This window comes from Sapajus apella, unplaced genomic scaffold (assembly GCF_009761245.1).
Source record: "Sapajus apella isolate SASKATOON/1434 unplaced genomic scaffold, GSC_monkey_1.0 scaffold247, whole genome shotgun sequence".
NCBI classification, from domain to species: Eukaryota; Metazoa; Chordata; class Mammalia; order Primates; family Cebidae; genus Sapajus; species Sapajus apella.
In genome coordinates, this window is record NW_022437187.1 from 141,432 (window position 1) to 213,520 (window position 72,089).

Consider the following 72,089-nt stretch of genomic DNA (forward strand, 5'->3'; position numbering starts at 1 on the left):
GAAGAGATTCCTGCAAAGGAATTAAAATGTGAATGATAGAGGAGGAATCAGTAGAACACAAGGGGGCAGTCTCCAGGTTTTGAACAAGTTGAACAATATATTGGCTATCAGAATAAATGTTAAGGGGAACATCCCAGTGAGATAAAACAAATTGCACTGCAAGGAGTTCAACTCGTTGGGCTGAGGTTTCCTGAGTCTGAAAAGAAAAGGGTTGTTTATTAACAGTGCCAGCAGCAATACTGGATGAAGATCGGTCCGTGAATGCCAGTTGTGCCTGTGTCAAAGACGTTTTAACACATTTTTGAGGAAAAATAAGAGAATCGAGAGTATAAAATTGTAAACTTTTATCAGCTGGAAGATGACAGCTAATGTTTCCCGGAAATCCAGCAAAAGCAATTTGCCAAGTTTCTGAAAATTGCCAAAGCCAAGTTTGTTGAGGGCCTGTATAGGGAACTACAATTTCTGGAGGCTCGTATCCAAACAAAGCAAGGGCACGAGTCCTGCCTTTAGCAACCAGGGCAGCAACCAAGTCATAATAAGGAGTGACTACTTTTCCACGACTGGCAGAAAGGTGTAACCATTCTAATATTCCTTGTTGCCAGAAAACACCTGTAGGCGTGTACTGTGTATGTAACACACAAAAGCCCCAGGGTGCCTTGTCCTGTATTCTATTTAATTCTTGTTCTGCCAAGGCTCTTTGGACAATCCGGAGTGTTCATATAGCTCCAGGAGTAAGCTGGTGTGGTGAATTAGGGTTAGAAGTTCCTTTTAAAATGTCAAATAAGGGTTTTTAAGTCTCCTGTAGTAAGTTTGAGACTAGGTCTGAACCAATTTAAGTCACCTAGAAATTTTTGGAAATCATTAAGAGTTTTTAATTGAGAAGTATTTAGTTTTGGAATTTCATAAGATATTTTCTGTGCTCAGTTACCCGTCCTAAATAGTGATAAGGAGCAGAAGATTGAATTTTCTCTGGAGCAACTACAAGGCCAGCATTAGCCAAACAATTCTGCAACTGCACAAAAGCGGACTGTAAAAGAACATTAGATGAAGCAGCAATTAAGATATCATCCATATAATGAATAAGAAGAATGTCAGGATGTTGTTGCCTGACAGGAAGAATAGCCTTTGCAACAAAAGTTTGACACAGGGTAGGGCTATTAGCCATGCCTTGAGGCAACACTACCCATTCATACCTGTCCCAAGGTTGTGCATAATTAGCAGATGGAACACTAAAAGCAAACCTTTTACAGTCTTGTGGGGCAAGAGGTATGGTAAAGAAGCAGTCTTTTAAATCAAAAACAATTAATTTCCATTTTTGAGGTATTTCCACAGGAGATGGCAAACCAGGTTGAAGGGGTCCCATTATTTCCATGGTTTCGTTCACTTTCCTTAAATCCTGTAAGAGTCTCCTTTTACCAGATTTTTTCTTAATAACAAAAATTGGAGAATTCCAAGGACTTTGAGTAGGTTGGATATGTCCTGCCTCAAGTTGTTCCCGAACCAACTCTCGAGCGGCAGAAATTTTTTCTCTAGATAAGGGCCACTGCTCTACCCATACTGGGGAGTCAGATTTCCAGCAAATAGCATCAGCATGGGCACCGGGAGGATTAGTGGCCCCTAGGAAAAATACCCTAAACCCCGTCTGTCATATTTTGGAGAAGGACTTAAAGGCTCTGATATTCCCTGCAAATTTTTACCCAAGCCCTTTCCTCTTTGATAACCTTGTTTCTCCATTATTTGCCAAGCAAAATTTTCAGTAGTAAGTTTGGCTCCCATTGCTTCTAAAACATCTCGACCCCACAGATTTAACGGGAGTCCTGGGAGGATATAAGGACGAAAATGTCCCTCATGTCCCTCAGCATCAGTCCATTTTAGTAAATTAGTAGATTGTTCAGGATTTTTACTCATTCCAATTCCTTGTAAAGAAGTCATGGAGGGAGAACATGGCCATTGTAAAGGCCAGTGATTAGAGGAAATAACGGAAATATCAGCTCCAGTATGTAGCAGTCCTTTAAAGGGCTTGCCATCAATCCATATAGTTAGCTTGGGGCAAGAAGCAGTAATAGACTGCACCCAGTAGGCATAATTTGAAGATCCAAAACTGAGCAACCTCGAGCCTCTGTGGAAAGGGGATTGCCTATAGAAGTATTCACTGGTATAAGAAGAAGCTGCGCTATAGGCTTATCAGGAGTTAAAGTAAATATTCCATGAGGTGCCCAAGCCATGACTTTAATTTCTCCTGTATAATCTGCATCTATGACCCCAGGAAGGACTTGTAGTCCTTTCATAGTCCATCCACTTCTGCCTAACAAAAGGCCAAAATGACCTTGAGGCAAAGGACCAAAAATTCCTGTAGGAATAGCCTGAGGACCCATCTCCAGAGTTAATACTTCTCGGGAGGAGGGACGGAGGTCAAGTCCTGCACTGCCTGGTGTTGCCCTATAGAGCTGAGAAATGGATTTGCCATTCTTGGATTCGGTATCTCCTGGAGTACAGGTGCCCTGAATTTCCATGGGGGTCGGGACAGCCCCCTCTGGCCGTTTCCCGACTTAGGCTATAATTATTTCCTTGTGCATCCTGCTTAGAGCGGCACTCCTGGCCCAGTGATTCCCTCGATGACAACGAGGGCATTCCCCAGGCTGCTGTCCAGATCCATTATTAGTTCCGGCAGCTGGGATTTCTTTCCCTCCGGGTAACTCTCCGGTACACTGCCGAGCTATATGGCCAGAATTTCCACATCTAAAGCACTTGGGCCCCTGTCCTCCTTTGTTATTAAATTTATTTTTTACACACGCGGCAACAGACATTCCTGCTTGAGCAGCAGCCATAGCCAGTCCCTGCTAATAAGCAGGTCCTATATCGGCACAAAGGCGAATATAATCAGTAAGCGCGCCCTTCTTCCATGGCCGTATAGCTGCTTGACAGGCTGGATTAGCATTCTCATAGGCCAATTGTTTAACCAGCAAAGTGCCTGCTTCTCCATCCTGTACCAGTCTGCCTACAGCCTGTAATAAACGAGACACAAAATCCTGATATGGCTCATCAGGGCCCTGTTTAATTTTTGCCAATTCCTCAGTTTTGACCCCTATTGAGGGCAGTTGTTTCCATGCTTGTAAAGTGATAGTATTGATTTGCCCAAAGGCCATCTCAGGAAATTGTATCTGAGCATTAAGGTCCTCAAACTGTCCCTTTCCAAGAAGCATATCTAAAGTAACTGAAATCTGATAAGTACGATTTCTTTGTGCTTGATCATAAGCACGATCATCATAATCCGCTCTCCAAAGGAGATAGTCACCGCCGCCGAGGCAGGCCTTAGCGAGGCAGCCCCAATCATGTGGTGGCAAGTCTTCTCCAGTTAAACTTTCTAAGAAAGAAATAGTATAAGGAGCAGTAGGGCCATACTGAGCAACAGCCTCCTTTATTTCCTTTAACGTTTTAGGAGGGATAGGGTGATATCTACGAATTATATGTCCTTGGGCATCTGGGACTTCCACCACCGGGAAGAGGCAAGGAAACATATTATCTACATCAGAAAATCCTTTTATTAGACATTAAAGCATGAGTCAATGGAGACACAGGAGCAAGGTCTGTGGACCATAAAGTTATAGGCAGGCCTCCAGTAGGATGGCTCACCACATTTGCGGCATTTCCCTGTACTGTGGGAAAGCACTGTTGACTAGAAAAGGCACGGGAGCAAAGTGAAAGTAAATCCTGAAATTGTCTTAAAAAGTCTGGGGGTAAAGTAAGTGTAATAGGACCAGGCTGCCAATTAGGCATAGCTTCTGGAGGGGCACTGGGTTGCACTACAACTTCAGTCAAAGGAGTATCACAAGAATTAAAATCATACTCACTATGACAACTGCAAGGACCTTGTTCCACGATTTCCTTTTGCTCAGGCGGCGCCGAAGGAAGATTTGAACTCTCTGGCAGGAAACTGGCCCGAGCTTGGTATGCGGGCGGGAGCGGGGAGGGGGCAGAAGAAGGTAAAGAGGGAGGATAGAAAGGAGCAGAAGGCAATGGAGAAGGACAAACACATTCACGAAGCTTGCCCCAAACAGTAGTTAATACTGCAGTTTGAGGTAGATTGTTATTACGAGAACAAAAATGACCGATTTTTTCCCCAATAAGTCCCCAAGCATTTTAATCCAAAATTCTACCTTCATGGACCCAGGGACACAACTCACGAATAATTTGTAAAAACTCCTGTACCTGACTAAATTTTACATCTTGACCTTGAGCCTTAATCATTGAATGCAATAAATGTACAAACAACTTATGTTCCTTTGATTCAAGTTGCCCCATTTTTACTCCAGATTATTCTCACTTGCAAAACTTTTGTGTTTACAAAAAAAAATTTCTCAGATCCTTATATTACAAAACTCTCCGGAACTTTGTTACTTACTGTGATCGCCACTTCACCTAAGTGTCACCGAAATCCCCGATCTCAGGTCCCTGTTAGGGCGCCACGTCTGCCGGGAACTCTCTACCAGCAAGAGGATTCCAACCTGAGTGGGGGGTGCACAGGAAGAAGGGAGACAGAAAAGCGGGGTCAGGAGGTCTGGGGAGTGAGTGCTCCACCAGCAACTTTATTTCTTAAGGCTTAGAATATATACATTTTTAGGGTCTGATTGACGTCATGGTAAGGAGAAAAACAAGTAGCCAAATCAATTTTATAAAATAAATTGATAGCTAAGCAATGAGTGGTTATAGAAGATAATAATACCTTTGGTGCTCATAAACAAGTTTTTGTAGCAAGAGACATTGTTCCTCATGAGTGCAGGCCATCTGGTTTCGCCCATCTGGTTATCTTTTAACAGGATTCTCCTGTTTCTGTTCCTGACTCAACTTTATCTCAACTTCCCTCTATCAGGCGTCCCTGTGTCTGGGCTCGACCACCCGTCTTGTGAAACTCGCTTTGCAAGCATTCACAAGGCTGAGTTCCCCACAATAAATCATTTGCATAGATAACTCACAATTAATAATTGTTTATATTTCTTTATGATAGGTGTGCCTTACAGAAAAAAAATGCTTTATTGAAATCTAAATTTACAACAATAATTGCATTACCTTGACAGTTTCCTTTAAATAGCCCACCCAGTCCAAGTGAAATAGACATTGATTTACAAATACTTTTTCAAGAATCTAATCATCAAATAGAGAGCACAGACTAAAGTATTTTTGAGAGTCTTCTCAGAACCAAGATGAACATAGCCTATCTATTTTTATTTTATTTTTTTGAGAGGGAGTTTCACTCTTGTTGCCGAGGCAGGACTGCAATGGCACAAACTCAGCTCACCGCAACCTCCACCTCCCGGGTTCAAGCAATTCTCCTGCGTCAGCCTCCAGAGTAGCTGGCGTTACAGGCATACGCCACCACACCTGGCTAATTTTCTATTTTTAGTAGAGACGGAGTTTCTCCATGTTGGTCAGGCTACTCTAGAACTCCCAACCTCAGGTGATCCACCCTCCTCGGCCCCTAAAGTGCTGAGATTACAGGCAAGAGCCTCCGTGCCTATCTTATATAATCTCCTCTAATCCTAATAAGGTAGATGATACTATTTCTATTTTACAGAAAACAATACTTAGCTAAACTTAGAGTGCTTTTTATGAGCCAGGTATTCTTTAAACATTTTTTATATAAACTACTTATCCAACCTTTCTAATAATAATCATAATAGGCAGATGCACTTTTATCCCTGCTTTAAGGTTGTGGAGACTGAGATTAACCACTGCATCCCAGATCACGCAGTTGGAAGATCTTAGAGGAAGAATTGAGCAGGAAGCCGGCAGTCTGACTTGAGCTGGGTTCTTAACTGCTCCCTTGCATTGCCCGAGGTAGATAAACTTATAATCACAGTGTTATAATAACTTATAATTATATAAACTTATAATAACAGTGTTAAAATATGCACTTTGAATGAAGAGATTCCCCAAACAGGCTTTGTGTGAGCAACATGGCTGTTTATTTACCTGGGTGCAGATGGGCTAAGGTCGAAAAGGGTGTTGGCGAAGGGCAGGGGGATACGAGTTTGTTTATAGGTTTGGGGTGGACAGTGGAAAGTTACAGAGTAAGATCAGTTACAGCGGTTGGGGTGGGGCAAGGAGTATACATTACCATAAGTTCAGTTACAATGGTGGGTGGGGTAAGGCAAAGAGTAGTTAAGATAGCAGGTTGGGGTGAGGAGTATTTATGTTATCATAATAACAGTTAAGATGGCAGGATGGGCAAGGTGGGGTGAGCCATCTTAACTGAGGGAAGCTTCGCTGGGTGATCACGGATCCTGGCGAAGGAAGGCGGGGCAGTGGGGGAGCCGTGGGGGGTGTGATCAGCTGAGGCAGGCAGGACTTCAGACTTTCTGGGTCCAGGCTTGCACATGGAGGCCTGACACACAGCACCAGCCACTGACAGATCTGAGAGGAATCTAAGTCCTTCTAAGTCCAATACCACTTAGTGCCCTTTTTGTACTTCCTAGGTAACTGTCTTTGTCATGGGGCATTTTTATTTGGTGACACCTCCCACCATTACCTGCAGCCATCATGGCCATCCTTGGCTTTCATGAAGTGTATGACAGAGCAGGAGCCATGGCTAGGAGGGTGCTGAGGCTGGCCGCCAATCTGGGGTAAGGCAGGAGAGAACTAGGGAACCAGCTTAGGTTCCTCAGCCACACCTGGACTCATAGAAACAGGTCACAACATGGAAGCTCCTGGTACGTCTGGGTCTGAGGAGGGGTAAAAATTTCCTTCTTTCTGTTTCAAGTTAGCCCTGAAGGTGCTGTGCTTGGCCCATAAACAGTACTCCCTACTCCAAGAAGCAAACCTCCTGACCTCCTATATGATCACAGAATTTGATTCCATGCAGCAGCTAGTGCAAGAGGAAAAAGTTGGGCCTGAATCTGAGGCCTCCAGGTTTTCTGGCTTGGCCAGGGCAGCAACTCTGGGTCAGTACCTGTGTTCAGGGTCAAGTGAGTCGCAGTCCTTCTCTACCCTGACTGTGGGTGCTGTCTTCAAGGCCCAGCTGGGGCCGAGGGATGTCCAGAGGTCTCAGTTGCTGAGTTATGCTACAGTAGAGTTTTGCAACCCTGGGATCATGGACTTTTGTACACAGACAGGCCCCAGGAGACCTGAAAAGTTAGGGGCTACTTTATGTCTCCAGTGTATGGCTCTCCAAGTTTTACAAATACTCCTTTCTCTGACCAGTCCCTGATCTCTCCTCAGCACTGTCCTTCTCTCTGCCCAGAATCTTTAGAGTTTTCTGGCCACATGAATTGAACCATGGCAGGGTGATTGAGTGGTTCTATGTACACTCTGGGGATCCCACCTGGGCCTGACTGCACCAAGGCCAAGACAGTTCAAAGTCCCATGAAGAAGAAAAGGAGACCATGCCCCTTACAGCCAGACAGTCATCTGGCCCCCAAGTGGGTGACCAAGTGCTAACACCAGTCTTTCCTGCCCTGCCTGAGGAGAGGGTCTCTGCCTGAGACCCAGCCCTTATTTGGGCCCAGCATCCCCGAGGAAGGAAGAGCCCCCTTCCCCTGCCATTTTTCTTATGTCTTCTCAGCCACAGTCCTCAAAGTCTAGGCTCTTCTGGGCCCTTCCACCATGAAGAATGCTCCACCCTCTGGCCCTACCTACTTGAGATCTCAGTGCCATGCTTGAACTCTCTGAGAAGTCTCTCTCATAGCTCAGTTTTCATGAAAGCATTGGCTGGGACTAAGTCCTTCAGGAGCTGAAAAGACCAGACCAGCCGTTCATCCCAACATGGGTCTCCTAGTCTCTCTCCCCTCCCTCCTGGCAGCGAGTCTGTGGTCAGCAAGGGACAATGGTGCTCCCTAGAAAACTGGAGGACAGCCCGACTTCTGGAGGCAGGACATTTTCTGTCTTTTTCCCTTTGGTTGTAATCAGCTTTGCTCTCCAGGTTCAGGAGAGAAGAAGAGAAGAATGTAATATTGCCAAGGAGGTGGGGTTTCTCTCAGAGCCTTGCCTGTCTATGCTGCAAACTATTCACTCTTTGCTGGTTTTGGGCATGCTATAGGCAGCTAATGGGACCCCAACTTGGGAAGAGTCAGCAGAGAACAGGGATGAATGAGGGGAGGTCAGTGTTGCCTGTTCTGCTTTGCTTGGGCCTTTTGGTCTGGCTGTATTCGGTGTTCCCCTGGGAATTAACTATTTCTACCACTTCCACTTCCAGGTTTTGCCCTCGAGCTCAGCATGTGAAATAGGGAAGGAAGACCTCAGAAAACTTGAGTCAGCATTTTCTAGTGGGAAAATGAAGCTCTCACCCTTCCCTTTTATGCACATGGAGGGTAGGGAAACAGCAACTTGCTTAGGAGAGTCCAAGGTGATAAACAAGTGGCAGAGCAACCTGGACTTGTGAGGCAGAGGCCCGAAGGCTGTACACCCCTAACCCTTCCCCTTCCAGAGCCTGAGAACCAGCTCTTAGCAGGAAGCTTGGGGCTGAGCAAGTGGAAGGGTGAAAATGTTGGAACTCCACTTTCCTGGATGCATCAGAAACTGACATCTGGGTATCCTTTCAGAGCAAACCTGTCACTCAGCTGTCAGCCAGGTTGAGTGAGACAGAGACTTCAGAGGTCACCTTGTCTAACCACTTTCCCCACACACCCCCCAAATGGAGGCTGGAGGAAGTGGCTGACCCCATTTCTTGTTCCCTGTCGGTCACCTTCTTTTCCCTTTTATCCTCTTCGGCTGGCCCATCTTTTTTTTCACCGTGAAGGGCCCCAAGCCAACATCTTTTCTCTCTGGGACTTTAGCCTGTATAAAGAGGCTCACAGTGAGGTGAGGTTTAGGAAGTTTCAACTGTGGGAGAAAGAGCTTTCACCAGGGCAGTGGACACCTGGGCTACCTCTGGGCCCACACTGTGTCTCTGAAGGCCTTGGAGAAAGCAGCTGAGGTCCTGTGAGCAGGGACTTGCATCTAGTTCTCTGTGGTCTTCTTGCTGCTTGCTATTTCAGGATCACTCCAGAGCTGAAGTGGGCTACAGGTCCTCTCTTCATTAGGAAGACATTTAGCCTCATTGACTAACCCAGTGATTGGGCTACTAGGTTATCTACCCACTCACTGCTAATTTCCTCCTGTGTCTTAAACCCCACATGCCTCTCCTCCTTCAGTGACTCTGCTGCCTTGGATCTGGTCCCAGAGGTGCCTGTTGATGACAAGCATCCTGAGCACTCAATGCTTAGTTTCTAGTACTTACACCCCCACCAAATGCACACCCATAGTCCAGAGGCATGGCTGTAAACTTCCCACCTTTTATTCTTTCCTCCTTTAGTTTCTCAGTCCCCAGAGCCACTGTCTCAGCACCCACCTTCTCAGCAGCACTTTGAACAGGCCAGCTGGGCCCCTTGCAATCCCAGATGACTGGTCTAGGGACATAAAGAGCCTGGACCAAAGAGCCAAATGAAGGCAGGAAGTAGAAGAGCTCAGGGTGGGCTGAGACCCAGATGGAAGGAGGGCTGAAGGCACTGCCAGGCATTTCAGGGACACTGATGAGACAGGTGGAAGATTGGCTGCAGGTAGGAGGACACTGGGACAGATCCTCACTTTTATCCTTTTTTTCTGCCCTTCCCCCACTTTGAACTGGCTTGCAGAGCTGCCTTGTGTCCCCTGTACCCTAGCAACTGGAAAAGTGAAAAAAAAAAAAAAAACAACTCCTTGTGATTGGGAGAGTGATGTCAGCTGGGAATTGCATCACCAGTGTGTTCTGACCCACCAGCCACTCCAGGCTGCCCACACCAACTTGGTCTTAGAACCGCCTACACACAGAGCATGGATGTGCTTTTCCTCAGAGCAGTTAGTGCCAACACACTTTCGCTTTAAAACATCCTTTCCCCAATCATTCTTTCAGCTGCTGACCCTCTTCATTAATCTTCTGTTACACTCAGCTTCTCAGCATATAGATATTCATTTGTGAGAGTTAATGTGTTGCTATTTTATTTTATTTTATTTTTTTAGAGATGGGATCTCTCTATATTGCCCAGGCTGGAGTGCAGTGGCTATTCACAGGTGTGATCCCACTACTGATCAGCACTGGAGTTTTGACCTGCTTCATTTCTGACCTGTGCTGGTTCACCTCTCTTTAGGCAACCTGGTGGTCCCCGGCTCCCAGGAGGTCCCCATACTGATGCTGAACTTTGTGCGGACACCCCATTGGCATAGCACACTACAGTCCAGAACTCCTGGGCTCAAGTGATCCTCCCACCTCAGCTTCCTGAGTAGTTGGGACTACAGGCACGTGCCACAGTGCCCAACTGTATTGCCATTTTAAAGAGTGTTCCTGGCCGGGCAAAATGGCTCACACCTGTAATCCCTGCACTTTGGGAGGCCGAGGCGGGCAGATCACCTGAGATCAGTAGTTTGAGACCAGCCTGGCCAACATGGTGAAACCCTATCTCTACTAAAATTACAAAAAAATTGGCTGAGCATGGTGGTAAGCACCTGTAATCCCAGCTACATAGGAGGCTGAGGCACTAGACTTGCTGCAACCCAGGAGGTGGAGGTTTCAGTGAACTGAGATAGTGCTATTGCACTCCAACCTGAGCAACAGAGGGAGACTCTGTCTAAAAAAAAAAAGCGGGGGTGGGTGTGCGTCTATGTTCTCATCTCATTGAATCCAGCATAGTTTGCTTCGGGGCGCTTAAAATTGCACAGCTACTTTATTTTTGTTTACTATTATTATTATTATTATTATTATCATTTGAGTCAGAGTCTTGCCCTTTCACCCAGACTGGAGTTCAATGGCACGATCTCGGCTCACTGCAACCTCTGCCTCCCAAGTTCAAGCAGTTTTTCTGCTTCAGCCTCCTGAGTAGCTGGGATTATAGGCACCGGCCATCACACCTGGCTAATTTTTGTATTTTTGGTGGAAACGGGTTTCACCATGTTGGCCAGGCTGGTCTCTTTGACCAGGATGGTCTCAAACTCCTGACCTCATGGTCCACTCACCTCAGCCTCCCAAAGTGCTGAGATTACAGGCATGAGCCACCACACCCAGCCAGCTACTTTAAAAACAGTTTGAAAGTTTCTCAAATGTTAAGCAGAGAGTTATGATCCACAATACCAGGTCTAGTTATATACCCAAGTGAATTAAATACACTTTCACACAAAAATTTGTACATGAATATTAACAGCGGCCTATTCATTATCATCAGAAAGTATAAAAAATCTAAATGTCCATCCATTGGTGAATAGACAAAATTGCATATTAGTGGTATATAATTCAGCCTTCATAATTAATAAAGTACTGGGTTATACTACAAGATAAATGTACCTCAAAAATAGTATGCTAAATGAAAGCAGCCAGATACTAAAGGCCACTAATTTTGTAATTGCACTTATATAAAATGCTCAGAATAGGCAGATCCCTAGAAAAAGTAGATTTGTGGTTTACAGGAACAGAGGTATGTGAGATGTGTGGCATGGCTATTAATAGATAGGGGGGTTTCTTTTGGGAACAAAGTGTTCTTCTTATACATAGGTGGAATCTCCTCTGACTACTTTTTATATCTATCACTTCATATTGTCTCATTTTAATCTCTTTATTGGCTGGGCATGGTGGCTCACACCTGTAATCCCAGCAGTTTGGGAGGCCTAGGTGGGTAGATTACCTGAGGTAAGAAGTTCCAGACCAGCCTGGCCAACATGGTGAAATACCATTTCTACTAAAAATACAAAAATTAGCCAGACGTGGTGGTGGGCACCTGTAATCCCAGCTACTTGGGAGACTGAAGTGGGAGAATCACTTGAACCTGGGAGGTGGAGGTTGCAGTGGGCTGAAATGGAACCACTGTACTCCAGGCTGGGTGACAGAGTGAGACTCTATCTCAAAAAATAACAAAAAAGAAAAACTGTCTTCTTTTTCTGTTTTCTTTATTTTCATCTTCTATTTTTTATGATCATATAATATCTATTGGCTTTTTTGTTTCTTCTAAATTTTTTCTAAAATTGTTTCTTAAGCTTATTTGTTCCTGAGATTTGTTAGCACTGTTTTGTAGTTTTCTGTTGTCTAATGATTTCTATCTCTTCCTAATTCATCAATATACTACTCTTTAATAGCTTTTATTGGTTTCCTAAATATTCTTCCCCACCACCAGGCTTAATTCACTTTATTTCTCTTGTATAAAAAGCCTATGTTTTAGCCACATTTGGAGCCTGGGTCCTTTGTACAAGACTCTGGTGTGGGTCTTGATATGGTGGTCAGTGAATTCCTGACAGGGAGACTTGGTGAATACAGTTTCCTTCTAGAGTTCGGGGGTCAGGTAGCTGTAGCTCTTAGAGATGCCATCAAAGGTGGCCTTGGCTTGCAAGGGTTGGTGTGCGGCTTGCCAATCTTGTTCCCCCAGTAGCCTCCATGAATGGGGACAATGAAGAGCTTGGACAGGATGAAGGCCATGCTGATGGCAGTGGCCACCTCCTTGGGGCAGTTAACGCCCAGACAGACGTGGCCATTGTAGTCCCCAATGGCAACAAATGCCTTGAACCTGGTGCACTGGCCGGCACAGGTCTGCTTTTGCACCAGCATACTCTTCAAAACCTTGTCCTTGAGAGAGGCCCCCAGGAAAAAGTCAATGATCTCAGGTTCCTTGATGAGCAGGGAGAAGAGATAGAGCTCCTTGAGGCACTTGATCTTCATGTACTTTACCAGGCAGCCCAGCTTGGTGACAGGCATCCACTCCTTATCCTCGGCCTTGACTCTGAGAGCTCTGGGGCCTTGTCCATGGCCATGACCCTGGTTCCCAATGCCACTGCCAAACCAATGGAAACCAATGTGCCCCCCCATCCCAGGGTCCCTGGGGACTACCCAACCCCCAACCTACTGCACTGGCATCATCTGCCATTTGGTGTTTTCTTGAAGAAGAACTCTAAATAGTCTTAGTTACTGTTATCTATATTTGAAATACTAGATTATAGCTTTCGCCTGTGTTGTATGCATATCATCACTTAAGTTTGTTGTTTATGAAAATGTTTTATTGCTTATTGTAATTTTTAATCTTGTTAGCAATTTTAGAAATGCCTGGCTCTCAGCACCTTCTAATATCACTTTGTCCTCTTTTCTATTCCAGACCTTTATTTTTATACCATACAAATGTTGTTGCTCTTGACAGTTTGGTCCAGCAAAATAATTTTTAGTATGATCATATCTTGTCACTTCATTTGGTTAAACATTGTAATAGAATTTTGTTTGTTTTTGTTGCTAATTTAGTTTCTCTATTTATTGGGTTATTTTGAAATGTAAAAGATCTATGCTAAAGTGATGCAATAAAGAAAAAGTCATCTTTTCAACAAATAGTGCTGAAGCAATTTAACAGCTATGTGCAAAAATAATGAATTTAGATACATTACATTCTATATAAAAGTTAATCGTCACGAGGTCAAGAGATCGAGACCATCCTGGTCAACATGGTGAAACCCCGTCTCTCCTAAAACTACAAAAAATCAGCTGGGCATGGTGGCGCGTGCCTGTAATCCCAGCTACTTAGGAGGCTGAGGCAGGAGAATTGCCTGAACCCAGGAGGCGGAGGTTGCGGTGAGCCGAGATCGCGCCATTCCACTCCAGCCTGGGTAACAAGAGCGAAACTCCGTCTCAAAAAAAAAAAAAAAGTTAATCAAAATGGATCACAGACCTAAACGTAAGATACAAAACTATGAAGCTTCTAGATGATAACAGAGGAGAAAATCTAGATAACCTTGGGTTTGGAGAAGGCTTTTTGGAGGCAGCACTGAAGTCATAATCCACTTTTTTATGAAACGAATAAGCTGAAATATATCGAAATTAAAAATTTATGCTTTAAGACGCTGTCAAAAGAATGAGAAGATGAGCCACAAACAGACAGAAAATATTTGCAAAAGACCTATTAGATAAAGGACTACTATTCAAAACATATTTTTAAAAAAAGACTTAGAAATCATCAAAAAGAAAATAAACAGCCCAATAAAATGGATTAAAAGATTATACTTTTAACTCACCAAGATGACAAATAGCTATATAAAAGAATGCTTCATGGGAGCCTCCGTGGCTCAGGCCAGTTGTCCTGACACTTGAGGAGGTGAGACTGTGCATTCCAGGCTAGCCTGGGCAACATAAGAACCTCTCATTCACTAGGAATAAAAAAGGATTAAAAAAAAGGTGCTTCACATCATATGTTATTAGAGAAATGCAAATTACGACAACAATTAAATATTACTGGTCAGGTACTATGGCTCACACCTGTAATCCCTACATTTTGGAGGCTGAGATGGGCAGATCACTTGAGGTCAGGAGTTTAAGACCAGCATAGCCAACATGACGAAACCTCATCTCTACTAAAAATACAGATATTAGCTAGGGAAGGTGGCAGGCACCTGTAATCCCAGCTTCTCAGGAGGCTGAGGCAGGAGAACAACTTGAACCAAGGAGGTGGAGGTTCCAGTGAGTCAAGATCGCACCATGCCACTGCACTCCAACCTGGGAGACAGAGCAAGGCTCCATCATAATATATATATACATATATATATATGTATGCACACACACACACACACACACACACACACACACACAGTATGTGTGTGTGTATATGTATATATATATCACATTATACCTACCAGAATGACCAAAATCTAGAACACAAAACAATGAATGTTGGCAAGAGTATGGAGGAACAGAAAATCTTATTCACTGTTGGTGGGATTGCAAAATGTTAACACTTTGGAAAGCAGTTTGGCAGTCTTCCAATCTAATTATACTCTTACCCCATGATTTAGCAATCATGCTCCTTGGTATTTACTCAACGGAGTTAAAAAGAGGTTTACACAGAAACCTGCACATGGATGTTTATAGCAGCTTTATTTATAATTGTCAAAACTTGAGGCCGGGCAAGGTGGCTCATGCCTGTAATCCCAGCACTTTCAGAGGCTGAGGCGGGCAGATCACGAGGTCAAGAGATAGAGACCATCCTGGCCAACATGGTGAAAACCCGTCTCTACTAAAAATACAAAAATTAGCTGGTCATGGTGGCTTGCGCCTGTAGTCCCAGCTACTCGGGAGGCTGAGGCAGGAGAATTGCTTGAACCTGGGAGGCAGAGGTTGTAGTAAGTTGAGATCGTGCCACTGCACTCCAGCCTGGCACCTGGCAACAGAGTGACACTCTGTCTCAAAACAAACAAACAAACAAAACAAAACAAAAGAAAACTTGAAAGTAACCAAAATATATTTTAGGAGATGAGTGGATAAACAAACTGTGGTACATCTAGACAATAAAATATTATTTAGCGCTAGAAAGTAATGAGCTACAAAGCCATAAGGAACAGGTAAGAAACTTAAATGTGTATTACTAAGGAAAGGATGTCAATCTGAAAAGCCTACAAACAGGATGTTTCCAACTCTATGACATTCAGTACCACAGTTTGTTTAGTCAAGACTATGAAGACAATAAACATATCAGTGCTTCCCAGGGGTTGAAGAAAGAAAAATATAAAATATAAAGAGGAAAAACACTAAAAATGTTAACAGCAGTGAAACTACTCTGTTATGGTAGATGCATGGTCATCATACATTTGTCCTGATCTGTAGAATGTACAACACTAAGAATGAACACTACTGTAGAGTGTGGACTCTGAGTGGTATCCATGTGTCAATGTAGGTTCATCAACTGTAATAAACATACCACTCTGGTGGGAAGTATTGATAATGGGAGAAGCTATGCATGTGTGGGGGAAGGGGTTATCTGTAAAACCTCTATACCTTCTGCTCAATTTTTCTGGTAACCTAAAAGCACTCTAAAAATAAAGTATATTGTGTTAGGGTTTTCCAGAGAAATAGAACCAATTAGATAAACACAGACCTGTAAGAGGGGATTTATTGGCCGGGTGCGGTGGCTCACGCCTATAATCCCAGCACTTTGGGAGGCTGACGCGGGTGGATCATAAGGTCAAGAGATTGAGACCATCCTGGTCAACATGGTGAAACCCTGTCTCTACTAAAAATACAAAAATTAGCTGGGCATGGTGGCACATGCCCAGCTACTCGGGAGGCTGAGGCCGGAGAATTGCTTGAACCCAGGAGGCGGAGGTTTCGGTGAGCCGAGATCGTGCCATTGTACTCCAGCCTGGGTAACAAAAGCGAAACTCCAACTCGGAAAAAAAAAAAAAAAAAAAAAAAAAGAGGGGGTTTATTATAGCAATTGGCTTATATGATTACAAAGGCTCATCATGTGTCATCTGCAAGTTGGAAGACCAAAATACCCAGGTTGCAGTGAGCTGAGATCACACCACTGCACTCCAGCCTGGGTGACAGACCCAGACTACATTTCCAGAACGAAAAGCAAACAAACAACAAAAAAGTAGTCAGGCATAGTGGCTCACATCTGTACTCAATCCCAGCACTGTGGGAGACAAAGGCAGGAGGACTGTTTGAGCTCAGGAATTCAAGACCAACCTCAATAACATAGTTGACAGAGGAGGAGCACAGTCATCTCAGACAAACACTGCCACTTTTAGTTCCAGCTGCCTTTCCAGCTTCATGTATTTCAAGGAAATCACTTCTTCCTCATTTTTTTTTCTTTCTTTCTTTTTTTTTTAAGATGGGATTTCACCGTGATGGCCAGGCTGGTCTTGAACTCCTGACTTCAGGTGATCCACCCACCTTGGCCTCTCAGAGTGCTGGGATTACAGGCGTGACCCACTGCGCCCGGCCCAAAATCACTTCTTTTCTAACTACAAGCAGCCAAAAAGTAACAAAAAGTGAAACACAGATGTCCAGGCGTGATGGCTTACGCCTATAATCCCAACATTCTGGGAGACCAAGGCTGCCAGATCACTTGAGGTCAGGAGTTCAAGACTAGCATGGTGAAACCTAGTCTTTACTAAAAATACAAAAAATTAGTGGGGCAGATGTTGCAGTGAGCTGAGATCACCACATTGCCCTCCAGCTTGGGGGACAGAGTGAGCATGGTGGCATTGGTGACATGCACCTGTGTAGTCCAAGCTAGTCAGGATGCTGAGGTGGGAGGGTCACTTGAGCCCAGAAAGTCAAGGCTGTAGGGAGCCAAGATTGCACCAGTGCACACCAGCCTTGGTGGAAAAGAAAGATCCCCATTTAAAAAAAAAATCTGTGCTGCTGTTACTGATATTAGTAGCAACCTGTTTTGTTTGTTTTTTCAAATGTTTACTTTTTAAAAATGATACAGGCCAGATGTGGTGACTCATGCCTGTAATCCCAGCACTTTGGGAAGCCAAGGCAGGTGAATCACCTGAGGTCAGGAGTTCCAGATCAGCCTAGCCAACATAGTGAATTCACATCTTTACTAAAAATACAAAAGCCAGGTGTGCTGGAGCATGCCTGTAATCACAGCTACTCAGGATGCTGAGGCAGGAGAATAGTTCGAAATCAAGATTGCAGTGAGCCAAGACTGTGCCACTGCACTCTAGCCTGTGTGAAAGAGTGAGACTCCATCTCAAAAAGAAAAAAAGAGAATACAGTCCAGGTGCAGAGGCTCACCCCTGTAATCCCAGCAGTTTGGGAGGCCAAGATGGGCGGATCATCTGTGGTCAGGAGTTCGAGACCAGCCTGACCAACATGGAGAAACCCCATCTCTACTAAAAATACAAAATTAGTTGGTCATGATGGCGGGCGCCTGTAATCCCAGCTACTCAGGAGGCTGAGGCAGAAGCATCACTTGAACCAGGGAGGCTGAGGTTGCACTGAGCTGAGATCACAATTATTGCACTCCAGCCTGGGTGACAGAATGAAACTTCATGTCAAAAAAATAAAAATAAAAATAAATGCTGGGCATGTTGGCTCACGCCTGTAATCCAAGCACTTTGGAAGGCTGAGGCAGGTGGATCACGAGGTCAGGAGATCGAGACCATCCTGGCCAACACAATGAAAACCCATCTCTACCTAGGCATGGTGGCGGGCACCTGTAGTCCCAGCTACTCCGGAGGCTGCTGTGGCAGGAGAATCACTTGAACGAGGTTCAAGTGAACAGAGATTGCACCATTGCACTCCAGGCTGTGACAGAGCAAGCCTCCGTCTCAAAAAAATAAAAAATAAGAAAAGAGATAATATGGTGAATTTTGAAATGTTTTATCCAATCTATGTGTAAACCTAATTTAATAAATGAAACTAAAAGTTTTTTTAAAATTTTTAAACACTGTTGTGTACTGAATAACATGTTATTCTACAAAATGTTAACCTATTCACCTTGCTCAAGATTTTAAATAGTGTATGGCAATGATGAATACTGGATAATGTAGGTTAGTATTGAGAATGACAGGAGGCAGCCAAATGCCAAGGCGTTTGATTTTATTATGTGCAGTTTATATTACATATATTGCTTTTTAAAATCTCCAACAAAATAAAGTCTTAAAAAACCCAAATTTTAATTTCTGAAAACTTTTCCATTAAGATTTGTAAAGGCAGAGGAGAAAATTAAAAACCTGGGTGTTCTTTCTTTATTTGCATTATTGGTCTACTTTATTAAAATGCAATCTTCAAAAGGCATTGTAGCCAGCTTAGCAGGCTGCTAGAATTATGATGAATTCATTGCTTCTTTCCAAGGTAAAGAATAGCATATAAAAATATCATAATAACTAGGACATATTTTTCATACATGCCCTCAACATGACACATCTAAATATTGAAGAATTATAAAAATTGGTACACAATGCCACTGCAACAAGAATTTTTTAACTTTGTACTGACTATAGAGAATTGTTAATAGTTTTTTCTTTTTCTTTTTTTTTTTTCTGAACCTAAGGTTTAATAAAATAACTGGCTTATGAACTCTAAGAGGAGAGCACATATTTAGCCACAGATACCAGCTTCTCATGAAAAAGACTCTTCATCCTTCTCATTGAAATTTCTCTGAGAATAGTTTACTGATTTCAGGTAGAATTTAACATTCTTCCTAAAAGCAGAAACAAGACTAAACTGAAAAAACTAATAAAAGCTCGCTCAAATTTACTGATGAAATTATGGGTACATCTAAATAATTAGACTCTACCAGCTTTATGGTAAATGAGCAAAAAATATAATTACAAAGAAGTCTTTACTCTTAGGGAAATAAAAAGTCACTTTTGATTAATTGTTTCCCCATACACTTACCCAGGTCCCCCAAGCACCCACCAGGAGGGTCCTGTCCCAAAGCAAAGCCATTGTGACCTGGGCGGGGTGGGGCTGGGTTTCTGCAACCGCAGGGCCCTGTTGGGTCGCACCCTGCACTGCGGGTTCCCCAGCAGAGGGCCGGGGTGGGTGCTGCGCTGGCGGGCATCAAGCCGGGAACCTGAGGCACAAGGTCAGAGACCGGGGAATGGTGAGGCGCGCGGAGAGGCCGGGTGTCACCCACCTGGATTCAGAGCGGTCGGTGCAGTGGGGCAGGGCCGGGGCTCGGGCTTCCCGCTCTGGAAAGTTTGTCCCTGCTGCTCAGTCAGCGAGGGACAGCGGCGAGCAGGACGCCACAGCGCCACGAGGGCCTGGAGCTCTGCAGCGGGGGCAGGGCAGCTGGAAGTAGGAGAATTCGGTGAGCTGGAGCCGGGCCACGGCCACTTCTGCACTGAGCACCCAGGTCAGGAGCCGCCTCCTCCTCCCACAGACTTAGGAGACACCACCTTCTCAGGGCGGTGCCGGAGGCAGACCTGGGGGTCGCATGAAGACTCCTAGGCCCCGCCCTCGCCCTCAGCCTGGCCTTGGCCTCCTTGGAGCCCACACTGCCACAGACCCGCCACAGCCGCCCCCACCCTGCTATTTTAAGGCTGGTGGGCTAAGGGATCCGTCTGACCCTACAGGGGCGCATTCAAGGCCAGCCAGATGAGCTGGCAGGTGTGCCGGGGGTGTGGGGCCGGTAGCGGTCAACATCCTGCAAAAGAAACAGTGTTCTGGGAGGAGCCCCGAGGCTAGAGAAGGGAAGGGTGGGCCGGCCACCTTGCAAAGGCACCACGGCCCGGAGGTGCGGCACCTGCGGCTTCCAGCCAAGTCTCCAAGCGCTCTGGGTGCTGCCCTCCCCTCACACGGGCTGCCAGACTCCTGGCAGCTACTAGAGCCGGTCTGCCTGGTGGTCGGCTGACAAGAGTTTGCCCCCTGAGAACAGGCAATTCTGATCCTGGATGAGATGGGCACAAACTCCGTCATCCCCAGCCTGGCAGCACACACACGGAGGCCATAGTCAGTGGGTGAGCAGGAGGGCTTGGGGAAGATGGGTGGCCCCGCGGGCCTGAGTGATTTACAAGCTAATGAGCTGGGAGTGGAGCCGCCTGGGGCGGGATGAAGGGGATTGCCCAGCCAGCCTCCAGGAGTCTTCCTGGAAAGCCAGTTTCCTCACCTGTTCCAGAGAACAAATATGTCAGGGCTGTTTGAAAGATCAGGCCAGATTATTCAGGTAAAAGTTTTTCACCTTGCCTAGTCTTCTGGATTTTTTTTTTTTTTTTTTTTTTGACTTTGAGATAATTTGCTGCCCAGTGTCTTCTTCCCAAGAGTGAGTTGGAGAGGCAGAAAGGCAGGACTGTCACCCTCCACTTCAGAGTCCCTTCTGGGTGCCCCCTCCCCTTAGGCTCAATTAAAGCACAAAGCTGACAAGAAGTCCCTTACCCAAGATAGCTGCAGAGTCTAAAGCCAGAAGGTTTTGTTTCCTACCAGAGGTGGATGGCGGTGTCTGTGCCCCCCTCCCATGCTGAGAGTTGCCTGTTCTTGGGGCCTTGTCTCACCCCCAAATCCAAATTCCTTGGGGTGGTCAACTTGAGACAGAAGTTTAAATTTGATTCTTGTTCTTTGGGATCGACCCAAGACTCTTATGATGGAGCATTGCTCCACCTCCACCCCACCTCCACCCCACCTCTGTCCCTCACCCAGTGTATTGAGGGTCCTCAACTCTAGTGGCCTGGAATTGGAAACAACGTTCCCCAGACAGGGGATGTGGCCTTCCCCATCAGGCTGGCCTGATGAACATCAGTTCATGTTGCATGATGAACATCAGTCTTAGGGCAAGAAACCCAGGGCGGGGAGTGTCTCTCACCTACATTCACAAGCTGCAGCCATTTAATGAGGTGTAGTGGCCTCTCTTGGACCTCTGGCCTGCAGGATGGGATTTTTACCTTGTGCCACAGTGGGGGAAACAAGGAACAGGGTCACAAAATAACAAAATGAGAAAATCTCTGTGATGGAGAAACATCCCCCAGGCCCAGCAAGATTCCTACAGTATTCAGCACCATTTGGGTTGTGCCAGGGATGTGTTTTTGTCACGTGACAGCCTATCCTCATTGACATCAATCAGAGACTTGCGGAGGTAAGAGTGGAGTTCTGGCAGAAGGTGCTGTGGGAGACCTTGCCCCCTTTCTTTTGTTGCAGGAGTGGCCACGGGAACCAGATCTCTCGGACACCGAATATTGGAGGAAGAGGTTTATTCAGCTGGGAGCCAGGTGTCATATTTGCCTAATATCCAAGCTTGCCTAACAAAGGAAGGTTCCTTCTTTATATAGGCTTATACTTTAGATGTTACACGTGGAAGAATTTTAGGTTTATAGCTTAACATATGTAAAGGGTCTCTGTTTACAGTCTTAGGAATTACATATGTAAAGGGTCTCTGTTTACAGTCTTAGGAATTACATATCAAAAGGGTTTCAGTTTACAGTCTTAGGAATTAACATATGAAAAGGGCTTCGGTTTACAGTCTCAGGAATAAAAAGGGGAAGTTTACAGTCTTAGGAATGAAAAGGGGAAGTTGATCTGAGATGCCTGGGTCTCCCTCTTCATCCCCCCCTTTGAGACCCTTAACACTTTATAATGTGCTATAGCTGGCCTAGAGCCAGAACCTGAGCAACGCCATTTTATAAGATAAAGCTGTGTTTGGCTTCTGTAAATAAAGCTGCTAGCTTGCTCTGAAAAATGCCCACTATGTAAAGCTGCTTACCTTTTCTTATCAGTACCAGAATAAGCAGCCCAAGCTAATTCTGTCTTGGCCCCTGCGACTTGTAATAAGTAACTAAGATCTGTAATTTTCACCACTACCCAGACAATGTGTAAACTAAGGCTTATCTTGACTTCTGTAAACCACTTAGGTAACAATCGGAATGACAAAAAGTCCCCTGGCCCTCAGAATGTCTGAATCCCTTCAGCCCCACCCCTGCCCCTCACCCTCTCGGTCCTAAAACCAGGATGTGGTTTTTCAGCTTAAAAACCCCTCTCTCCCTGAGCTTGGGGCCACAGGTTGAAGATATGTGAGTCCTCTGTGGCCGCCGGCAATAAAGACCCGCAATTTGGCATACTTTTGTCTTGGTGTTAATTTCATACTCGATCTAATACTTCAATAATATTAGTGAGAGGTCTCACTTTCATTCTCACTTTCCAGATTTTCTGAAGAAACAGACTGATAATGTTTCATATAATACACTTGTGATGTCACTTTTTGGCTAACTACAGTAGTGATGAATCCCCTTATCATCTGAAGGAACAGGGGCAGTAGACAAAGGAGCAGTAAACAAACACCTATTGTTATTAGAACACTTATGATGAGGGTTTTGAATCCTCTCAAGGAAGAGAACCTACCTCTAAATAAGGACTCAGGGTTAAATCTGTGCCACACCTGTACAGGCACGTGTGCCAGTTTAGTCATGTCTTGAACAATATCCTCTACTGCTTGACCCTCGTCATCTATGTGCAGACAGCAGTTGGTTAGACTGAATTTTCCCCAGACTTCTCCTTTGGCTGCTAGCAAATAATTTAGGGCTAGTTGGTTGTGATAAATCGCATTTCTCATTTGAGATTCTTGTTGGGCCAAGAGGGACAGAGCTTTGCCCGTTTCATTAGTATTTCTAAAACGGCCTGCAACTGCATGAGCATGTAAATAGGGGTCCGGTATCCCCATGAGTCATCCTCAGCCCGTGTGGCCAGCCCATAATACTCAATAATTTTCTCTGATGGCCACTCATCATCTGTCCCATTTGTTAGTTTTAGGTTTCTCTTCTCCCTAGCAGAGTAAACTGAGTGCCCTAACAGCTCACCTATCTTAACAGATAATAGGAAGAAAGAAGGCTTAATGATGCTTATGACATAGCTACCTGTCCATCTCATGGATTACACCTCTTATATTGAGTTCCATTATATAAACAGGTTCCCTTCTGTGTCCCTGTACATTTATAAGAACTGCAGGACAAAAGAATGGCAGTAACTTTTACGTCTTTCTTGGTGTACATACTGAGGGCATTCTTTGAAATTAGTTAATGTTCCTACTGTGTAAGTCCAAATATTAAGAACAAGTCCCACGATGAATCTCCTCATGCTTTGGCCATGTGTGGACCAGCCAGCTTCCGGGATGTGGCTGGAGCAGGGCTTGTTGTCCTTTTTAAGGTGATTCTGCAGTCTTTGCCTTGGTCTAAGTCTCAGCTGTTGCTGGTCTTTACACGGCTGTGGTGGATTCAGGCTGGGATTCCTTCTACCTTCACAGCTGTGGGATTGGTCAGGATCAGGCCTGAGGTCCTTTCCATTGTGGCTTTAGAGGGGCTGTACTCCCATCCTTTATCTACATGTGATTACTTAGTGAGAAAGGGTGAACTGGGGAGAAAAAGGCTTATAGGACATTTGTTATTTACTTAGGTTGAAGTATTCTAAGTGATTCTCCTTAGAGCTGGTGACTAGCAGCCTAACGCAATCTCTCCCCACTCCTGAGGAGTTCTAGGAGAGCCCAGAGTAGGGGAGGGGGCCTATGGCATAAGACTTTATAGGGGAATATCCTGTTTTTCCTAGAGGGAGTGCTTCTAATTTTGAATAACCCCAAGGGAAGTGCCTGCACCCACTCTAATCTTGTTCCCTGACACACTTTCCATAAGCTGTTTTTGATGGTCCAGTTTTTTTCCACTTTTCTGGAACTCTGAGGTCGGTAGGCAGTGTGCAGTTTCCAGGTGATACCTAAGGCGGTTGCTGTTTTCCGGACTAAGTCTGCCACAAATGCTGGTCCACTGTCTGCCCCGATGTGCAGTGGTAGTCTAAACCTAGGGATAAGATCTCGAAGCAGCATACAGGTTACTTCATGGGCTCTTTCAGTCCCACCCAGAGTATGTGCACACCAGGACCAACAAATACTTATGTCCTTCACACTTGGACATTTCAATAAAGTGTACCTGGAGATCTTCAAATGGAGCTGCTCTATAAGCTTGAATTCCAGGGGGAATAGTTGGACCCTGCCTCGAGTTGCGTTGTCAACATGTAATGCATTGCTGTGCTACAGTTTTGGTCAAGTCTGCTAAATGTGAGATGTAAAAGTACTGGCCCAACATTTTTTTAAGTGACTCTTGACCTAAATGAGTGGTCTCATGTACAGCTTGTACACCTGCTGCTCTCAGCAGCTGTAGTTCTGCTATTCTTCCATCTAGCAGTTGGATCCATTCTTCTTTAATCAGTTGCCCCCTTCTGTCTGGAGAAAGTCTCTTTCTTCCTTAGAGTAAGTAGGCAGTAGATCAGGGATCTGGGGAATCAGCAGGGCTGTAACTGCTATTTGGTAGGGGGCAGGTGCTGCCTTAGGAGCTGCTGAATCTGCTTGGGAATTTCCCAGGGCCACAGAGGTGTGGGCTCACTGATGTCCTCTGCAATGCATGACTGCCACCCTCCAGGGCTTTCAGGCTGCTTCTAGCAGCTGCAAAATTTCATGCTGAAAGTTTATTTCTTTTCCCTCTGAAGTTCATAGACCTCTCTCTTTTTACGGTGCTCCATGTACTTGGAGAGTCGGGAAGGCATATGGAAAGTCAGTGTAAATGTTTATAACCTTATCTTTACTCAGCTTTAGAGCTTGAGATAAAGCAATGAGTTCAGCCTTCTGAGCTGAGGTGCCCTGAGGCAGGGATTTGGCCTCCATTACAGTGTCCAGAGTTACCACGGCGTAGCCTGCACATCTTTCCCCTCGTGGATTGACAAAACTGCTCCCATCCACATACAACTCCCAGTCTGCTACTGTCCATAGCTGATCCCCAAGATCAGGCCTGCTGGAATAGACTGTATCCAGGACTTCAACACAGTTGTGTTCAACGGGACCCTCTGACATTGGGAGCAAAGTGGCGGGGTTTAAGGTGTTGCAGACTTCAATGGTGATGCAGGGATTTTCACATAGCAGGCTCTGGTATTTGGTCAGCCTAACATCTGATAACCAGTGGTGCCCTCTGGTATTCATTAGAGTCACTACTGCATGAGGTGCCTTGATATTTAAGTTCTGTCCCAGAGTTAGCTTATCAGCTTCTTGTGCCAGTAGAGCAGTTGCTGCCAGGGCCCTTAAGCATGGTGCCTTCCTTTGGAAACTCCATCCAGCTGCTTGGAGAGGTAAGCTACAGGCCTGGGCCAAGGTCCTACTGTTTGGACATGGACCCCAACTGCCACTTTTTCTTTTTCTGCCACATATAATGTGAAGGGCTTTGTTAAATCAGCCAGCCCCAAAGCTGAACTGACATTAGTTTTGTTTTCAGTTCCTGATAGGCCTGGCGCTGCTGGGATCCCCATTCAAAGGGCTCCTTGTCTCCCTCCTTTGTCACATCATAGAGGGGTTTGGCTAGTACTGCGAAGTTTGGAAATCCACAATTTACAAAATCCACCACTCCCAGGAGCTCTCTCGCCTGCTTTTTAGTCTCAGGGTCTGTCACTCTGCAAGTGGTTTGCTTCCTCTCTGCTTCTAGACTGCGTTTCCCCTTCCAGATGGTAAGCCTCAGATACTGCATTTGCTTTTTGGCAAATCTGGGCTTTCCTTTTAAACCCTTTATGCCCACAGTCCTCCAGGTGCCGAAGTAAGCCATTTGTTTGCGCACCCGACTGCCGTGGGGTGTCTTAATAGAAGGTTATTAGCATATGGGGGCAGTTGCAAGCAAGAAGCTTCTGGGGGGCAGTCACAGGCTGATGCCTAGCTAAGGATGATGAGAGAGTTTTTGAGCCCCTGGGAAGCTGGGTCTAGGTGTATTGAGTGGTTACACCTGCTTCTGGGTTTCTGCCATTGAAATGCAAATAAGTTTTTTTTTTTTTTTTTTTTTTTGACCCTCTGAGGCCAGTCTAATGCTAAGGAGGTATTCTTTAAGTCCAATTAAGTGAACCAACTATCCTCTGCTGGCAATAATCCCAACTGCGTGTATGAGTTGGGTGCAAAGCCACGCAAGCCTTGCACAGGCCTGGGTGATAATATCAGTCTTCTGCTTCTGGCTAGGAAAGCTCCATATTCCTTCCTAAGAGGCAATGAGAGCCTGGATGACCCCTGCCTAAGGCATTTTTAGCTGCAGGGAGTCTCCTTTTTGAATGGGATAATGGCCCTTGATTTACACAACAGGTTTTGCTGGAGAAGGTGGGCAGGGGCAGTCTACTAAGTACAAGAAAGTCTGTTCTTTTAGCACCTTAATATCACTAACAATATTGGTTCTGTTTTTTCCATGGGGGGTTACAGGGCTGTTGTCCGGACTGTGGGTTCTTAGGTGGGCAGACTGTGGGGCTTTCCAGGAACCCCCCTTTTCCCACACTCTTGGAGGTGTTCCTCTCATAGCAGCAGCTGTCAAGTCAGCCTTCTGTTGAGCCTGATGTTCCCTTTCCCTATGATTTTCCCTCTGGCTTACCGCCTCTTGGTTTACAAACGCCTGGTTAGCTACTTCCAATAACTGAAGTATTCATAGATGCAAATCCTGCCTGTTTCTGCCACTGCATTTGCCTGGACATGGGAGTCCATATTTCTCAGTGGCGAGGGGGATGGTGATTTCTAGCAGTTTATCCCTTGGCTACTAAAAGTCGCTGCCTGTTCTCTTAGCCACTTCGGAGGGTTTAACACTAACTGCAACTACTAGTCTATGTATGGAAATTGATCAAGGTGTTTTAGCTTGCTGTATATAACCTCATGCCTTACTTTGGAGACAAGGGGCCTGGTTAGGGTCCCCTCTGGGGGCCAACCCACCCTAAATGCTGGCTAATCTTCCCTACATAAAACCCTTAATTTATCTGGTGTCATAGTTACTTTATAATTCCAGCTAAATTCCTTCTTGAAAATTTTCAGCATGGTTTCTAAAGGAGTGGGCTTGCTATGGGAGTGACCCATATTAACAATTCAAAGAAACAATTCCCACACTTAGGAGAGTGTTAGTTCACTCACAGCAGCTCCCGACTAGCAAGATGCAGCACAGGGCACTCTCCGATTTACATTCACTTCAATCCTTTTACAACGCCCAGAGGCTTCTTCACTCAGCCTTATGTGGCTATCTCTAATTCTACAAATTGCTTGATGCATGAGGTCCTTCCTAATGGGCCCAATACCTTTTACGACTGATGAGTCCAGCTGGACACATCTACACACAGACACACATCTACACAAAGACACACATCCACACACATCCACACATCCAAATGCTCTTCTTCCAATTCAACAGAGAGCTACCTTCCAATGTGCCGATCTTGCACCCGTGGGTGATCAGGCCATGCTTTTACCCAAAACGGAGTGGACTACTTTCCCAGGTACGACAACACAGACACACTTCCATGCACAGACACACATCCGAATGCTCTCCTTCCAATTCAACAGAGAGCTACCTTCCAATGTGCAAATCTGGCACCCGTGGATGATCAGGCCACGCTTCCACCCAAAATGGGGTGGGCTACTTACCCCGGTACAATGACACAGACACACATCCAAATGCTCTCCTTCCAATTCAACAGAGAGCTACCTTCCAACATGCCAGTCTGGCACCTGTGAGTGATCAGGCCACACTTCCACCCAAACAGGGTGGGCTACTTTCCCGGGTACAATCTTACCAAATTCAGTTGTCCAGACTTCCCCAAATGCTCATTCCCCCTCGGTGTTCAGCCACTGGGTGGATCCGCACTGCAGGGCCTCCCTGCTCCACTCTGGCGAGGCTTTTCCACCGGGCAAATACCTGCCCAGGAGCGCTCTCAGGATGCGTCACCCCAGGGAGCACCCCGCAGGGATGCTCCACAGGGCTAGGCAAACCACCTAAGAGACTTTTTCCCTGCTGTCTGCTATCCGAGACTCGCTTCCCTGACAACGCACCAAAATGTTGCATGAGCGGCCGGGGGAAACAGATCTCCTGGACACCAAATATTGGAGGAAAGAGTTTATTTGGCCGGGAGCCAGGTAGCATATTTGCCTAATATCCAAGCTCGCCTAACAAAGGAACGTTCCTTCTTTATATAGGCTTATACTTTAGATGTTACACATGGAAGAATCTTAGGTTTATAGCTTAACATATGAAAAGGATCTCTGTTTACAGTCTTAGGAATTACATATCAAAAGGGTTTCAGTTCACAGTCTTAGGAATTAACATATGAAAAGTGCTTCAGTTTACAGTCTTAGGAATGAAAAGGGGAAGTTGATCTGAGATGCCTGGGTCTCCCTCTTCACTTTGACATTGAGAACAGTAAGAGTTTTGTTCTTTGGGCCAGGCATGGTGGCTCATACCTGTAATCTCAGCACTTTGGTTGGATCTCTTGAGGTCAGGAGGTCAGGACCAGCCTGGTGCACATGGTAAGATCCCATCTATACTAAAAATACAAAAATTAGCCAGGCAGTGGTGGTGAGTGCCTGTAATCCCAACTACTTGGGAGGCTGAGGCAGAAGAATGGCTTGAATCTGGGAGGTGGAGGTTGCAGTGAGCCCAGATTGTGCCAATGCACTCCAGTCTGGGTGACAGTGAGATCCTGTCTCAAAAAAAGCCTTTCTGTAATATATGTGAGGAACAGTTCCCAATGCCTGCATGTGTGGAAGTGGAGTCCCTCTTTTCTTGATTAAGAACTTTTTCTGGGGCTGGTTGGGGGATTTTGGGCCATGTGTACCTGACAGGTGTGTGGAGCATCTGAGGGCTTAGCTGGCTTGTGCCCCAATGCCCCTCCCCAGGGAGAGCCAGACCCTTCTCTCTTATTGCCCACTCATGCCCAGTCCCACATTGTTTCTCACTCAGGAGCCCTCTGCCTGACCCTTTTAATTCAGGTTCTGCTGAATCTCTTGGGGACCCTGTGAGCCCTGGGATAAAATTGCAGGAGGTGGCAACTCTGCTGCCAACTTCTACCTGAAGTTGGGGTCCCTGGACTATGCTGGCACCTAGTGAGCAGGGTGGCTGACCTGATCAAGCATCATCTCTTAGCCTAGCTTAAGGCCCTTCCCCACTCCCGGCCTTACACTGGTGGAGGCTTCAGTCATGGCTGGTTTCAGTCATGGCTGGTCTGGGGAGTACCCTGTGTTTCCTCCCAGATTGAAGGGGAGAAGCAGATCCTGAAGAATGATCTAAATTGTTTAGCTCAGCTGACCCCTTGTTCCCTGCTGTTGAACACACACTTTGGTTTTTATGCCCTGATTACCTCTGCTTACCTGGATGTCCCAGGCAGGTGAGTTGTGTTTCTGTCTCATGTGTGCTTGGGCTGTGCTTGAGGGTCACTAGCAGGTACTGTCTGGCAGTGGGCAGTGTTAGGTCATTGTGCTCTCCAAATTCTAGAAAACAGCCCCTGAATAAACAAACTGTGGTACATTAATACAATAGAATTCTAATGTGTCAACAAAGGGAAACAAATTACATTACACTATGGATGAGTCAGAAATGCATTTCTCTAAGTGAAGAAAGTCAGATCTAAAAGGCTACATATTATATAATGCAATTAAATGGCATAACAGAAAAAGAAAATTATAGTGATAGATGAAGAAGAAGGAGGAGAAGGAGGAAGAGAAGGAAGAGTAGGAAGAAGGGGAGGAGGAGAAATGTGGTAATAAAACAGTGATGTATGATACTGTGGGGATGAGTGTATGAGTCTCAACAGTTGTTAAAACCAGTGGAACTGTACATCACAAAGAATACATTTTCCTCCTGCATATTTATAAAACCTAATTTTGAAGAAATTCAGATAAAGGGCAGGCAGTACAAAAAGAGTTTATGCTTACTAGAAATAGATTGCCTAATTCTATTGAAGAAGGTGAGGGCAAAAGATTTTGATGTTAATCACTTTGAAAAATAGTGTTTTCATTAAATGCTGTAAAACTCAAGAACTGAACAGAAACACTGTGTTCTGGTTAGTGTTGTTTGTCCATAAGACTATGGATTAGCAATTTTTAAAATTCTATATGTTAGTATCTATCTATCTAGATAGACAGAGGTAGAGATGGGTAATAAGAGAGCGAGAAAGACAGGGAGGGAGAGAGAGAGAAGACAATTCATGCCTGTTTGTCACTAAAGTTGAAAAAAGAAAATCAAAGGCAGAATTCCAGAATAAACCCTGTGATACTGGACTGAAGTTGGAAATATTTGGATAAAGGCATGCTTCTTATATCCATCAATACAAAAAGAGACAAAGAGGGAAATAGAGATAGAAAGAGAGAAATGTGTGCATACATGAGTCTATATTTATACGTATATTTCTAAACTTTGCTGTGAGGGCTCAGAAGTAGCAAGTAGTGACACCTCAGTATTAATGAGCACACCTATCTTTTATATCATGGTTTCTAAGTACTATTCTCCAATAAAAGAGAGTGATTCTTCATAAAAATAGATTGTTCTGGGGCTGAACTGAAAAATACAACTTATGGAAGAGTATCTTGTGGAGCCAGAAAGTTAAAAAGTGCTTTACAAACAACAGAAGATGCTGGGAGTGGTGGCTCATGCCCGTAATCCCAGTACTTTTCGGAGGCTGAGGTGGGCAGATGACCTGATGTTGGGAGTTTGAGACCAGCCTGACCAACATGAAGAAATGTTGTCTCTACTAAAAATTCAAAATTAGCCAGGCGTAGTGGCACATGCCTGTAATCCCAGCTCTTTGGGAGGCTGAGGCAGGAGAATTACTTGAACCCAGGAGGCAGAGGTTTCAGTGAGCTGAGATTGCACCATTGCACTCCAGCCTGGGTAACAAGCAAAACTCCATCTCAAAAGAAAAAAAAAAAAAAGAAGGCATGGCAAAAGAAGTCAACCTCTAAGACCTCCCAGAAGTCATGGCTGAACCAATGTGAGAAACAAAATAAATAATAACATTGAATTATAACCCAGAGAATACAAGAAATATCTGAGTTTATACAGATATAGAAAAGATTAAATAGGCTGGGCGCAGTGGCTCACTCCTGTAATCTCAGCACTTTGGGAGGCCACGGCAGGTGGATCACGAGGTCAGGAGTTCAAGACCAGCGTGGCCAACGTAGTGAGGCACCGTCTCTACTAAAAATACAAAAATTATCGAGGCGTAGTGGTGCATACCTGTAATCCCAGCTACTCAGGAGGCTGAGGAAGAAAAATCACTTGAACCCAGGAGGCAGAGATTGCAATGAACAGAGATTCTGCCATTGAATTCCAGCCTGGGTGACAGAGCAATACTCCATCTCAAAAAAAAAAGAAAAAAAAAAAAGATTAAATAAATAAGAAACAAACAAACAAACAAAAAAACAGAGAAAGGAAATCTTATTTATGGAATTCCAAGTACTAATCAATGCAGGTGAATAATGCAAAATAGAAAATTATCATTAGAACATCACATTAAAAATTGCTGTAGACAAGAATGTAATAAGGAATGTAAAAATTGTGGGTGAAATTTAAAGAAGAAACTGGATATTCACATGGCCCCAAAGTACCTGACTCCAAATATTTAAAAATAGCATTTTCTCCCTTTTTTTTTTTTTTTTTTTTTGAGATGAAGTCTCACTTTCTTGTCTACACTGGAGTGGAGTGGTGTAATCTCAGCTCACTGCAACTTCCATCTCCTGGGCTCAAGTGATTTTCCTGCTTCAGCCTCCCAAGTAACTGGGATTATAGGCACCTGACACCACACTTGGTTAATTTTTGTATTTTTTAGTAGACATGGGGTTTTACTATGTTGGTCAGGCTGGTTTTGAACTCCTGACCTTAGGCGACCCACCTACCTTAGGCTCCCAAATTGCTAGGATTACAGGCATAAGCCATCGTGTCTGGCCCTATACATAGCATTTTCTTTTAATTTCTTTATTACTTACAACTATTCTAAAGAAAGATTATACAGTATTGTGACATATGTAATCTTTAGATGTAAAATATATGAGTGGCATAAAGAATAGAAAGGGGTAATTAAAACTTCACAGCAAGCCCCCACACCAGATGATTTTTACAGGCAGACTGGCATGAAAACAATTGGATAAGGATGAAGAATGCATTTGCTGTCTGATTTCCATGCGTGCTGCTGAGATTTTTCCCATGGCAGCTTCTGACTTCAGAAGTAAAAAATCAAAACACAACTTCTAGCTGTACTCAGCTATTTTGCTAAATTGCAGCAGAAGAAAATGTATTCTCTGCAGATCTAAATATAAGTCAATTTCAAGGTAAGAGGTTATGTTAGGCACAGTAGTTTTAGTCAGTGTTGAAAATTATAAATAGCCTACAAATGTCATAAAGGGATGAAAAGAGGTTGCAGACATATGAAATATGTTTTGTTAAATTAAGTTGAGCCTAAATCTGCCTTCATGCATGGTTTAAATTCAGCCTAAAGGTTTGTTCATACATGGTAAACTGAAACCTAACTGGAAGTATAAACAGACTAACCTCCTTTTGTGCAAATAACTGAGATCTGGCCAATCAAAGGTGGCCAAACTGTTCAACCCATGTTTAAATAAGAAAAATGTCAAGCTGTACTTACTCTAGCTGTTTGTGTCCCTCACTTCTGTTCTCTGTACTTCACTTTTCTTTTCCTATACATAAATATTCTTTCATCATGTTGTTACCAGAAAGGGGTCCCAATCTGGACCTCAAAAGGGGGTTCTTGCATCTCACGTAAGAATAGTTCAGGGTGACAGGCCAGGCACTGTGGCTCACGCCTGTAATCCCAGCACTTTGGGAGGCCAAGGTGGGCGGATCACCTGAGGTCAGGGATTTGAGACTAGCCTGGCCAACATGGTGAAACTCCATCTCTACTAAAAATACAAAATTAGCCTGGTGTGGTGGCAGGCACCTGTAATCTCAGCTACTTGAGAGGCTGAGGTGGGAGAATTGCTTGAACCTGGGAGGCAGAGGTTGGAGTCAGTCAAGATCGCACCACTGCACTCCAGCCTGGGAGACAAAGCAAGACTCTATCTCAAATGATAATAATAATAATAAATCAGGGTGATTCCATAAAGTAAAAGCAAGTATATTAAAATAGTAAAAGAATTGGCGGGGCATGGTGGCTCAAGCCTCTAATCCCAGAACTTTGGGAGGCTGAGGTGGGCAGATCACGATGTCAAGAGATCAAGAACAGCCTGGTCAACATGATGAAACCCCATCTCTAATAAAAATACAAATATTAGCTGGGGGCTGTGGTGCACACCTGTAGTCCCAGCTACTCAGAAAGCTGAAGCAGGAGAATTGTTTGAACCCCAGAGGCGGAAGTTGCAGTGAGCCAGGATTGGACCACTGCACTCCAGCCTGGCAACAGAATGAGACCACATCACAAAAGAAAAAAAAAGGGAGAATGAATAAAGGAATTAAAGAAAGGATACTCTTGAGCCCAGCCCAGTGGCTCACGCCTGTAATCCCAACACTTTCAGAGGTCTAGGCACATGGATTACGAGGTCAGGAGTTTGAGATCAGACTGACCAACATAGTGAAATGTCGTCTCTACTGAAAATAGAAAAATTTGCTGGGTGCAGTGGTGTGGGCCTGTAATCTTAGCTACTCAGGTGGCTGGGAGAGGAGAATTGCTTGAACCCAGGAGGTGGACATTGCAGTGAGCCTAGATTGTCCCACTGTACTCCAGCCTGGTCAACATAGTGAGACTCTGTCAAAACGGAAGGAAGGAAGGAAGGAAGGAAGGAAGGAAGGAAGGAAGGAAGGAAGGAAGGAAGGAGGGAAAGAAAGAAAAAACAGGGCTACTCTGTGGACTGCTTGGGTGCATATGCTTCTTTCCTAATTTCATTTTGAAAAAAAAAAAAAAAGGATTTTTCATGAGTTTTCCAGAAATGGGTAGGCAATTTTTGGGACTGTAGTTTTCTCTGCCTTTTAGACTATACAAGGTAACTTCTGGACATTGTCATGTCATTTGTAAACTGTCATGGTGCTCTGGGGAGCGTCTTTTTGCTTGCTTCTGCATTATAATTATCATATAATGTGCGGTGAAGATGACCAGAAGTCACTTTTATTGTCATCTTAGTTTTGAGGGATTTTGGACAGCCTTTTTACTACATTTTGTTTTATAAGCAGAGTCCTTATGCTCTGTATTGTGTGATATCAGTCCTGCCAACCTCCTATTTTTTCCTGTGATTAAGAATGCCTAACCTCCTGGGAATGCAACCCAGAAGGTCTCAGTCTTATTTTACCTCACCCATATTCAAGATGGAGTTGCTCTGGTTTGGACATCTTTGGCAAAGTAGTTGCTTGAGAGTCCCTCTCACCCTATTCTGGCTCAAGAGACTGCCCTATGTTTTAATCATTCTTTGCTCAATTAAACACTGTTAAATTTAATTTGTCTAAGATTTTCTAAAACTTTTTTTACTTTTTTTGATACAGAGTCTTACTCTGTTACCCAGACTGGAGTGCAATAGCAAGATCTTGGTTCACTGCAGCCTCCTCCTCCCAGGTTCAAGTGATTCTCCTGCTTTATAGGTGTCTGCCACCACACCCAGCTAGTTTTTGTATTTTTAGTAGAGATGGGGTTTCACCATGTTGGCCAGGCTGGTTTCAAACTCCTGACCTCAGGTGATCTGCCTGATTTTTGGCCTCCCAAAGTGCTGGGGTTACAGGCATAAGTTGTTGTGCCCAGCAGATTTTCTAGATTTTAACAGACTGTATCAACAGTGGAATTTGAGATAGAGCTTCTAGTGACCACCACCAGGTGACTAAGCAATAACCCATTGTTTTCATGGCTCTTTTGCAGTACTTGGGAATTTTGGTAAGTTTCCTCTTGGATTCCCAAGTGTCATAAAATTTTGTTTTGAGCTCTCTGAGTTAGTTTAAGCAATTTTCCAATTCAAACTTGATTTGGATGTTGGGACAAAACCTGGACTGGCTCCAGGATCAGATTGGATCTAATAATTAACTGATTGGAATTGAGTTAGAGGCCTCTCTTTTTTTATCCAAAATGTGTTTATTGAGATGGTTTTGCACCCATCTTGATTCAGAGTGCTTTTAGTGTTCCTTCCCCCTGAAAGAACATCCTTCTGTAAGCCTTGTTTTTCATCCTGTAGGCTGGTGGAGGACAGTGGAGCAGCCAACACACAAAACTACTGTTTGTGCATGGCTAAAGACTGTGGCGATTTTATAGCATCCTGGTCATTTCACATTTATGACGTAGGAATTGGAGCTCTGCACCAGACATTTCTTCTTATGTTTTCTCTTCTCCTCTTCTGGAGAGGGGTGAAGGAGATTATTTGCGAGAGGCATGTTCTCATGAGTAGGTCATCACTGCCAGAAAGGCCAGTTAGAGGTCTCTTATGTCTCACTGGGTCAGGCAGAAATCCGCTGTGATGTAACTATGCAATGGGTTCACCTTGTCCACTGACTACAGACAGCCAATTCATCAAGACAGGGAAATTGCAATACAGAAAGAGTAATTCATGCAAAAGCAGCTGTATGGGAGTCCAGAGTTTTATTACTACTCTAATCAATCTCCCCAGGCATTTGGGAATCTGAGTTTTTAAAGATAATTTGGTGCATAGGGAAGGCCATTGAGTGCTGAACTGTTGGGTCAGAAGTAAAATAATAGAAACTCAAAGCCATTTCCTTGAACTGAGTCAGTTGCTGGGTGGGGGCCACAGATCAGTTGATACAGTTTAACAATCTGGGTAATGCCAGCTGATCTATCAAGTTCAGAGTCTTAGAAATATTCCAAACACTAGGGCTTGAAGAATCCCTTTATATAATCCTCTCTCTATAATTATATAATAGTTCATAGTATGAGTGCCTGAAGAATATTTTCCTACATATATATAATTATATCTTAGTTCATAATCAGGAATGCCTAGAGTAGACACAGTATAGAGCATGAATTAAGAAATAAGCAGCTTATAATGGGAGTAATGCCTAGAGCAGACACAGTGCAGAGCATGATTTAAGGGAAAAACAGTTATACCAGGACAAGAATCCATGGCCCAGGCGGCAGCATTCAGCATCATAAAGATATTTGCTGTATGGCAGGCTTGGGCAAGAGCCACTTCTCCTGATAAAGGAGTTGTAGGACTTTGCTCCAGTTCTTGTGGAAGGCTGCCCTCAGACCAGCAATCGCACCTTGGTGACTGTGAACTTTATCAGCTCTTCCTACCATGTTGCTCGAAAAGCATCTTCCAATAGAACTCATTGGAAGCTGCCAGCAGGTGGCGGTAACCATGACAGCTCTGTTACTACAGTGGGACTTAAAGCATCTCCTCATAAATCTTAGAAGTAGTTTGCTCATAGATAGACGTATTGCACGCTGCACTCTCTTCACTATGCATGGCTCACCTCCATGCCTCAGTAACCTAATGGGGGTGGACCCCTTACTGCACATGGCCCTTGCCTTGATGGGAATGAGCCCCTTACTGCACACTGTCCACCTCCTAGCTTAGGTGACCTAATGGGAGTGGACTCCTTGTTTTATTGCTCAGGACCCTACCACTATCCTTAAAGATGATTTCACTCACTGCTCTGCCCCCTAACTTATACACAATAAATATTCACTCTTCTGGATATCCAGGGCCTTGCCTGGCTCTGCTCACAGGTGGCATGGCCCCTTGAGCCCAACTGCATCTTTCTTGTACTTCTGTGTCTTTTCTCTTTATTTCTCAGATCTTGTGCCTCAGCATAGCATAAGGGACACCCCACATCCCTGTGGGGCTATCAGACCTACAATGATGGTTTCAGTAAATGGCAGTATTTGCAGGGTTGTAAACATTGGCTTCTGAAAATGTGCAGGAATTTTTGTTTTTTTGCCCTTCTTTGTTTCTTATTCTTGTTCATTTAGGCAGAGAAACATTATTGGCTAAGCTGATTAGAAAGATCTGAGTCAAAGCCAAGGTTCCAAAATTACCAATGCAAAAATTATATTAGTGAGAAAAATTATAACAGGAAGCTGAGCTAACTCACCTCCATCTCAACTTTCCCTTAAGTATTCCTGGGCTATTGGGCCCAGCTAACTGGTGAAAACACTCAGGGTGTCATTTAAATGATAATAGGCATTGGCCACAAATCCAACTTTTGTAAAGCTAATGGGAAGCCATTGGGCTTGGTGGGGGAGAGGGAAGCTTGAGTCCTGCCAAGGTGCAGAACTGAAGGAAGCCAGATATTATTCTGGAGGTTATAAAATTTGGAACGTCCCCAATTGCTACTGCCACACTGTCACTGCTGTAGAACCTAGAATTGACCTTTTGAGATATTTCTACAAGTTTTATGCATGTCTTATCCCTATGGTTCCAACTCGACCTGATGCTTTCTCCTAGACTAACCAACCCAGCTCCTGCAGCCCCACCCACAAGCTCTTCAACCTACAGAAAGGCAGCTTTGACTCCTTGTAATTTTTTTTTGACCTCCTATAATTTTATCTCCACTCCAACTAATCAGCAGAAAGCTCCTGTTACCTGACCAACTCAGTCCTTATCAAAACTGCACTTGAAAGACCCCTCATGGCCAGGCTTAGGCCTTTAATCTCAACATTTTGGGAGGCCAAGGCAGGTCGATCCCCTGAGGTCAGGAGTTGGAGAACAGCCTGGCCAACATGTGAAACACTGTCTACACTAAAAATACAAAAATCAGCCGGGCATGGTGGTAGGCACCTGTAATCCCAGCTACTCAGGAGGCTAAGGCAGGAGAATCACTTTAACCCAGGTGGTGAAGGTTGCAGTGAGCCTAGATCACACCATTACATTTCAGCCTGGGAGTTAAGAATGAAACTTTGTCTCAAAAAGAGAAAATGCAACAATCATCTCAGCTTACTGCAACCCCACCTCCTGGGCTAAAGCAGATTCATTTAGCTGGGATTACAGGCACTGAAAACCACACCCGTCTGATTTTTGCATTTTTAGTAGAGATGGGATTTCCTCTTGTGGGCCAAGCTGGTCTTGAACTCCTGACCTCAGGTGATCCACCCCAAAAGTTCTGGGATTACAGACATGAGACACCACGCCCAGCCTCGATGAGATGATTTAAGTACAAAGTCTATCACCCATGTAGGCTGGCTGCCTGGTGTCTAGTGAGCACTTTCTCTATTACAATCCAGTGGTCTTTATGAAGTGGGCAGAAAGAATCCCTTGGGCGTTAAATTCAAGGTAAAATAAAATTTTTAATTTTTCAAGAAGTGAGTAATTTACCTTTCAGCTATGACTACATTTACTTGTATAACTATTAGGCCCTGGAAGGTTTCCCAGACCAAAGAGGGGCCTGGCTGTTTGTTCTCATGGTTAAACAATGAGATCCAGAAAAACTGAGAAAGAAGAGAGTTTATTTCTGCAACTGGCTACAGGGACACAGTCAGAATAACTCACTAGACCCACTAGAAGTTACAGGCTTCTTCTCCAGTGCTTATATACATTCAAACCATATGGCTACATGCAGGAGTGCATCTACAAGCTAAAGTGTTTCACTCTTTCTAATTTTTAAGTAGGGTCTGGTCTGTAAAATGACTTCAAAGCCTAGAAACAATTACTTAATTTAAACTGGGTCCTGGTACAAGGTGTGCAAGAATGCCTCCATCATTTTAATTAATTATTAATAGACTTGTTTTTACATTCTAGCCTTTGTACTGAGGCATTCATTTCTCCAGTTCTTTATTGCTTAACTTATGCATTCATCAGAGTTACAGTAAGGTGTTGATGAAGGCTGACTGCTCTGGTTTTAGCAATCTGGAGACCTGGTCTGCCACAGAAGCAGCAAACATTTACAGAAATGGCAAAATATTTCTAAAGGTAATTTAAAATTTCAGTGAAGTGTTCCGCATAAACAACATTGTCCTGTAAGGAGTGCATTTAAAAATAAGGACTTTAAAATGATTAACTGTTGATGTGTGGAAGCTTGTAAAAATTTCAATAGTTTTATTGTGTTTTTTTTTTTTTTTTTTTGAGACGAAGTCTCACTCTGTTACTCAGGCTGGTGTGAGGTGGTATGATCTTGGATGATAGATTTATTTAAAAGGTTTTATTAAAATTAGCTTTAGTACTGATAATACATTATAGTATTGATAATATATTAATATAAAAGTAAAATTTGATTTTCTCTTCAACAAAAATTTTATGTAGTATTAGTAAACACAATAAAATATTTTTGTTCACCTATTGAGTAAATTTAAAGAATGAGAAAGTAGAGAGGATATATAATTTTACTCATGATTTTTTAGACCTTTTGACTACAAAACTAAGTCTTTTTTATAAAAAAGTAAAAGAATTTTGTTTTAACAATTTTTGTAAATTATTACTTTGGCTAAGTGAATGATTTTTTGTTGTTGTTTTTTTTTTTTTGAGATGGAGTTTTTCTTTTGTTGTTGCCCAGGCTGGAGTGCAATGGTGTGATCTTGGCTCACTGCAACTTCTGCTTCCTGGGTTCAAGTGATTCTCCTGCCTCAGCTTCCAGTGCAGGTGGGATTACAGGCATGTGCCACCATTCCAGCAATTTTTTGTATTTTTCGTAAAGACAGAGTTTTTCCACGTTGGTCAGGCTGTTTGCGAACTCCCAACCTGGGGTGATGGGCTCACCTCAGGCCTCCAGAAGTGCTGGGATTACAGGTGTGAGCCACCTCACTGGGGTGTGAACAACTATTATTTTATGATTACCTGTGATCCTATTTTGGTCAATTGTTGTAAGCTTTTAGTTTTTTTTTTTTTGTTTATTTGTTTTTAAGACAGTCTTGCTTTGTCACCCAGGCTGGAGTGCAGTGGCATGATCTCTGGTCACTGCAACCTCTGCCTTTTGGGTTCAAGTGATTCTCCTATCTCAGCCTCTGGAGGAGTTGGGAGTACAGTCATGCACCACCACGCCAGGCGATTTTTTGTATTTTTGGTAGAGACGGGGTTTCACCATGTTGGCGAGGCTGGTCTCGAGCTCCTGATCTTAAGTGATCAGCCCACCTCAGCCTCCCAAAGTGCTGGGATTATGGTTGTAAACCACTGCACCTGGCCCCACCTTTGACATATTTGACAGGCTTCCCAAAACCAATTTTAGCTTCAAAATTGTGTTTTTGACAACAGAGGGTCCCTGAAACATCCAAGAAAGATAAACAAGATTATTTAATATGTTAAATTACATGGATAAATTTGTTAAATAAAAAATAATGTTTTACATTCTTTAACTTATATGATAATAAATATTTAATTTATATGTGTTTCAAAATTACATGGGATTTATAAAATTCTAATACATCTGAGTATATGCTATTAATTATAATTAATTTTTTTTTTTTTTTTGGACACAGAGTTTTTGTCTGTTTCCCAGGCTGGTGGCACGATCTCAGCTCACTGCCACCTCCACCTCCCGGAGTCAAGTGATTCACCTGCCTCAGTCTCCCAAGTAGCTGGGATTACAGGCGTCCACTACCACACCCAGCTAATTTTTATATTTTTAGTAGAGACAAAGTTTTGCCATGTTGGTCAGCCTGGTCTCAAGCTCCTGACCTCAGGTGATCCACCAGGCTGGGTTCTCTCAAAGTGCTGAGATTACAGGCAGAAGCCACTGCACCAGACCCATAATTATAATTTTTATGATAAATTATTGTAGGCTGTAGATATAAATAATTTTTTTTGCCGATTGTGCCTTTATAACCATTTAAAGACATTTCCACAGTTAATGGGTTAATTCTAATGCAGTCTCTAAAAACTTCATAAGCACACAAAATCCTGGAGTACTGTGTCTCCAAGGAGGTTCAAGAAAAGGATGAAAATTGCCCAGACAAGTTGCATGCAAATTTCTGATCATTTTAGAATTATATTGTTTGGACTGGGTGAGAACTCTCAGAAACTTAATGAAGAGACTGACTCTTATAAAACTGCTAGCCCAGGAGAAACAAACATTAATTAAATGCCAAAAAAATACTTTGCCATATTTTTATGCAAAATCAACCAGTACTGAAATTCTTTAGATATGCAATTTTAATAATCTGTATAGTCCAAGTATAATTACCTATGTATGATCACCCATTAGTTATTAGGGCTATGCACCTAAATTGAAGAAACAAACTTAGTATGTAAGAGGACAGAAATTCTGGCCTGGTAAAGTGGTTCACGCATGCAATTCCAGCACTTTGGGAGGCTAAGGCAGGGAGATCACTTGAGGTCAGGAGTTTAAGACCAGCCTGACCAACATGGTGAAACCCCATCTCTTCTAAAAATACAAAAATTAGCTGGGCATGATGGCTCAGGCCTGTAATCTAAGCTACTCCAGAGGCTGAGGCAGGAGAATGGTTTTAACCCAGAAAGCAGAAATTGCAGTGAGCTGAGATTGTGCCACTGCACTTTTCAGAGTAAAGACTGGGCCATAGAGTAAGACTCCATCTCAATCAATCAATTAATCGATCAATCAAAGAAGAAATAAATCCAATGTTAAGTGTGGGCTCATGTAAAACCTAGAGAGTCACTTGGTCTTTCCTGAATTCTTATAGCTTTCATTATTAAAAACTCTACATTTTACTACTCAACACAGAAGAGAGAAACTAATCTAAATTAAATGTAAATTAAGTGTGTGTGTGTGTGTGTGTGGTGACTATTTAAATTACTAAAATATTTTATGACCAATGTTTTGTTCACCAAACATACTATCCTGAAAAGACAGCCAAAACTTCAGGTACGTTTATGCTACCTGATAAGCATTTTTGCAGAAATTTTATTCAACTGTCATTTTAACATAAGTTTTCTAGTTGTATAAATGCTTTCTCATGCAAGAAGGCTGATGTTATGAAAATAGCTAAAAAGATATTAGAAAATATGTTTTTCTAATGGGACATTTCTGAAAAAATCTCCAATGATAAAAATTCTTATTTTACTAGAGAAGTTTTAAAACTGTTAAGTAAGTTATCAAAGATACAATAGTACTAAGCAAATCTAATCGAATTGATTGGATTGCTGTTCCAATTTCAGATTAATGACCGTCAGATCCACTTAGAGTAAAAAAAAAAATGTCATTGGAAGGCCTATGCACCTAATAATAGAACTGCATGTATCTTCAGTTACCAAAATCTGATATGACTAAATGCAGCAAGACTTTACTGCATTATACCAAAGCTCATTTTTACCAGGTAAAGAAATCTTTTGCTGATCCACTGACTGAGGGCAATTAAACATTTTATTGTGTAAAAACCACCAATTGATCCTTCCCTTGCCATACACCCTGAAGCAAGACTTCAGGACATTGAACCTTGGATTTATAATTTCTCAACTCAGAAGCGTGCCTCCAAACTTTCAGAATTTTATAGCCATTGGAGAACTTAAGGCAAAGCCAACCAGGATGATTTCCCCTCAGAAGCAAATGGTAATCTTGACGTGGACAGCTTTTTTCACTAGATAAAAGATCAAGATACCTCTGCTTCTGTGACACTCCTATCTTACAGTTATTTTCTTCCTTATGGCTCTATAAAAATAGAAATAAAAAAGGGTTATCTTGTGTTAATTTGGGGGTATACTTGCATATTTAGAGCATTTTGCAGCCAACCTTATATATGGATAAACTTATGTTTTGATAAATGAAAGATGAAGAAAAAAATGTGGATGAGAAATTTTAATGAGATTCATTGTCTCATAATATAAGAAACAGAACATTGGCCCACTGTTCTTAAACTAGTTTATAAAGTAAGGAGAATTTTTTTTTTTTTTTTTCACTTTGTCTAACGATTTACTCAGAAAATTTTTTTAAAAAAAACAGTATTTTCAAAAGTTGTAGATTATTTACAATTTGGGATTAAAATAGAAGGAAACACATTCAAAATGATTACAATAATGCCGGCACATGAGCTATGAGATGTTTTCTTCTTTAACTTCTATAAAAACTCAACAGTCCATTTGGATGAGCACCACAATTGTTTCATTGCACAAGTAAGGAGAATTTTTTAAACAGCATTGCCAGGAAGCTTTGACTATTCTGAGTGGGCATGACTTGTTAGGTCTCTTTTCTCATGGTTTAGTGTAAATTAGACAATAATTAGAAATTTATTTCCCATAATAGGCTCTATAGCAGATTTTACAGTAAAGGCTATGGATACAAAACAGAATTTAAATCCTCTTTTTTTTTTTTTTTTTTTTTGAGACGGAATCTCACTCTGTCACCAAGACTGGAGTGCAATGGTGTGATCCTGGCTCACTGCAAACTCTGTTTCCTGGGTTCAATCAATTTTCCTGCCTCAGCCTCCCCAGTAGCTGGGATTACAGGCAGCTGCCACCATGCCTGGCTAAGTTTTTTGTATTTTTAGTAAATAAAGAGTTTTGCCATGTTGGCCAGGCTGGTCTGGAACTTCTGACCTCATGATCTACCCATCTTGGCCTCCCAGAGTGCTGGGATTACAGGCATGAGCCACTGTGCCCAGCAAATTTAAATTCTCTTATTAAAGTTGTGCTAAATAATTTAATTTCTTTAGATTATTTATTGGATAAAGAGAGGTATCTGTTTAGTTGCTAACACTTTTTGTAATATATCAGGTATTACAGTTGTAGATTAAAGAACAGACTGCTTGATTGAAATGAGCAAACCATTTATCTAGGTAATTATTGTGATCTATTTTATTTTAGTTGGTTTAGTTCATGGGGGCCCTGGTTAAAAAGTATACTCCAACCAGGCCTGGTGGCTCATGCCTGGAATCCCAGCCTCCCAGTCTGGGAGGCTGAGGCAGGCAGATCACTTGGGGTCGGGAGTTTGAGACCAGCCTGGCCAACATGATGAAAAAACGTCTCTACTAAAAATACAAAAAAAAATTAGCGGGTCTTGGTGGCGTGCACGTGTAATCACAGCTACTGGGGAGGCTGAGGCAGGAGAACCACTTGAATCCAGAAGGTAGAGGTTGCAGTGACCCAAGATTGTACCACTGCACTCCAGCCTGAGGAAGGGAGAAAAACTTTGTCTTCTAAAGAAAATAAAATAAAAGCATACTCCAAACTCTTGGTACTATCTTCCTGATAGTGAAAATAATGGTCTTGCTGATACAATATATTCTCTTAAAAGTTATAAATGTTTGCAGACAGTAATCTCTAGAATTTCAAATTTTTCTTCAACTGAAATGACAAAAACTCAAAGACTATAAGGACACCATAGCTGTAAATGACATGATAAGTATAGAAATGAAAAATAATAACTGTGATTGGCACTAGTGATTTGAATTTTGGTTACACTTTCACCGGTTAGTACTTAACTAAAAATAGAATTTTTTTTTTTTGAAACAGAGTCTCAGTCTGTCTCCCTGGCTGGAGTTCAGTGGTGTGACTTCTGCTCACCGCAAACTCCGCCTCCCAGGTTCAAGAGATTCTCCTGTCTCAGCCAAATGTTAAGAATTGGACACTTTTCTGCTGTTCTTTGTGTAGCTGCTCGGCTCAAATTTTTAGCATCTCAGCCTTGGCCTCAACCTTTTCGATGCCATCCCCCAGCTTGTACATGCAACTGGCATTTGGCACAGGCCCAGAAATGACCCAGGTCACAGGCTTTCATGGAGTATTTACATTCCAGGTCCATGTCCTTGGGAAAGCCGGGGCACCCTGCGGGAACATGGCACTGAGGTTGAAGCAGCTGGAGGCATAACCAGCATCACAGGCCCTTGTGTAGTAGTTCCTGGCCTTCCCCAGGTCAGGCTGGCCATCCTCATTAACCCATCCATCATGTGCCAGGCAAGCAATGTTGTGACATGCCGCTAAAGACTTCTTTCCAGGCTTCTCACACGCTATCAAAAAGCAACTGGCGGCAGCTTTCAGGTCCTGGGTCAGACCACCTTTTCCAGTCACATAGTAGATCCCCAGTTTGTAGCAGCTATTGCTGTGCTGGTTGTCTTCACAGTTAAACTTCAACACCTTGGCAGCCTCATCAAAATTCTTCTGGATCCCTTCCAAGTAGTCCACCAGATGATAGCAACTGTCCGGATCCTTCTTGTGGTAGGAATGGTAGTTGCACTCTACCTCCATGCTCTCCAAAAAGGACTTCAGCCCTTCCTTATTCTGGAAATCCACCAAGCCAGCCATGGTTCGCACTGGCCCAGAGACGGTCACATGAGCCGGCGGCTAGAATAATTTTTAAGCAAAATTACTGAAAGCCATTATTTTGAACTGAGCTTGTACATTAGGCACAGTGTACAACAGAGCAGACAAAACAAAACAAAAAGGCCAGGCACGATGACTCATGCCTGTAATCCCAGCGCTTTGGGAGGTCAATGCAGGCAGATCATAAGGTCAAAAGATCGAGACCATCCTGCCCAACATGATGAAACCCCGCCTCTACTAAAAATACAAAAACTAGGTGGGTGTGATGGCATGTGCCTGTAGTCCCAGCTACTCTCTGGAGGCTGAGGCAGGAAAATTGCTTGAACCAGGGAGGAGAAGGGTGAAGTGAGCTGAAATTGTGCCACTGCACTCCAGCCTGGCAACAGAGCAAGACATCATCTCAAAAAACAAAAAGAAAAACAAAAACAAAAGGGTCACTCATGCTGAATGTGCCATAATCGAACTGAAAATTTGAGAAAATAGGTAGATTCTAAAAACAACCAGGTTTTTTCCTTTTTGTTTTTTGGTAAACAGCAGATTTTAACACAAAAAGGTCTTCTCTGCTCTAATTTTTATTTTTAAAAAAATAACCTGAAGTTCTTTCATCTGTTTTACAAAACCCACAGTTCTGCTGTTTCCCAGTGGAATTTGAGATGGAACAAGTACATTTATCCTAGTTATAGTCTGATATCAATGTCTAAAATTTTGGTCTTTCTCAGACATGGATACTTTAGAATGACTGAAATAGGAAAATTGTTAAATTAAGTTTAGCCTAAGCTACCTCGTTTTAAGTTTAATTACTGTTAGTATTTTTTGTACACAGTAAACTAAAACCTAAATGAATGTGTAAACAGACTATAAACATTCTTGTACTAATCATTTTTTGCCAATCAAATGAATTCAACTATTCAAACTATATTCAAATAAAAAGACTCTGAGCTGTCATCAATCTGGCTGTTTCTGTGCTTCATCCCAGTTTCTGTATGTCACTTTGCTTTTTCTGTCCATACATCTTCCAATGTGTGGCCATGCTGGAGTCTCTATGAGCTAATTACTCTTTGCTGAATTAAATTCTGCTAAATTTAATTTCTCTAACTTTTTAAATAAAAAAAAAATAAAAAAATCTGAGCTGCCGTCAATCTGGCTGTATAGTTTCTCATTTTTAATAAAAAAAATAAAATCTGAGCTGTCATCAACCTGGCTGTTTAATTTCTCTAACTTTTTAAATAAATAAATAAAATAAAATACAAAAATCTGAGCTGTCACCAATCTGGCTGTTTCTATGTTTCATCCCAGCTTCTGTATGTCACTTTGCTTTCTCTGTCCATACATCTTCCAACGTGTGGCCGTGCTGGAGTCTCGTTGAGCCTACTCTGGATTCAAAAGCTGCTAGATTAGCAAATTACTCTTTGCTCAATTAAACTCTGCTAAATTTAATTTCTCTCTCTCTTTTTTTAACTGTTTTAAATTTTTTTATGATAAAAAATAAATAATATGTTGTTGGGCTTTGACTTTATAAACTCATCCCTCAGCCATTTTCCCACATTATTTCATGTGCTTTCAAAATGCTTCTGCAATATTTTTAAAGACAGGGTTTCACTCTGTCACCCACGCTAAAGTGCAGCAATATGACTGATCCCAGCTCACTGCGGCCTCAACCTCTTGAAGTCAAGTAATCTTTCAGTCTCACCTTGAGAAGCTGGGATTACAGGCATGCGCTGCCATGCCCAGCTGGTTTATTTATTTATTTTGTGTGTGTCCGTGTGTGTGTGTGTGTGTGTGTGTGTGTGTGTGTAAACAGTGTCTCATCATGTTGCACAGGTTACCCTTGAACTCTTCAGCTCAAGTGATTCCCTTGTCACAGCCTCCCAAAGTGCCAGGATTACAGGTGTGAAGCACTTCATGCTTCTTCTTCTTCCTTTTTTTTTTTTTTTTTTTGAGAGTCTCACACTGTCTTCCAGGCTGGAGTGCAGTGTAACTATCTCAGCTCAGTGCAACCTCTGCCTCCTGGTTTCCAGCAATTCTCCCACCTCAGCCTCCTAAGTAACTGGAATTACAGGCATGCACCACTACACCCAGCTAATTTTTGTATGTTTAGTAGAGACGGGTTTTTACCATGTTGGCCAGGCTGGTCTCAATCTCTTCACTTCAAGTTATCTGCCTGCCTCAGACTCCCAAAGCACTTGGATTACAGGTGTGAGCCACTATGCCTGGTCTGCTTCTGTAATTTTTAAAGGGAAATAACTTTCAATGTTAAATAGTGCTATATAGTCCCAAATCTAGAAGGAATCCAATTTCTATTGTAAACGTGTCACTTTCCAAGACCTCAGAGTTCTAGGGCAGCTAATTGAGTGGTGTGGTCATGAAGGTATGTGAGCTATAAAGTAAAAGAGAGATAATAATGAGTCTCAGGTTTCTCCTTGCAGATAGCCTATAAATGGATGTGTAATAGAGAGGTTTATTACCTGGATTCCTTTCCCAGGAAAGGCATATTGATTAGGGCCCTGGAAGGGGAATGCAACCCTTACGGAGAGCCTATAAATGGATGCATGAGGGGTGTCCATCTCTGTGGTTGAGATAAGGTTGTAAAAGTCTTTCTTCTCCCACTGCTCCTCCAGGCCTGCATGGAGGCCCCCACCTCTTGCAGTTTTTGTGGTCAGTCTGGTTGTCCTGTATCATATCCTGTTCCCTCTTTAGCTGTGAGCCCAATATGTTCTTCCTGATAATCATAAGCTTATGTTTAACCTACTATCTTGCTAAGGTGTATGATTTCTATGCTGACACACAGAAAGTTATCTTTACATTGTTCTGCTTTTATAATACTACATTGTGATTTTTGTGCATCAGTTTTTGCAAATGTATTCTTTTCATATATATAATATATATATTTTAATAGAGATGGGGTTTCACCATGTTGGTCAAGAGGCTGGTCTTGAACTCCGACCTCATGATCCACCTGCCTCTGCCTCCCAAAGTGTTGAGATTACAGGCATGAGCCACCGTGTGGGGCTGGCTGCCCAATTCTATTAGTCTGTTTTCACAGTGCTATAAAAACTACCTGAGAATAGGCAATTTATTTAAAGAAATGTTTAATTAACTCTCAGTTCTGCATCGCTGAGGAGTCTTCAAGATACTTCCAATCATGGGAGAAGGTAAAAAGGAAGCAAGGCACTTCTTACATGGTGGTGTAAGAGAGAACGAGGGCAGAAGTGTCACACTTTTAAACCCTTAGATCTCATGGGAACTTACTATCACAAGAACAGAATGAAGAAAATTTGCCCATCTGGTACAGGTTTCTTCAATGACAAATGGGAATTACAATTCAAGACGCATTTTGGGTGGGAACACAGAGACAAACCACATCACCACTTAAAGGATCCACAGCCAGGAAGGTCAAAAAATCAAAAATTTAGAAATAATTGTTATTGGCTGGGCATGGTGGCTAACGCGTGTAATCCCAGCACTTTGGGAGGCCAAGGTGGGCGGATCATCAGCCATCATGGTGAAACCTCATCTCTACTAAAAACAGCAACAACAAAAATTAGCCAAGCGTGGTGGCAGGTGAATTCAGCTACTCGAAAGGCTGAAGCAGGAGAATTGCTTGCACCTGGGAGGCTGAGGTTGCAGTGAGTGGAGATTGCGCCACTGCACTCCAGGCTGGGCGACATAGCAAGACTCTGTCTCAAAAACAAACAAACAAACAAACAAAAACAGGAAAAAGTACAAAGTATAAGATAATTAAGGATCTCAAAGTTTAGACAAACAAAAACTTTCATTTACAAGAACTGTAAAGGTGATTAGAAAGAAGGTGAGAGAAGAATAATAAAATAGAAGGGGGCAAATTTAGATTCTAGATCAGAGAATGTTTTTCCCTGAAGTCAGCATGTTCTTAAGAGAGACAGAAAATTGTGTTGTATGTTGGCTCAGACTGAGGGTAGCTCAAAGTTCAGGAGCCCTGAGGAAGGAGGGAAACTTAAGAAAAGTTTGGTTAAGAAATATTTGGTTTTGGGGCTGGGCGTGGTGACTTACATCTGTAATACCTGCACTTTGGGAGGCTGAGGCAGGCAGATCAGGAGGTAAAGAGATTGAGACCATCCTGACTTATATGGTAAAACCCTGTCTCTACTAAAAATACAAAAATTAGCTGGGTGTGGTGGCGCACACCTGTAGTCCCAGTTACGCTGGAGGCTTAGCAGGGAGAATCACTTAAACCCGGGAGACAGTGGTTGCAGTGAGTTGAGATTGCACCACTGCACTCCAGCCTAGGCAACAAAGCAAGACTCTATTTCTAAAAAAAAAAAAAAAAAAGTAGAAGAAGATGAAGTATTTGGTTTCAACCACTGAAGACAAATTATTCAGCTGATGTTTTGGGAAACAGAAATTTTTAGAGTCAGTGTCTGGCTGTGTGATAAGAAAATAGAGTATGTCTAAGACATAATGAGAAGTGTTTCTTTCCATGAAGCTCTTCCTGGAGAACCCAAGGGATGGAGAATCTTATTAATCACAGCTATTTAACAGGATTATCTATGTGCTCTCTTTTTTCACCTTTTTCCTTTGTCCTATTCATCTCTTGCATTTGACTGTTTCTCTGTTGTATGTTTTATAATAAACAGTTAAACATAAGTGAAGTGTTTTGCTGATATCTGTAAGTCCCAAGTTCAAGTGATTCTTCTTCCTCAGCCTCCCAAGTAGCTGGGATTACAGGCACGTGTCACCACCCTCAGCCCACTTTCTGTTTCTATGAGTGTGACTACTTAAGATATTTCATATAACTTGAGTTCAATAGTATCCATCATTTTGTTACCAGCGTATTTCAACAGGCATGATATTCTCATAGTTTATCTTAGAATATCACAAGACTTCTAAAAGCTGAGTAATATTTTTTGTACGTGTATGTCACATTTTTTGATATGTTCATTAATCAAGAAACATCTTGGCAACAAAAGCCAAAATAGACAAATGGAACCTATTCAAACTCCACAGCTTCTGCACAGCAAAAGAAACAGTCATTAGGGTGAATCGGCAATCAACAGAATGGGAAAAAATTTTTGCAATCTACCCATCTGACAAAGGGCTGATATCCAGAATCTACAAAGAACTAAAACAGATTTACAAGAAAAAAAACAAACAAGCCCGTTCAAAAGTGTGCAAAGGACATGAACAGACACTTTACAAAAGAAGACATACATGAGGCCAACAAACATATGAAAAAATGCTCATCATCACTGGTCATTAGAGAAATGCAAATCAAAACTACATTGAGATACCACCTCACACCAGTTAGAATGGTGATCATTAAAAAATCTGGAGACAACAGATACTGGAGAGGATGTGGAGAAATAGGGACACTTTTACACTGTTGGTGGGAGTGTAAATTAGTTCAACCATTGTGGAAGACAGTGTGACGATTCCTCAAGGACCTAGAAATAGAAATTCCATTTGACCCAGCAATCCCATTACTGGGTATATATCCAAAGGATTATAAATCATTCTACTATAAAAACACATGCACATGAATGGTCATTGCAGCACTGTTTACAATAGCCAAGGCCTCTAACCAACCCAAATGCCCATCGATGATAGACTGGACAGGGAAAATGTGGCATATATACACCATGGAATATTATGCAGCTATCAAAAATAATGAGTTCGTGTCCTTTGTAGGGACATGGATGAACCTGGAAACCATAATTCTCAGCAAACTGACACAAGAACAGAAAATCAAACACCACATGTTCTCACTCATAAATGGTGTTGAACAATGAGAACACATGGACACAGGCAGGGGAGCATCACACACTGGGGTCTGCCGGGGGGGAAGTAGGGGAGGGACAGTGGGGGGTGGGGAGTTGGGGAGAGATAGCATTGGGAGAAATGCCAGATACAAGTGATGGGGAGGAAGCAGCACATCACACTGCATGTGTGTACCTATGCAACAATCTTGCATGTTCTTCACATGTACCCCCAAACCTAAAATGCAATAAAAAAATTAAGAAAAAAAAAGAAAAGAAGAGTAATAAATGATAGCCTCCCTCCCCACCCACCAAAAAAAGAAAGAAATATCTGGGTTGGTTCAGCCATTTGGCTTTTGCGAATATTGCTACAACAAACATTTATGTTCAAATTTGTTTCCAGGGTTCTGTGTTGTATAATTTGGAGACAGATTCATAAACGGAATTGCTGTATTATGTGATAATTTTATTTTTAATTATTCAACAAACAATATTTTTCATGATAGCTGCATGCTTTTTTTCTATTAACAATTTACATAGGCTTTAATTTATTTACATCATCAATAAATTTTGTGTTGTTAAAAATATAATACTGACTTCTAATTTGTGTAAGGTAATTTAGTTTCGCATTGTGATTTTGTTTTGCATTTTTCTGCACATTAATGTTTGTGCAAACTTTGAAATGCTTTTTCCCATTTGTGTGTGTGTAGATACACACACACACACACACACACACACACACACACACACACACAATATCTCTTGCTCTGTCACCAGGCTGGAGTGCAATGGCTCTATCTTGGCTCACTGCAACTTCTGCCTCCAGGTTCAAGTGATTCTTTCTGCCTCAGCCTCCTGAGTAGTTGGGACTACAGGTGTGTTCCACCATGCCCAGCTAATATTTGTATTTTTTGTTTGTTTGTTTTTCTTGAGATGAAGTTTCACTCTTGTTGCCCAGAGTTACAGTGCAATGTCATGATCTCAACTCACCTCAACCTCCGCCTCCTGGGTTCAAGTGATTTTCCTGCCTAAGCCTCTCAAGTAGCTGGGATTACAAGCATGTACCACCATGCCTGGATATAATATTTGTATTTTTAGTAGAGACAGGGTTTCATCATGTTGGCCAGAATGATCTCCATCTCTTGATCTCATAGATCCATCCCCTCGACCTCCCAAAGTGTTGGGATTACAGGCATGAGCCACAGTGCCTGACCTGTATACCTTTTGATGAAAATTCAGTTTAGTCATTTGTTCATTTCTGAATCAAATTATGAAATTATTGTTGTCCAGTTCTAGAAGTTGTTTATGTATTCTCAATATTAACTCTTAACACATGTAATTTTCAAAATCATCATTCAGTTATTGGGGACATTGTCCCTCTAATAAATGTTTTATTAGATGTGCAAAATACTTGAAGTTTAGTGTAGTTAAATTTTTTTGTTCTTCTTTTGGTTGCTCATGCATTCAATGCCATGTCTAAGAAAACAGTCATAAAAATTTATTAGATATATTTTTTATGGCTAAGTATTTTCTTTAAAATATTTTTTGCATATGGTGCAAGAAAATTATCCAGCTTCATTTTTTCAGTGTAGATATTCAATTTTCAACATCATTTGTTGAAGAGATAATATTTTCTTCATTGTGGGGTCATGGCAACCTTGTGAGAGATTATTTGCTTATATAGAGAAGGGTTCATTTCTCACCGCTCTATTCTGTTGCATCATCCCTTTATCTGTCTTTGTTTCAGTACCACATACTTTTTGTTACTGTAGCTTTTTATTATATTTTGAAACCACATAGTATGTTCTTTCTCATTCATGTTTGGCCGTAGTTCATAATAAAATTTGAAAATTTTAAATATTTTAGTTAAAATGTACCTTTAAAATATAATACAAATTATATTAAATTTGTTCACTACTCTGGTTATCGTCATCTTAACAAAATTAAATTATTTTACCTTTGAGCAAAAAGATGTTGAAGAATGTGTTTATTTCCTTATATTTTTTTATTTGCCAGTTCTACTTTTGCTTTTTATTTTTAGTTTCATTCAGTTTTGATCAGAAAACATACAGTGAGGTTGGGTGTGGTGGCTCCCTGCACTTTGGGAGGTGGAGGCAGCTGGATCACTAAGGTCGAGAGTTTGAGACCAGCCTGACCAACATGGAGAAATCCCATCTCTACTAAAAATACAAAATTAGCCAGGTATGGTGGCATACACCTGTAATCCCAGATACTCAGGAGGCTGAGGGAGGAGAATCACTTGAACAGAGAGAAATGTTGCAGTGAGCTGATATCATGCCATTGCACTCCAGCCTTGGCAACAAGAGAGAAACTGCATCTCAAAAAAAGAAAGAAAAAAAGTAAAGAAAACATGCACTGTATAATTTTGCTTTTATTAAATTTATTTTTGTTTGTTTTATTTCAAGACAGGGTCTTAGAGCAGTGACACAGCATTGGCTCACTGCTGCCTTAAGCTTGTGGCCTCAAGTGATCCTTTCATCTTAGCTTCCTGAGTAGCTGGCACTACAGACATGCCCCACCATGCCCAGCTAAGTTTTAGTTATTTGTGTAGACAAGATCTCACTATGATGGACAGGCTTGTATCAAACTCCATACTCTGAATCTGTAACCTTCGCCATCTGAAGAGTTGAATAAACAGGTGTAAACCACTGCACCTGACTGGTCTTTTAAACTTAATACTCCTTGTTCTGTATTCCAACAGAACACACCAGGTGCAAATAATAGTATTATATATCCTTTTGCTTTTGACTGGACAATTCTGTACATGTCTTTTTAGACGACTTGGTTTATAATATGGTGTAGGTGTTTGTGCCCTCCAAATTTCATGTTGAAATTTGATCTCCAGTGTTGGATGTGGGGATTAGAGGTGTTTGAGTCATGGGGACAGATCTCTCATGAATGACTTGGCATTATTACCTTGGTAATTGTAGAGTTCTTACTCTATGAATTCACATGAGTGCTGATTGTTTAAAAGAACCAGGCTTCTCTAATTCACACTTGCTTCATCTCTCAACATGTGATATATCTGGTTTTTCCCTTCCTTCCACTATGATTGTAAGCTTCCTGATACGCCCACCAGAAGCAGATGCTGGCATATATGTCTTGTACAGTCCACTGAAGTGTAATCCAAATCAATCTTTTTCTTTATAAAATACCCCATCTCAGATTTTTTAAATACCAGTGCAAAATGAATTTCTACAGTCCATAATTTTATTAAGGTTTTGTATTTTTCTTGATCTTTTATCTTAATTTTATTGTTCATTACTGAAAGTGAGGTCCTGATGTCTACAATTTTATGTTGCTGTGTTCTTTCTTTCTTTCTTTCTACTAATATTTGCTTAACGTATTTTGGAGCCCTGATATTATATATGCATATACATATAGATTTATATAATAGTTACAGATTCCTAGTGAACAGTCTCATTTTCACAGTATAATATCAATCTTTGTCTTGTGCTAGTAGTTGACTCATTTTCGTGTGTGTATCTATACAGCTCTTTCCTTGTTCTGCATTGGAGATTTCATAAAACATCTTAACTTCAGTCGCATACAAACATTTCTTCTCATTATATCTATCTTCAACTTTTTATTGATGTTGCTTACTGTATCTTTTTATGTGGTATATTTCTTAACAGATGTTTATGAATATTTTTATATTTTATTTTTTGAGACATCGCCTCTCTCTGTTGCCCAGACTGGAATGCAATGGTTTAATCTCCACTCACTGCAACCTTTGCCTCCTGGGTTCAAGCAATTCTGCTTCAGTCTCCTGAGCAGCTGGGACCCCAGGCACTCATGCCCACCACTACGTTGGGCTAATTTTTGTATTTTTGTAGAGATGGGGTTTCACCATGTTGGCCAGGTTGGTCTTAAACTTCTGACCTCAGGTGATCCACCCACCTTCACCTCCCAGTGTGCTGGGATTACAGATGTGAGCTACTGAGCCTGGCTCATTTATGCTTTTATCTTTCAATTTTTTTTTCTTTTCTCTCTCTCTCTCTCTTTTTTTTTTTTTTTTTTTTGAGAAGGAGCCTTACTCTGTTGCCCAGGATGAAGTGCAGTGGCACAATATTGGCTCTCTGCAACCTCCGCCTCCTGGGTTCAAGCAGTTCTTCTGTCTCAGCCTCCCAAGTAGCTGGGGTTACAAGCACACTCTATCACACCTGGATAATTGTTTTGTATTTTTCACAGAGACGGAATTTTATCATGTTGGCCCGGCTGGTTTTAGTTTTAAATTCCTGACCTCAAATGAGCTTCGAAATCCCAAACTAAAGCAACTTCCTTTCTTTTCTACTAGCCTGTGGTCCCATCTCCAATGAATACCCTTCCCCTGGTGAAGAAAAGAGAAGGGGCTTTTGAGATGGTTTCACCTCCCAGTGTCAAGCAAGTTTTCCCACCCTAAGCACGCACCATCACTGGGGTCTCATCTCGCCTCATCTCTGGGGCTCTGCTGGGACTTCCTGAAATGGAGCAGGGTCTAGATCCAACCAGCGGCCTGGTGACTGCCTCCCTATCCAGGCAAGCCCCCAACCCCTTGAAGTCTCAGCTTTGTGCCAGCTCAAAACTCTTTGGGAAAAAAAGTGACATTGCTGCATCTCTTATTGGTGATTAATAAGGGAAATCTTGGTGCTGTCTGTGGAATGAGCCCTTGATGGGTACTGGGGTTTCCAACTCAGCCAGGAACCAATAAAGAAGAGAGACATGGGGAAGTTTGATAGACATAAATGAAAAAGACACACATAAGAAATAGAAAAGAGGGGGTTCGACCTGGGGTGAAGAAAGAGGCCAGAAGCCCAGAAAGAGACAGGCAGAAAAGGCAGACATATGAGAGAGAATGACAAAAACCAAAGACATAGAAAAGGTGCAGAGGAGGGGTAGAAATCAGAGGGGCAGAGCAGCCAGGCAGGGGAAAGAGAAGAGAGCTCCAACTTACAAGCACCTGGGAGGCTTTCTGCTGACCTCCCTCTCTGTGTTGAGCCTTCAAGACCTGAAGGCCAGCAGAGCCTCAGGGTAGTGCTGCTCTGAGTTTGGGAAAGGCTCCAACAAGGCCTTGGAGCTCAATCTCAGGAGGTTCTTTTTCGACTCCCACCAGCCCTGCTTTAGTTCTGACCAGGGTCCTCTTCTTCCCAGACAATGTTCAATCTCACCACTGCCGCAGGGCCCCAGGCCACCCTGAGCTGGGAGCACAGGAAAGAGAGGTGGGTAAAGTTGGGCCCCAGGACAGGGTTGGGTGGAGGTGAGTCCAGGGCCAGCCATCCCAAGGACAGTAGGAACACACACTGGTCCTGGTGTCCACAGTGTCCACACAGGCTCCGCACCTTGCAGCTCCAGTGTCTGGAATTGCAACAGGAAGTGGAGAGGATCCCACCACACTCCAGGGCTCATGATTGGAACTAAGAGACCTTGAGGACCGAAAGTTTTCATCTCTTCTCTTGTCTCTGGAGAAAAAACACCTCCCCCCTCCCACACCTGTGCCCCTGCCCTCGCCAGGCCACCTTATTGTGTGGGTTAGTTCTGCCACAGTGGAAAGGAGCTCCCCAGTTTCAGATTTTGCAAAGATGACAGATCAGGCCACTGGCTCTTCCCTAGGGCAGGAGACTTACTGTAGCAAAGGTTCTGAGCGCCAGGCTCCCCTTGCCTTTGTGCCTTAAACATTCTCTGCAGCCCACCTTCTCCACTTGCGCACATCGCATGCCTGGAGGCCCTTGCAGGTGCCAAGGCTGTTTCTCTCTAACCCGTGCCTCATCCTTGCCTTCTGCTTGCCCCCCCCCCCCATTGGTTTGAGCCTGAATCATCTCCCCAGGGGCTAGTCAGCGCTAGGAGCCCTTTGTTCTGACTATGTGGGTTTATTTAGTGCATGTCATTGCCACCAGTGCCAGTGGCTTCTGTCTTGGAGCTGGTGGTGCAGGAGGACCAAGGAGAGATACCTGCTAGCTCTGACCACTCCTGCAGGTGATGCCTCATTAGGGCTGCTGTGTGGTGGGTTCCCCACTTGTGTCCACCTGGCAACCTGCAAACTGATCGTGTGCCCATTTGCCCCCTGGACCCTGGATGCTCCGCCTTGGGTCAGCCTCATGCCACCAGCTGGCCTACCTGGTTGATCTTGCAGAGGTCTGTCCACATACTGGTGCTGTGACAGGCCTCTTCAAACTTGAGCACCTCTTAACATTCGTGTGGGATTTCTTGAAGCTGGGGTAGAAGACGATGCGCGGCACCCTGATGCAGGTGGCCCTGCTGATGGCGTCGCTGCCCTCGCGTCGGCAGCCGCTAAGGGTCCGGCTTCCCTGACTTACCCTTCTTTATGAGCACCCCCAAAGGACAGGGAGGACTGGGTCCCTGAAAGGCCGGAGCTGGGAAATCATTTTGTCGGTGACGTCCGCCTTCCCCTGGGGGCCCAGCACCAGCGTGGAGGGCGGCGGCGCATTGCTCTGCTTGCTCAGAGCATCTGGCCACCCGCTGGCCACCGGCCCTGCACCAGGTAAGGGTGGCACACCACGCATCAGGTGGCCCGCATCTCATGGTGGGAAATCCTGGGGTGGAATGAAGGACTGCTGGGGCGCCCGGTAAAGCCGCCTACTGAGAGCATCTGCTTCCACCTTTCTTGCTCTCGCAGTTTCAGAGACCCACCTTTCCCCAGGTCGGGCAGGACCTTCAACCCTTTCACACCTCTGCCCCTTTCTCACAAAGCTCCAGGCAGGCTGCTTTCTTCTGGGGCCCTTTTCCTTCACCTTCCTCTGATCCAGCCCCTTATCTCTGCCTCTAGACCAGGGAGAAACGGGGATCCTAAGAAAGTGGGCAACCTCACGTTTTTTCTTCATACTGACAGGTACAAATAAGTCCCTGGGTCATGGTCCCCTTCTCCAGCCTCCAGGGGGAAGGGTGGATCTCATCCGGCCCCTCAGCTCCTTCTTCCACATCTCCCAGACTCCACAGCAGCCCCCTAACTCTTCTTTCCATCAGGCTGTGGGAGGATCTCCCTTTCCTCGGGTTCAGTAGAGTCTTTAGGCTACATAAACCGAAGCATGTGTGCTTCCATCCAAGTATTTGTCACATAATCTAAAGCCCAGCTCGTGCTGCTCCACTGCTCCTCCTTAGCCCTTTTTTATCCAGCCCACCAGGGAGCCAGGAGTTTGAGACTAGTCTGGGCAACATTGTGAGACCCCCTTCTCTACAGAATATAAAAAAGTTGGTCAGATGTGGTGATGTGTGCCTACAGTCCCAGCTACTCTGGAGGCTGGGGTGGGAAGATTGCTTGAGCTCGGGAGGTGGAGACTGCAGTGATCCATGGTTGCTCCACTGCACTCTAGTCTGGGTGACAGAGCAAGACCTTGTTTCCAAAAAAGAATGACACCCAACCTCTCTTCTCCTGAAAAGCCCACCTCAGGGTCACACTCACTCCCCATTGATGCACCAGGATGGTCCAAATGAATCTCTGGTCTTCCACATGCAAGGCTGTGCACTTTGGGAGGCTGAGATGGGAGGATCCCTTGGACCCAGGCATTCAAGTTCAGCCTGGGTAACAGCAGTAAACCTTTGCTCTACAAAGTAATAGCCCATCGTGGTGGCACAGGCCTATAGTTCCACCTATTGCGGAGGTTGAAGTCGGAGGATCAATTGCACTCAGCTCTAGGCTGCAGTGAGCTGTGATCACACCACTGCATTCCAGCCTGGAAAAGAGAGAAAGACTGTGTTTCTAAATATATAAATAAAAATAAAGACCCTACTTGCCAATTATAACTGGTGGTTTTAACTAAACTGCCTACCCTCAGAGCCTTGAGTACCCTACTGTGGGAAAAGCGTGGTTATGAGTATTAAATGAGTTATAATACAGCAAAGCTCTGGGTTCAGTATTCAACCATTATTATGCACCTTGTAAATAGTAGCTACTATACCTACACAAACAAACACGGTCCACTGGAGGGTTTGAGGCTCCCATGCACAAATCCAATCCATCATTGAGATTATGATTTGTACAGTTGGAACCAACTGACAGCAGGGCTTTACTCTCATACGTTGTGTTGGAGCATGTGCAGGAACATGAATCTCATCCTGTACTTCCTCAAGGGTATGATTGTGACATACACTTTTGCTGAATACCTGAGTAATTTTATTTCCCTGAATGGGCACAGACCACAAATGGGACTGAAATATACTTGGGCAAAACACCTCGGTGATGCCATGCTCCTTGCTTGGCTCTGCCCTTGGAGTGGATTATAACATATTTTTGCCAATTACCTAGTTGGTGTGACCATCCTCTACTGCCTGGACCCTGCTTAAAGGGAGAATATATGTGATATATCTACGAGCCAATAATTTAGGTGACATGTATCTCCTCTCCTACCTGGGTCCTGCTTCCAGTAAAGATTCTTACATATTGCTGGGCCCTGCACCCAAATTATGTGACTCCCCAGCTAAAGCCCCGCCCACAGAGGGCACTATAACACATCTCTGGGCCTACCATTTAGGTGATGTGATGTGACTTTTCTCTTTTGTCTAGACACGGCCCACATGGGCCATTGTGATGTATCATTAAGCACAGCACCCAGTTGATATGACTTTCCTGCCAGGGCCCTGCTGAAAAGATGGATGTTGACGTATCCCTGGCCCAGAGCCCAGGTTATGTGGCTCTCCTGCCTGGTCCCTGCCAACAGGTGAGATTGTACCATATACCTAAGACCAACTCACAGGTATAATAATTACTCTTGTACTTGGACTCAGTAACAGAATAGATTTGGACTCTTATACATAGGCTTAGGACAATGGGTAAGGTCCTGTGTCTCCTACTTGTAGAAAAGTCACAGAAGATTATGACACTTTTGCATACAGTATAAAGCCCTTGAGTGACATAGTGTCATGACAGGCCCAGCACACAGATGAGATGGTGGCTCTCATAAGCACATGCAGCTGACAATTAGAATTGTCAACCTCATATATGTGCTCTGCCCACTTTTGAGGTTCTGAATCTCACACCTGGAGGCATTCAAAAGTTTAAATTGCAAGTCTCATATGTGAATCTGAACCCAAGGTAGGATGGTGAATCTCAAAACAAAATTCATCACACCTTTGATGCTGTGATTACATTACTGCCACACTATTCACAAAAGCAGTGGCACTCTCATGCGTGGATCCTGTCCACCACTGGGATTGTAATCTGAGGACCTGGAGGCAACTCACTTGGCTTTTACACCTGGAGCCAGGAAATATGCGGGATTGTGGATCTCATCCCTGGACCGCTTTGCAAGTTTGATTGTTACATATAATTCTGTCTAGCCACCTGATTGATTTTACTCTCTTGTCTGGGCCCAGGGAATTGTTGGTTTGATGCCATCTATCTGAGCCAAGAAACTAGATCATGTGATATATCTGCCTGGGCCCTGCCCATAGGGCACATTGGGCAAATCAATTGGCTCACCCCCTAGGGGATGTGGACTTTCCAGCCTTGGCCCTGTCTCCTGTAGGGATTGTGATATATCACTGGGTCTATCATCTTAGTTACATGACTCTCCTCTCCTGCCTGGGCCTTGCTACCCTTTGGCATTGTGATGTATCCCTGAGCCCAGCATCCAGGCACAATCTCCCTTGCTGCCTGGGCCTTGACTACAGTAGGCATTGTGACATATCACTGGGCCTAGCATCCAGATAATGTGACTCTCCTTTAAGAACCCTGCTAGCAGAAGAAATCATGATATGTTTTAGACCTGACACCCATGTGATGTGACTCTACTGCCCTGGGCATGCCCACAGGTGGGACTGTGACATATAACTAGTCACAACTTACAGGTATGCTGATGACTCTCATACGTGAACCCCGCCAATGAAGGAGATTTTGACCTTCTAGACAGGCTTAGAAAAACAAGTAATGTCCTCAGTAATGTGACTATACTCTTCTTTCTCACCCATTGCCAGCCAACAGATTTGGGTCTATTTGCACATTTGGACCCGACCCACAGCAGGAGTTTACTCTCATACCTCATGTCATTATGACATTTCTTTGGGCCAATTCCCTAGGTGATGTGACTCTCTTCTCCTGCCTAGGTTCATCCTCTTGGGTCAATTTTAATATATCAAGGAGTCACAAACCCAGGCGATGTGGCTCTTCCGCCTGGGGCCTGCTTACAGAGGGCATTGTGACACATTTCTGAGACCATGAACTAGGTAATGTGACCCTCCTCTTTTGCATTGGCCTTGTCCACAGAAAGAATTGTGACATACTGCTGAGGCCTGCACACAGGTTATTTGATTTTACTGTCAGGGTCCTGTCCACATAGAAGTTATTGACAGTTTCCTAACCCAGCATTAACGTGATTTGACTCTTGCCTGGTTCCTGCCCACAGGTGATGTATACTTAGGCACAGCTCAAATTATAATGACTATCATACATGGACCAAACTAATAGGAAAGATTTTGACTCTGAACTAGGCTAAGGCAATGGGTAAAGTTCTAAGTCTCTTATTGGTAAAAAGGTCAAATAGGATTAAGATACTTATACATATCATAGGAATCCCTTGGGTAATACAGAGAATATAATAATAAAGGTAAGCTCACAAGTGAAATTGTGATTGTATAAGAACACACAGCTGACAATTAACATTGTCACCCTCACACGTAGACAGAGACCACTGTTGAGGTCCTGAATCTCAAATGCATATGCAGTCCACAGTTGGAATTGTGACTATCATACATAAATCCAAGCACAGATGGGATGGTTACTCATTTCCAGACCAAGCTTACGGGCACCCTGATGACCCTGTACCTAGCCAATAGGAGAGATATTGGCTCTCATATCTAGGCCAAAGGCAACTGAGAAGATATTGGATCTATATCAGCATGAAAGTCTCAGAGCAGATTGTGACTCTCACACATACTGTATAAAGCTTCCAAGTAGTACAGAGAGTGTCATAACAGGGCCCAAGATTCAGGATTACCAGGACACTGCTGACAGGTGGAGTTGAAGCTCTCATGCATGGATCCAGTCCAGCATTGAGTCACAGACTTGGCCTCAACTTACAGAAAGAGTGGACTCATATGTGCAGCTGGAATGTGTATGGGAGTGTGAATCCCATTCCAGAACCACCCCCAGAGCGTGTTTGTTACATATCCAATTACCCAGCACCTGACTTACTCTTCTTCCTGGGCCCAGCCCACAGTTAGGACTATGACATATACCTGGACCAAGCACTTAGGTGATGTGACTGTCTTTCTTGAGCCCTGCCCATAAGGGGAATTATGACATGTCTCTGGGATAATCAATTAGGAATGAAATTTACCTTTTCTTCCTGGGACATATCCACAGGCAGCATTGTAACATATCGCTGGGCCTTTCACATGGGTAATGTGACCCTCCCTTTCTCTTTTTGCTGTGCCCCAAGTGGGGATTGTGACATATCACTGGGCCCATTATCTAGGTGATAGGACTCTTTCCTCCTGATTGGGCTCTGCTTACAAGGGAGATTGTGACAAACCAGCACCTAGGTGATGTAACTCTCTCTTCCTGCTTGGGCCTTGCCCACAGAAAAGATTCAGACATATCAATGGGCCAAGCAGCCACATGATGCTACTCACCTGCCTGTGTTCTGCCTGCAGTGGGCATGGAGACATAGTCCTGGTCCAGAACCAAGATGATATCACTCACCTTCCTGCCTCCTGCCCACTGGTGGGATGGTTACATATACTTAGGCTCAGTTCCCAGGCATAATAATAACTCTCATACAGGAACCCAGACAATAAGAGAGATTCTTACTCTTATAGTTAGGCTTATAACAACAGATATGCTTCTGTTTATCCTACTTGTAGAGAAGTCACAGAAAATTAGGGAACTCACGCATATCCTATAGAGCCCTGGGGTGGTACAGAGATGTTGTAACAGGCCAGGACACACATGAGATTGTGACTCTCATAGCACACTCAGCCAACAGCTAGGACTGTTACCCTCACACATGAAGACAGTCCAGTCCTGAGGTTCTGAATCTCATTCCTGGTGGCAGTCAAAAGTTGGAATGGTGATTCTGATACATGGATTTGATTGACAAGTAAAATAATAACTCCTGGACAAAACTTCAGCACTCCTGATAGGCTGTGACTGTCCTACCAAAACACTGTGTTCAGGTGGAGCTGAGGCTGTCGTGTATGGATCTTGTCCACTGTTGGGATCATGAATTGCATGCACAGATGCTGCTCACAGGAGGTGTTGAGTTCCATACCTGCAGCTAGGACACATGCAGGATTAGAGATTTTATTCCAGGATCTTCCTGCAGGTACAATTTTGACATATACTTTTGTCTAGCATGTGAATAATTTTACTTTCCTGCCTGGGTCCAGTCTGCAGTTGGGATTGTGACATATACTTGGGGTGAGTCCATAGGTGATGCAATGCTTCTGCCTGGGCCCTGCTTACAGGAAAGATTGTGATATTTGGCTGGACTCATCATCTAGGTAATGTGACTCTCTTTTTCTTCCTGTGCCCTGTCCCCAGTGAAGATTGTGACAAATCTCTGAGCCAGTGAGCTGTGTACTATGACTCTTCTTTCTTTTTTGGCCCTGCTAACAGGGAACCAAGTACTCAGATGATGTGACTCCTGCCTGTCCCCTGCCTGCAGTGGGCATTGTGACATATCACTGGGCCTAGCACCCAGGTGATGTTACTCCTGTCTTTTCTCTGCTCACAGGTGAAACTGTGCTATATAGCTAGGCCCAGCACACAGGAAAAAATGATGACTCTCATATCTATCCACAGCCAGTAGGAGATATTTTGAATCTCACGGCCAGGCTTAGGGTGACAGGTAACATCCTGGACCTCCTAATTTTATAAAGTTTACAGAAGATTACAAAACTCAGGCCTATTTTATAAAGCTTTAGAGTGATACAGAAAGTTTTATAACAAAGCCCAACTAACAAGTGAGATTGTGACTCTCATAGGCAGACTCAGCTGACACAATCTCTATTCTCACACACGACACAGGCTACTAATGAGTTACTAAATCTCACACATAAGAACAGTTGCAAGTTGGGATTGTTACTCTCATATGCAGAACTGGTCCACAGGAACCTTGGTGACTCTTGAACCATGAGTCAGCAGACCTGTGAGGCTGTGACTCCCCTACTGGAACACAATCCGCAGGTGGGATTGGGGCTGTCATGCACAGACCTTACCCATTGTTGGGACTGTGTACTTGAACCCAGTTCACAAGAGTTGTCTGTCATACCTAAGTCTGGAGCTTGTGTGGGACTGTGAATCTCATTCCTGTACATTCCAAATTGTTTGATTAGGACATATACCTTTATCCAGAACCTGAGTGATTTGATTCTCTTTCCTAGGCCCAACCCACAGATAAAATGTGACATAGGCCTGGACATCACCTAAGTAATGTGAAGCTTCTTCCTGGGCTGTCTACAAAGGGAATTTTTACATATTACTGGAATCAGCATCCACCAAGGTGACATGAGTCTACTGCCTGAGCCCTGCCTATAAAGGACACTGTGACTTTCTCTGGGTCTATCAAATACGTGATGTGACTTTCTTCTACTGCCTTGACTCTGCACTTTGAGTACATTATGATGTATAACTGGCTAAGTACTATACCCAGGAATGTGACTCTCCTTCCTGATTCTTCCTACAGGAAGTATTGCAACATAACACTTAGCCCAGTACCTAGGTGATGTGATTCTCCTTGCTTGGTTGGTCCCTTTCTGCTGAGGAGATTGTGACCCATTGCTGGTTCCAGCACCAAGGTGATGTCACTCTCTTGCCATGGCTCTGCCCATGGGAGCCATTGTGACATATACCTAGGCCACTCACCTAGGTGAAGTGAGTCTCCTCTACTGCCTGAGCTCTGCCTACCAAAGGGATTTTGAGGTATCACTGGACCCAGCATCCAGGTGATGTGACTCTTCTGCCAGGGTTCTGTTCAGAAGAAGGACTGTGACATGTCCCTGGGCCAGCAATCAGGTGATGCACCTTTACTCCCCTCTCTCTGCCCACAGGTGGTATTGTGCCATTTACCCAGGACCAAATCATAGACACAATGATGACTCTGGTAACTGGAGCCAAGACATGTGCTGGATGGTGACTCTTATCACTTGTCCTTTCCACAAGTGTCATTGTAAAATATAACTTTGTCCAACATGTGAGCTATTTGACTCTCCAGACTTGGCCCAGTTCACAAATAAAATTGTGACATATACCTGGGCCAAGAACCCAGGAGATATAACTCGATGTCTAGGCCCTGCTCTCAAAAGGATGGTGACATCACACTGAACCCAGCACCTAGGGGATGCCATTTTCCTTTCCTACATGGGTCCTGCTTGCAGTGGGACTTGTGACATATTGATAGGCTTAGCACCAAGGTGATGTGACTTTTTTTTTTTTTTGCCTGGGCCCTGATCACATGGGTAATTGTGACATATTACTGGCCCCAACACTCAGGTAATGTGACTCTCCTGTCTGGGATCTGCCAACAGAGGGGAATGTGACATATTTGTAAGCCCAGCGCCCAACTGCTGTGAGTCTCCTGACTGGGCTCTGCTGACAGGGAGAATGGTGATTTATTCCTGGGCTCAATACCTAGGTTATGTACTCTCCATTTTACCTAGGCCAGCCTACAAGGGTAATTGTGACATATCACCGAGCCCAGCATCAAGGTGATGTTACTCTTCTGCATAGGCCCTGCCAACAGAAAAAAAAAAAATGACATATCCCTGGTTTGGCATCCAGGTGATGTAACATGTCTTTTGGTCCACACCCACAGATATGATTTTCACCTATACATTTTCCTGGTGCTTTGCCTCTTTAGCTTGGGAGAATCCCACAGACAGAATTGTAACATATACTTGGCACAAGCATCTAGGTGATGCAACTCTTCTGCCTTGGTGCTGTCTTCAAAGGGGATTATAATATATCACGGGGCCAGCAACTAGTGATGTGACCCATCTCTTTTTCCTGGGCCCTGCCCCCAGTGGGGATTGTACATATCCCTGGGTCCTGGACCCATGAGATGTGACCCTCCTACCTGGGCCCTGCCCACAGGAGACATTGTAACATATTTCTGGGCCCATACGTCAGATGGTGTAACTCTCTTCTTGTGCCCAGGTGCTGCTCGCAGGAGGGATTGTGACATAGGTCTGAACCAAGCACCTAAATGATGCCACACTCCTGACTGAGCCCTGCCACCCTTAGGGGAAAATTTTACATATTGTTGACATCAGCACCATGATGAAGTGACTTTCCTATCTAAACTTTTTCCACAGTGGGTATTGTTATATTTTCCTGACCCAGCACCCCGGTGATGTGAGTCTCTTACCTCGTCACTGCTCACAGGTATGTTTGCACTCAGTTCACTGGCATAGTAATAGCTCTCATGCCAGGATCTAGCCACTTAAAAAATGTTGACTCTTGTGACTTTAAATGGGAAATCAGGTAAGATTGTGTGTCCATATAAGAATTAAAGTCTCAGACCTGACTGCAACCATCATGCAAATTATATAAAACCTTCCAGTATTGCAGAGAGTGTCATAACAGGGCCCAGCACACAGGTGTGATTGTGACCCTCATATTTACACCCAGCTGACAGTAAGGATTGTCACCTTCACACATGATCACAGCCCACTGTTGAGGTTCTGAATCTCCAAACTGGAGACAGTCAAAACTTAGAATTGTGACTCTCATATGTGAATACAGTCCACAGGTTGAATGGTGGCCCTCAGACCAGGATTAAGCACACTTGTTAGGCTGTGATTTTTCTACCAAGACACACCGTGTAGGTTGACTGGGCTCTCATATACAAATCAAGTCCACTGTTAAGACTGTGACTCATGTATTTGAGCTAAACTCACAGGAGATGTTGAATTTCATAGCTGGAGCTGAGACATGTGCTGGATTGTGAATCCCATTTTTGGATTTTCCTGAAGGTTTGATGGTGACACATACCTTGCCTAACATGTGAGTGATTTGACACTCATGTGTGAGCCTAGCATGCATGCAGACAGGATTGCTACATATCCCTGGGCCAGTCATTTAGGTGATGCGACATTTCTGCTAGGGTGAGGCCCTGCTCTGAGAAAGGATTTTAACACACTGCTGGACTCAGCACTTAGGTGGTGTGGCCCTTCTTCCTGGGTCCTGCCAAGAGTTCAAATTGTAACACGTATCTGGGCCCAAAACACAGGTAAGGCACTGACTCTCATACTTGGACCAGGACAATAAGAGAGATTTTTACTCTTGTAGCTCAGCCCAGAACAGTGGGTACGTCCAGGGACTTTTATGTGTACAAAATTTGGAGAAAATTATGACACTCACAGATATCACATGAAATGCTTGGGTTGTACAGGGAGTGTCATAACAGAACCCAACACAGAGATGAGATTATTACTCTCCTGTGCACACCCGGCTGACAGGATTGTCACCTTCACACATGGACAGGCCCCACTGATGAGATCTTGAATCTCATTTGTAGGCACAGTCTACAGTTGGAACTTTGCCTATTATATGTAGACTCAGCCACAAATAAGATGGTGACTTGTTTTTGAACCCAGCTTACAGGCAAGGTGATGACTTTCATACCTGGACCCAGCCAATAGGAGAAATATTGCCTCTTGTGCCTGGGCTTAAGGCAATGGGTAATATCGTGCGATTATATCACCACAAAATCCTCAGAGTAGATTGCAACTCTCACAAATACCCTATTAACCTTTCTGTGGTGCAAAGAGGATAATAACAGGGCCCAGCACAAAGGTGAGATTGTTACACTTGTATGTACACTCAGCCAACCGTAAGGATTGTTGCCCTTTTACATAAACACAGTCCACTGCTGAGGTTCTGAATTTTACATCTGAAGGAAGTTGGAATGGGGAATTGTGACTCTCATTTTGGATCTGGTCTACAGGTAGGATGGTAACTATCAAACCAAGATTTAGTGCAATGTTGAGAATATGGCTGCCCTACTAGGACACTGTTCACAGGTGCAGTTGAAGCTCTCATTTATGGATCTTGTACACCATTATGATTCTGTCTCACGCACTTGGGTACTAATCACAGAAGATTGTAACTCTCATACCTGAAGCCTGGAAGTGTGTGAGATTATGAATCCCATTCCCAGACCTTCCTGCAGGTGTAATAGTGACATATACTTTCACTCATCACCTGATTGATTTTACCCTCTTGTGGAAGCCTAACCAACAATTGGTAGTTAAGATTCTGAAATATGCCTGGGCCAAGCCCTTGGGTGATGTGACTCTCCTGCCTGGGCTGTGCCCACAGAAGACATTGTGACATGTCTCTGGGCCCATCACTGAAGTGATGTGACTCTACTTTCCCGCCTATGACCTGCCTCCATTGGGGATTTTTGACATATCACTGACCCACTAGTGTGTGATACGACCCTCTTCTACTGACTGCACCCTACTAACCAAAAACAATTGTCACACACAGTGGAACCTATCACCTAGGTAATGCAACTCACTTATGCTACCTGTGCCCTCCCTACATATGGACTGTGACATACTATAAGCCAAGCACCCAGGTGATGTGACTCTCCTGCTTATGCCCTCCTATACTGGGCATTATGACATATCACTGAGCCTAGCACCCGGATGATATAACTCCTTTTTTTGGACCTATCAACAGAAGGGATTGTGACATCTCTCTGGCTCATCACCCAGGTGACGTGACTATCTTGCCTTCTGATCACCCACAGGTAGGATTGTGACCTCTGCCTAGGCCCAGCACAAGGCATCACGATGTCTCTCAGATGTGGAACTACCCAATAGAAGAGATTTGGGCTCTCATAGATAGATTTAGGGAGAAGGGTAAGATCCTGAGTCTCTTATTTGTAAAAAATTACAGAAGATTCTGACACACACACATATATTATGAAGCCTTTGGGTGGTACAGAGTTTTATAATACAAAACAGAACGCAGGTGATAGATATTCTGACTCATAAGCACATCCTGCTGAAAATTAGAATTGTCACCATTATACATGGACAGAGCACACTGGTGAGCTCCTGAATCTCACATGCAGATGAAGTCCACAGTTGGAATTGTGATTGTTATATGTAAATCTGGCCACAGGTGGGATGGTGGCTCATTTCTGGACCCAGCTTACAGGTCTAGTAATGACTCTAATAGCTGGACCTAGCCAATAGAATAGAAGTTTGCCTTAGTAACTGGGCTTAGGGCAACAGGTAATGTCCTGGGTTTCCTACTTGTACAAAAGTCACAGATCCCTACAACACTTGAGCATATCATACAATGCCCTCAGGTGGTAAAGAGAGTTTTATTTCACACAAATGAAATTATGACTCTTATCTGCACACTCAGCTAACAGGATAATCATCCACCTACATGGGAACAGCCCATTGCTGAGTTCCTGACTCTCACTCCTGGAGCAATTTAAAGTTAGAAATGAGGATCACCTCATACATGGATGCAGGCCACAGGTAAGATGGTGACTTTGGGATCAAGATTAAACACCCTGTGAGGCTGTGTCTCCTCTATTAGGGCACTGCTTTCAGATGAGCTCTCATGCACAGATCCAGTCCACTGTTGACTTTGTGACTCATGTACTTGAACAGAACTCGCAAAAGGTGTTGACTTCTGCTGGTCCTGTCTAAACACAGGATTATGACCTATCCTTAGGCCAAGCACATAGATGATACGACTCTCCTGAATGGGCTATGCTCTCAGAGGAGAGATTGAAATATTTATGCACCCATCATCTTGGCGAGGTGATTCTCCTTCCTGGACTGCACTCAGCCCCCAAGGGGCATTGTGACATATAACTGGTTCCATCACCTAGGTGATGTGACTCTCCTCTCTGCATGGGCCATATCCCCATTTGGAATTCTGACATATCCCTGGGCCCATCACTTAGTTGCTATGACTCTCCTCTCTCGCCTTGGCCTGCTTACCTGGGGAATTGTGATGTATTACTGGGCCCAGTACCAGGTATATTGTGCTCTTTTTTTTGCCTGGACTATTCCTACAGAAGGGAGTGTGACAAATCACTGGACCAAACACCCAGGTGATGTGGCTCTCCTGTCTAAGCAATGGCTATATTTGGAATTGTGAAATATACCTGGGCCATATTTTCTAGGTGATGTAACTCTTCTGTCTGAGCCCTTCCTCAAAGGGCATTGTGAAATGTCTCTGCACCCATCACCTAGGGCATATGACTCTTCTCTTTTTTTCTTGGGCTCTGTCCACAGGACAATTTGTGACATACTGCTATACCCAGCACACAGGTAATTTGATCCTTTGTCCTTGGCTCTGACACATCACTGACATATCAGTAGGCTCAGGAGTCAGGTGATGTGACTTTCCTGCCCGGGATCTCCTCTTAGAATGGATACTGACATATTTTTGGCTCAGCATTCAGGTGATGTGGCTTTTATTACTGATCCCTGTCAACAGGTGATATTATCACATATACCTGGGTCCAGTTCATAGGCATAATGATAACTATCCTACATGGACACAACCAATGGAAGAGATTTTGACTATTCTAGCTAGCTGACAGCAAGGTATTGTGTCCTCAGTCTTCTACTTTTGAAAAGATCACAAAGTATTAGAAAGCTTATGCATACTATATAATGCCCTTTGGTGGTACAGAGACTATCATTACAGGGCCCAGCACACAGTCAACAGTTAAAAGTTTTAATCTCACACATGGACAGAGCTCACTGTTAAGGCCCTGAATGTCACTCATAGACACAGTCCACAGTTGAAATTTTGACTATCACGTATGGATCTGGCCATAGGTAAAATGGGTGACTAATTGCTGGACCAAGCGCACAGGCATGATAATGACTCTCATATCTAAACCAGTCAATAGAATAGATGTTGAATCTCATCCTTAGGCTTGGAGCAACGGATAAGATCATGAGTTTATATTGGAACAAGGCTATAGAGTGGATTGCAAGTCTTAACCATATTATAAAAAGCAGGATATGGTGCAAAGAATAATATAACAAGGCCCAGTACAGTGTTGAGGGTTTGACTCTCATTGCAATCACTGACAACAGTAGAAATTTTCACACTCCCACATGGACACAGCCCACTGTTGACGTTCTGAATTTCACAACCAAAGGCAGTCCAAAGTTGGTATTATTACTCTTATATGTGGATTCTTATATGTGGTGAATCTCTGACCAATATTTGGCAAATATGTTAGTCTCTAACTCTCCTAATGTGTGTTGTCTGAGCTTGAAGCTTTCATGGATGGATTCAATTTACTGTTGAAATCGTGACTTGCATACTTGGACACGTGAGGTGTGTAAAAGTTTATGAGGTCCATACTTTTATACCTGGACCCAGAACTTGTGCAGGAATGTCAATTCCCTTCCTAGACCTTCCCACAGGTGTGAATGTGACATATACTTTTGCCCAGGCAGAACATGACTGATTTGAATATACTGCCTGAATAAAGCCCACAGTTTGGATTGTGACATATACCTAAGCCAATAACTTTGGTAATGCAGCCCTCCTGCCTAGTCCCTTCTCATAGGTGGCACTGTGAGATACCTCTGGTCTCATTTCCAGGTGATGTGATTTTCCTCTCTTGCCTGGCACCCATTCCCAAAGGGGATTTTGATATATTGATGAGCCCAGCACTCAGGTCATGTAATCCTTCAGCCTAGGTTATGCTCATAGGGGACATTGTTACATATCACTAGTCCCAGCACCATAGTGATGTGAATATCCTACAAGCACTCAACTCACAGAGGGGATACTAATACATCCCTGGCTCAGTATTCAGGTGATGTAACTCTCCTGCCTAGTAGGATTGTTACATATACCTACGTTCAGGTCACAGGAATAATGATGACTATCATATGAGTGCCCAGCTAAAAGAAGAGACTTTGACTCTCATAGCTAAAGTTATTTAGAACAATCAGTAATGTTCTGAATCTCCTAATTGTTTAAAGGTTACAGGTGATTATGACACACATGAAGTTTGTATAAATACTTTGGTCTTATCAGAGTCCATTACAGAGGTATATTTTTGCCTCTCATAGGCACACTACCCAACATTTGTGATTGTTATTCTCACACATGGACAAAGCCCACAGCTGAGGTTCTGAATCTCGCATATGCAAACAGTCCACGGTTAGAATTGGGACTGTCGTCACATCTGGCAACAGGTTGGAAGGTGACTCATTTTTGGACCCAGCTATTAACACGTCAGTGTCTCCCATGCCTGGTTCCAGTTTATAGAACAGATATTGACTCTTGCATCTAGGCTTCCAGCAACAGATAAGATGCTGGGCTTTCCACTTTTACAGAAATCTCAGAGAATTACAACTCACG

At 43.5% G+C, this 72,089-nt stretch overlaps 1 long non-coding RNA gene and 2 pseudogenes across 1 annotated transcript; all 3 read right to left on the reverse strand.

Moving 5' to 3' along the window:
* Window positions 1–12,104: 12,104 nt before the first annotated feature.
* LOC116545122 lies at window positions 12,105–12,793 on the reverse strand (annotated as a pseudogene).
* Window positions 12,794–25,999: 13,206 nt separating this feature from the next.
* LOC116545113 lies at window positions 26,000–47,358 on the reverse strand. The gene is made up of 3 exons (XR_004266194.1): window positions 47,344–47,358; window positions 42,067–42,070; window positions 26,000–26,161 (listed from the first exon to the last, which is right to left on the reverse strand). It is a non-coding gene; the product is annotated as an uncharacterized LOC116545113 (long non-coding RNA).
* On the reverse strand, window positions 44,322–45,154 carry LOC116545112 (annotated as a pseudogene).
* Window positions 47,359–72,089: the final 24,731 nt, after the last annotated feature.